The sequence below is a fragment of the Ammospiza caudacuta genome, chromosome 24, assembly GCF_027887145.1.
Source record: "Ammospiza caudacuta isolate bAmmCau1 chromosome 24, bAmmCau1.pri, whole genome shotgun sequence".
Lineage (NCBI taxonomy): Eukaryota > Metazoa > Chordata > Aves > Passeriformes > Passerellidae > Ammospiza > Ammospiza caudacuta.
In genome coordinates this window covers 5,087,138-5,157,645 of record NC_080616.1, presented here as the reverse complement: position 1 = coordinate 5,157,645, position 70,508 = coordinate 5,087,138, and the positions used below count along the sequence as shown (strand labels likewise).

At 49.0% G+C, this 70,508-nt stretch overlaps 3 protein-coding genes across 3 annotated transcripts in view; all 3 read right to left on the bottom strand.

Annotated features, from left to right (window-relative positions):
• Positions 1-3,265, bottom strand: part of SLC41A1 (solute carrier family 41 member 1) — an 11,555-nt gene extending 8,290 nt beyond the window's left edge. Inside the window, exon 1 of the mRNA XM_058819225.1 lies at positions 2,351-3,265. Coding sequence (XP_058675208.1) covers positions 2,351-2,686 — 336 coding nt within the window. The 5' untranslated portion in view covers positions 2,687-3,265. The remainder of the gene's footprint in view (positions 1-2,350) is intronic.
• Positions 3,266-11,778: 8,513 nt separating this feature from the next.
• PM20D1 (peptidase M20 domain containing 1) lies at positions 11,779-31,696 on the bottom strand. Its single transcript, XM_058819364.1, has 13 exons — positions 31,501-31,696; positions 29,568-29,654; positions 28,683-28,915; positions 27,243-27,329; positions 24,892-25,025; positions 24,343-24,462; positions 23,511-23,586; positions 23,252-23,313; positions 22,934-23,012; positions 21,863-21,934; positions 20,572-20,740; positions 17,198-17,297; positions 11,779-15,869 (listed from the first exon to the last, which is right to left on the bottom strand). The coding sequence occupies exons 1-13, from the start codon at positions 31,694-31,696 to the stop codon at positions 15,740-15,742; spliced, it is 1,545 nt and encodes a 514-aa protein (XP_058675347.1). The 3' UTR covers positions 11,779-15,739.
• A 3,085-nt stretch (positions 31,697-34,781) lies between these two features.
• SLC26A9 (solute carrier family 26 member 9) lies at positions 34,782-51,799 on the bottom strand. Its single transcript, XM_058819224.1, has 21 exons — positions 51,675-51,799; positions 50,940-51,079; positions 50,686-50,796; positions 50,347-50,522; positions 49,064-49,228; positions 47,769-47,921; positions 47,365-47,447; positions 46,581-46,728; positions 45,819-45,932; positions 45,340-45,417; positions 43,765-43,860; positions 40,755-40,861; positions 39,228-39,297; positions 39,056-39,148; positions 38,525-38,641; positions 37,573-37,724; positions 37,380-37,515; positions 36,729-36,783; positions 36,197-36,342; positions 35,325-35,402; positions 34,782-34,829 (listed from the first exon to the last, which is right to left on the bottom strand). Exons 1-21 carry the CDS (start codon positions 51,797-51,799, stop codon positions 34,782-34,784), a joined length of 2,391 nt encoding a protein of 796 aa, XP_058675207.1.
• Between the last annotated feature and the right edge of the window lie 18,709 nt (positions 51,800-70,508).

Below are 70,508 nucleotides of genomic sequence, written 5' to 3'. Positions count from 1 at the left end.
CAGGATCTGCCCAGGATCCCATGCAGCACTGGAGGGGTGAGCTGGACCTGGGAGGTTCTGGAAAAATCCTCCATCCCCCTTCCCAGCCATGGGAATTGAATTCCAAGGCTAAAGGGAGTTGGAGCTGCTGGCAGCACAGGCTGAGCTGCTGTAATTAGGAATTTGTAATTACGAATTACAAAGTTTTACTCCTAAAGGCCACAGGAACAGGGCAGGGGAACACAGGGCTGAGCTGCTGTGGGAATTCCACAGCAATTACAAAGTTTTACTCCTAAAGGCCACAGGAACCAGAGCACAGGGCTGGGCCAGAGCCTCCCAGCCCCTTCTATTGTAGCTCTCAAATTTCTGTTGTTCCTTCAAATCCTGATTTTCTAAAAGGGCATCCTGAAGGTGAACTTTGTCAAGGAATAATTAATTGTGTAATTGATTGAATTGCAAATAACTGCTGACAAAAACTGTGAAAGTGCTGAAGAGTTCAGTGCAGTTTGGAGTATGAAAGATGAGACCTGACATTATGAACACCATGTGTCAACACTGCCCACAAGGGCAGCGCCTGCTCCAGGAAAAACTTTAGCCTGGGCTCAAATCACTGTGGGGAACTTCCAGCAGAGGCAGGCAGGGACCTTATGAAGGGAAAACACGCTTGAAATATCCTTTTTTTTTTTTTTTTTTTTTTTTTTTTTTTTTTTTTTTTCCTCAGAAAACGATTCCAGTAAAGCTATTCTGGAATAATTTCCCCCGTCCAGCCTTTCCTGTTTGGAGTCACTTCCCAGCTGTCCCGGCAGGTCCCACCACGACGAGCAGAGCTCAAAGGCACGCGGGGAAACTGCTGCTGTGGGCAGGACAGCACCCACAAACCCCAAAGAAACCCTCTGCCCTCCTGGCACAGGGGCTGGCACCGGAGCCTCGCGCTGCCCACACCACCAGGCCTTGTCTGCCCAGAGCCCAGCAGCCCCAAGCTGAGCAGTTTGTGCTGCCCAAGTAGATGTGTCCCCATCCCAAAACCCAGTTTGTGCTGCCCAAATGGATGTGTCCCCACCCCAAAGCCCAGTCTGTGCTGCCCAAATGGATGTGTCCCCACCCCAAAGCCCAGTCTGTGCTGCCCAAATAGATGTGTCCCCATCCCAAATCCCAGTCTGTGCTGCCCAAATAGATGTGTCCCCATCTCAAATCCCAGTTTGTGCTGCCCAAAGGGATGTGTCCCCATCCCAAAGCCCATTTTGTGCTGCCCAAGTGGATGTGTCCCCATCTCAAAGCCCAGTTTGTGCCCCAGAGATGGGAGGCTCTGCCCAGGAGAAGCTGCTCTGCTGCCAGGCACGCCTGGGGGACGTGGTGGGAGCAGCTCAGGCTGCAGAGGCAGCGTTCCCACATGCAAACACAGCCAGGCTGGCACATTCCCACAGGGAACACCTCGGTTTCCATCCAGGGGCAGCTGCCAGCTCCCTGCTGGCCTTTCCTAGGAGTCACCAGCACAGCCTGTGCCAGGGGGAGCACCCCTGTCATGTCTGGGTGGCTCCAGGGCACAAGGAATGGCGCAGGAAGCTCTGGAATGAGCCTGGCACACACACAGGGAAGCATTAACCTGGCAGAGCCAGCACCTGAGTGGGAAAGGGACAAAGGAGCCAGTCCCAGGGCTGGGGTGGCACCTGGGGTGTCCCAGGGCTGGGGTGGCACCAGGCAGCAGCAGCAGGGAAGGGTTTTGTCTCCAGCTGTCTCAGCTCCCAGGCCGCACCTTCTCCTTTGAGTGCCCTCTCCTTCCTTCATTCCTCACTTCTCTTCCATCTCATTAATTTAACTGAGCTGAATTTACCAAGCCAGGGCTGGGACAAGGAGCTGGAGGGTTCCCCCATCTCCCCCTCCCCACCCCGCACACCAGGGATAAACTGTTCTCCCTCTCCCTGCTGCTGAAGCAGCCCTGGCATTCCTTCATTGCAGCCTTGGCATTCCTTGGCTATTCCTTCATTGTTCCTTTATCCCACCCAGCCCTGCAGAGTGCCAGGGGAGCACCAGCCCCACCTGCACCATGTCCAGGCTTAACTGCACGAGGTCCAGCACCATCCCAGCCTCACCTGCACCATGTCCAGGCTTAACTGCACGAGGTCCAGCACCTTCCCAGCCCTACCTACACCACCCCAGCCATACCTACACCATCCCAACCCTACCTGCACAACATCCAGCCCCATCCCAGCCCTACCTGCACCACCCCAGCCCCACCTGCACCACCCCAGCCCCACCTGCACCATGTCCAGCCCCATCCCAGCCTCACCTGCACCATGTCCAGCACCATCCCAGCCCTACGTGCACCACCCCAGCCCCACCTGCACCATGTCCAGCCCCACCCCAGCCCTACCTGCACAATGTCCAGCACCATCCCAGCAGCCACCGTGCCAAATCCAGCCAGCAGGAAGGGGAACAGCACCTGCAGCCCGATGGAAAACGAGGTCTCCTTGAGGGGCGAGGGGGGCTCAGGGCCCCGCTCCGTGCTGGTGTCATCGCTCTCGTTGCTCTGGCTGCCGTTCTCCAGCAGAGCATCCTCCTCCCTCACCCCTTTGGCGTTGGCTCGGGACTCCAGCACCACCAGGTCCACGGCGGTGCCCTCGGGCCGCAGGAAATGCTCGGGCCCCGCGGGCTGCCCGCAGTCCCCGTTGGCCTGGGGGGGATCCTTGGGCTCCAGCGTGGATGTCATGCTGCAGGACACGCTCTCCCGACCCTTGGCTCGCTGGGCCTACAGCCAGCAGCTGCTCCAGGAGGGATCTTCTGCCAGCAGCTTATCCACACGGCCTTGCCAGCATCCAGGAGGGAGCTGTGCCAGCGCTGCTCGCCCGCCCGGGAGTGCGGAGCCTGCTGCTGCGGCAGCGATCCCCATCAAGCAGGGACGCGGAGCACAGGGGACACGGCAGCAGCTGGGAATGGCTCAGTTCCCCCTGTTCTGCTCCTTTCCAGCGCCCTGTGCACGATCCGAGCTCTCCTCCCCAGATGTGTGATGCCTTAGTGCATCTCCTCCCAGATTTCTTCCAGCAGATGTGACGGGGCAGAGGGAAAAACAGATGAAGTAAAGGATGCTGAAACTTAAAGGAACACTGAAGGAGAGGACTGGCTTTCAGACATGATCCCACTCAGGCTCTTCTTGCTGCCAGGGCTTTGCCAGCAGCACCGTCCCTCTGCAGGATTCCCCTCCGAAGGCTCCTGCGGCTTTGTGCCAGCACAGCCAGCGCTTCCAGCAGGCTGCGAGTGTCACTGCCGCCCTCCTCCTCCTCCTCCTCCTCCTTCCTCAGCAGCACGAGGCCAGCACAGTTCCTGTTACTCGCACCAACAGCAGCTCCCAGCGAGGGTTGGTTACTCACGGAGCCGGCCGGGCTGCAGGGTGGGGGCTGGCATTGGGGCAGCCTGGCACACAACGCGCGTTTCCGACAGCTCGCCCGTCACCTGAAACACACGGGGGAAAGCCGATATTCCGGGGGGTCCCGGGGCAGCCGCTCCATCCGTTCCCTCCAACCTTCGCCGTACCCCCACCTCTCCCCCGGGCACCCTCAGCGCCTGAGCCGGGGGGTGCGGGCACCGGGAGGGACCCGCAGGGCGATCCCCGCGCCCGGGGCTCCTCCCGTCTCCCGCAGCGCCCCGCGAGCCGCCAGCTCCGCGGAGATGCGGAGCGGGGCTGCCCCCGGCCGGCCCCCACGGTACCGCCGCCCGTGTCCCCGCCGTGCCCCGCGGTGCGGGTACCGAGTCCCCGCCGTGCCGGTAGCGCCCGGTGCCGCTCGCTCCGCTCCCGCTGCGCACCCGCGGCTCCTCCGCCGCCCCGCGCTCTGCCCCGCCGGGCCCCGCCCCGCGCCGCCCTGACATCACCGCCGGCCAATGGCGGCCGCGCCCGCCCCGCCGCGCCGCGCTCCCATTGGTCCGACCCGCGTGGCGTCACGTCTGGCCCCGCCCCCGGCGCGGAGCGAGTCCCCGCTGTGCGGATAGGCCACGCCCCTTTGGCGGCGCGGGGGCGGGGCCTGTGGGTCACGTGCGGCTGAGCCCACACCGGGCGGGAGCGGTCAGTCTGTCCGTCTGTCTGTCCGTCCGTCTGTCTGTCCGCCTGTCTGTCCGCCTGTCTGTCCGTGCTGCCTGTCCGCGCTGCCGTCCTTCCATCCACCATGCCGTCCATTCTTCCATCCATCCTTCCGTCTGTCCATCTGTCCATCCCTCTATGCGTCCATCTATCCCTCTATCCAGAGATCCATGGATCCATCCATCCGTCCATCCACCCATCCGTCCGTCCGTCCATCCATCCCTCCATCCATCCCTCCATCCATCCATCCCCCCAATGTTTTCCCTGCTCTCACCTCCGTGGATCCCTCTCTGGGGAAGCCTCGTTGTGCCCCTCTGGAGACAGGTTGCTCACAGGTGGCACCCCGACAATGCCACCCCCAGGGCTGCTTCCAGGGACCCCTTCCAGGGACACACAGCTGGATCCAGCCCAAGGAGCACCGCTGGGTTCCAGGTCTCTGAACAGAAGCTCAGCAATACTGTCACGTACTCAGCCTCTGTTTATGCCAAACTGTCCCACAACAAATAAATAAAGAGCACACAAACTCCTGCTACACTGCTACAGAGGTCAGGTCCTTGTTGCTCTGTGGAGTTCTGTGTTCCTGAATGAACCAGCTCCTCTGATTCATGCTTTCCTTTTATTTCCCTTTTTTTTTTTTTTTTTTTTTTTCTTGTCATGAGTGGAAATTTTGAGCCGTTGTTTTTCCTTCCTGCCTTTCCTTTCCTCCCAGGAAACAGGCAGCAGCGAGTTATTGCTCAGGGGGATGATGTGAGCCCAGCCTGGGGCCTTGGGGACACAATCTGGGCCAATGAGGGACACTGGAAATGTGGGGGGCAAGGGGAGGGCACAATCCCACATGGACACGGGGACACGGCCTGGAGCTGCTGGCTTCACTCGTTCCTCAAGGAAACAGAGGCAGGATTTGTTGTGACCCAGAGCTGCTCCAGTTCTGTCTGCTCCCGTCACAAACTGGGCACAGCGAGGTGTTCTCCTGGAAGATCTGGTGCTTTGGGAGAAGAGGATGAGAGAAACCTGTGGAGCAGAACAGCACAGAGAGAGCAGCACTGAGAAGGGATTGTTTGTACTGACAGGACAAGGGGAATGGATTCCCACTGCCAGAGGCAGGGTTAGATGGGATTTGGGAAGGAATTCCTCCCTGGGAGGTGCCCAGAGCAGCTGGGGCTGTCCCTGCATCCCAAGTCCAGGCTGAACAGGGTTTGGAACACCCTGGGATAGTGGGAGGTGTCCCTGCCATGGCAGGGGTGGAATAGACCCCAAAAGGGATCTAGAAAACTCCTTCCCTAGAAAGGACGGAGTGTAAAGTCCCTTCCAACCCAAACCATCCAGGGATTCTGGGATTTCAGGGATGAGAAGCCTTTGGGGTCATTTCACTCATTCTCAGCAGCAAAGAAACCTCATGGAAAACTGGAGACATCCACAGCCACAACTCCAGCCACAGCCAACTTCCATGCAGCTCCAAACCCTCCCTCCATCCTCCTCTCTCCAAACCTGGCTGCAAGGCTCTGCTTCCACCTTCACCTTTCCTTCCTGACTCAGAAAATCCATCACTCCCCCAGGATGGAGCCTCCAGTTCCTCCCTCACCTCCCCAGAAACAACAAATGCACCCAAATGTGACCTCACTGCTCCCCAGCTGCGGATCAGGAAGTGGAAATTGTGGGGACAAAAGCTGCCTGAGACAAGCAAACAGAAATAGATAAAAACCTCCCCCAGCGAGGCTGAGATAAAAAAAAAAAAAAAAGCAGAGGATGAAAGGGCAGGAAATTGGGTTTCCAATTGCAGGGAGCAGGTAGCAAAAGCAACAAAAAACCTTTGGAAAGGAAGGAGTTGAGCACTGAGCTGTGCTGGATGCTGGAATGTCTCCTGGAATGTGGTGCCCACGTGGTGCTGGCGCTGCTGAAGTGCCCAGCACTCAGGAATGGCCTCAGGGATTCACAGGAAAATCCAGTTTGGCCAAAATCACTTAAAAAATCCTGACAGAGAAGTGTCAGTGCCCTGAGAGGTGCCTTTGCTCCCTGTCCTGGCTCCACCACAGCCTCAGGGGAGCCCCAGCAAGGATCCTGAGGGAATTGTCACTGTAGGACACCAAACAACACGAGCACACGCTGCTGCTCTCAGGGTGAAGAAAAGGGAAAGTTTATTTTCTGACTAACATTTATAGTTTGCTAAAACTGACAGTGGATTGGAGGGTGACAGTGCCACCTCTCCAATGACACTGGACAAACCAACAGTCCATCAAATTTTTCCTCTCCTATAAAAGAATGCAAAACAATGAGTTATTTACAGAAAGGGTGTGAGGAAGTTCGCTACAAGAATGTCAACATCAGAAGGCTTAGAAAATCTTAAAAAATCAGGGCAACAGGAACTGGGTCCTTAATTCCTTGCCAGAATCTCATCAGGAAACAAACCTGAGCAGGTCATGGAGCAGGAGAATCTCATCAAGAAACAAACCTGAGCAGGTCATGGAGCAGGAGAATCTCATCAGAAAACAAACCTGAGCAGGCCATGGAGCAGGAGAATCTCATCAGAAAACAAACCTGAGCAGGCCATGGAGCAGGAGAATCTCATCAGGAAACAAACCTGAGCAGGTCATGGAGCAGGAGAATCTCATCAGGAAACAAACCTGAGCAGGTCATGGAGCAGGATTGTCCCTTCAGATGTCACTGCAGGGCAGGAGCAGCTCACCAGGACAGGGAACCACGTCAGCAGCCGGCCCTGGGCTGGGGCACAAACGCAGCTCAGGAATTCCTGTTCTGCCAGCCTGGAAGCAAACAAACCCATGTCCATCCCTTTTTCCAAGGTCCCAGCTGTGTTCCTGTGTCCCCCACGTGCTGGGGCTGCTGTGACAAACACGGGGCAGCCCCTGGGGTGGGACCATGTGAGAGCACCTGGGCCTGGCTTTCCTGTGCTGCACAAGGTCAGCAGATCCGGTGGGGCAGCAGGGACAGGGACACCTGGGGATGTGCCTCACATGGCAGCTTTGTTCCACTTATGGGCTGAGAGAGAATTCATTTATAGTCAGAATTAGCCTGAAGAAAACACTGATAGCACAAAGCTGGCCAGGTCAGAGATTCATGATTAAAAAATACACAATAATCTCTTAATTCCCCCTATTTCCTGCTCCAAGACACTCTCACTTCCCAAAATCCCAAAGAGGATTTTGGATTAACGTGTTTAGATATAACAAGGCAGTCCTGCAGTACCAACATTTAAAAATCCAAGGGGAAGGATATCAGAATATCAGAATATCAGGATATCAGGATATCAGGATATCAGAATTTCAGGATATCAGGATATCTGAATATCAGGATATCAGGATATCTGGATATCAGGATATCAGGATATCTGGATATCAGGATATCAGAATATCAGGATATCAGAATTTCAGGATATCAGGATATCAGAATATGAGGATATCAGGATATCTGGATATCAGAATATCAGGATATCAGGATATCAGAATATCAGGATATCAGAATTTCAGGATATCAGGATATCAGATCCAGAATATCTGAGCCAGGCCTCTCCATGGGATCATCTCTGTAGTGCAAGGCCAGGCACAGTGCTCAAGTGATCTGAGCATTTACTGGGCTCAGATAAACCACACAAAGGGCTGCAATAAACCACACCATTGTGCTGGGTTAAAAACATCCACTAAAAGAGGCATGAAAAGCACCCTGGGAAAAGCTGCATGGTTTGAATGTCACTTTTAAGACCCCCCTGCCCTGTGAGCAACCCCTGAGTGGCAAAGAGCATTTTCCCTTTGTCCCCTGCCCCCTTGCTCTAACCACCCTTCCATGTGGTCATTTTCCTTCCTGCTGAGGAGTGACTGCAGCTTCCTCTGGGCCCCCCAGCCCAGCTCCGAGCTCTGCAATCAGCACAGGGATCTGCAGGGAGCAGGGCCCTCCCTTCCCCGGCAGCCCGAGCCCTTTATCTCTGTGGGAGCGGGAAGCTGAGCCCAGCCCCTGCTCCGGTGTCACACAGCCCTCCCCAGGCTGCCCAGCCAGGAAAATCAACCCCTGGGCAGCACTGCTGCACCCTCAGATGGTGGCACATGGTGCAGAGAGCTCACAGCAGCACATCTGCAAAGGGTTCATTTCAAGAGCCTGAATTCAGGACTGAAGGGACAAAAATTCTCTAAAAGTTGCAGAGCACCAGCAAGGAGTGAAGAGATGGGCAGGGATTTGTGCAGCAGCACGAAGAGCACTGAAAATGAGAGAATCCAGGGCCACAGGTTGAGCTGCAGGTGAGGAATGCTCCTCTCTGTCAGCACAGGGTGTGGCCGAGCAGGTTCTCAGGGCATGCCCAACTCCACAGCACTGAGACAGGGGAATTTTCACTGCACCTGCTGCAGAAAATGGATTTCAGCAGCTCCATGGAGCAGCAAAAGAGGAGCCAAGACTGCAAGTGTCAAATGCAAAGCTGGAGGAAACAACTCTGTAAACACCTTGTTCCTGCAGCCCTGAGCCTCAGCTCCCCACGGCCACCTGGGGCTGAAAATAACCCAGGCTGTGTCACAGAGAGCCCAGCAACAGAGCTTTCTTTGGAAATGCAGGTGTGGGATGTGACCTCCTCCCCAGGGCCCAGCTCTGCTGGCCCTCAGCAGTCTGAGAACCTCACACAGCCCACTTGGAGTCAGTGCTGGCACAAAAACATCAACTGTGCAGATTTGGGGGAAACAGGGCAAAAATGAAGTTGTTATGGATGTAATAAACATTGGAATTGGGCTAACACAGTGCTCCAATAATATCTCAGTTGATTATGACTGAGTTACCTGAACTCAGAGCAGAAATTCAGGCTCTTCCTTCCCTCTCTGAGTCAGAGTAATTGCTCTCCCTGCTCCAGGCACGGTGACTCACTGCAACACAAAAAGAACAGCTCCTGCAGTCATTAATCTGTGTTTTCATCATGTGCTTGGCTCTCTCCAGTAACTGCTTGTTGCTGGCCTTGCAAGGCTTCCTCAGGGGTGAAGAGATGGATGAGAATCTTGACTCCATGATCAGAAGGCTGGATTTATTAATTTTTATATCATAATAATATCATAAATTAAAATTAAAATTTTTATTTAATAAATTTTTAAAATTAATAAGTAAAAATTAAAAATTAATAAATAAAAATTTATTTTAAAATAATATTTATTTAAATAAAAAATTAAATAAAAATTTATTTTATAAAATAAAATTTAATAAAATTTAAAAATAATAGATAAATTAATAATAAATTAATATAGTATCATAAATTAATAAATCCAGCCTTCTGATCATGAAGTCAAGATTCTCGTCTAATAATTAGTATAGTCTTATACATTGAGACTATACCAAAAGGAATAAAGAGAAAAGCTGCTAAGCTAAGAATAGAAAAAGAATGAATCAACAAAGGAGCTCTCCCTGATTCTCCCAGAGAGAGCTCAGTCTTTGATGGGCCCTTAATTGTACACAATTAATTGTGTACAATTAATTGTGTATGGGCCTTAATTGTACATGGGCCAATCACAGATGCACCTGCTGCATTCCACAGCAGCAGATAATCAATGTTTGCATTCTTTCTCTGGGGCCTCAGCTTCCCAGAAGAGGGAAAAATCCTAAAGAAAGGATTTTTATGAAAAGATTTTTATGCTCACGCCATGCAAGCTTGGAGGTGATCTTACAGCAAATGCATCATTCATGTTATTGTTGTTATTGCTGGGAATTTCACACTCCACTTAGGAAAAGTGACATTTTAAGAAACATCTCCTGAACAGGGAAACGGGGTGGGAAGGGATCTGTGCAGACACCAAGCACTGAGTGACTCCCTGGAACAATCACACAACCACGAGCTGGCACAAATGTGATAAAATAAAGAGGCTTAAAGAGCACAAAGGCAAAGCTGCCCCGTGGAAAAAGCAGGGATAATCATCAGGAGGGATGGGGAAATGGGGAAAGATGGGAATGTGGTGTTTCCCAGTGGATCCTGCAGGGCAGGGGGTGTTTAAAGCACTTTGCTGCAACCTCAGGGGTCACTGAAATTCTGCAGAGCACCGCAAGGTGCCAGGCCTGGCTGAGGAGCTGCCCTTAATGAGCTCTGCAAGGAGCCAAATCTCGAGGCTCACACTCACACAGGAGCTGCCCCAAAGCTCACACTCACACAGGAGCTGCCCCAGCCAAATCCCAAAGCTCACACTCATACAGGAGCTGCCCTAAAGCTCACACTCACACAGGAGCTGCCCCAGCCAAATCCCAAAGCTCACACTCATACAGGAGCTGCCCCAAAGCTCACACTCACACAGGAGCTGCCCCAGCTCAATCCCAAAGCTCACACTCTCACAGGAACTGCCAAACCCAGCCAAATCCCAAAGCTCACACTCTCACAGGAACTGCCAAACCCAGCCAAATCTCAAAGCTCACACTCTCACAGGAGCTGACCCAGCTAAATCCCATGCTCACACTCACACAGGAGCTGCCCCAGCTCAATCCCAAAGCTCACACTCACTCAGGAGCTGCCCCAAAGCTCACACTCACACAGGAGCTGCCCCAGCCAAATCCCAAAGCTCACACTCACACAGGAGCTGCCCCAAAGCTCACACTCACACAGGAGCTGCCCCAGCTCAATCCCAAAGCTCACACTCACACAGGAGCTGCCAAACCCAGCCAAATCTCAAAGCTCACACTCACACAGGAGCTGACCCAGCTAAATCCCAAAGCTCACACTCACACAGGAACTGCCAAACCCAGCCAAATCCCAAAGCTCACACTCACACAGGAGCTGCCCCAGCTCAATCCCAAAGCTCACACTCATACAGGAACTGCCAAACCCAGCCCTGCCCTCCCAGCACCCTCTGCCCTTCACTGCTCCTCCAGCAGCAAAATGAATTTTCTTCCTTTAAAGAAAAAATCCTCACAAAAACAGAGCTGAGGGGGTTTTGGCTGGGGGAAAATTACAGAATATAAAGATGCTTTGTGTCTTTAGGACACAACAGGCAAGAAATTCCTCCTTCCACACCTCAACAGCATCACCCAAGTCAGGATTTTCACAACCTGTGCTCTCCCATGGGATTTTTTCCCATTTTCTCTCTGTTTTCCCTCTGCCTGGCAGCACAACCGTCAGCTGTTGTTGCCCCCCTATAGCCACAGGCAAAGCAAAGGCTTTAAACTCAGTTTTACAGAGATTTGCCAGAGAAAAAACAACAACAAACCCTTCTGTGCACCTCCCACTGCCAGGGCTGTGTTTTAGTCAGTGCTGTGCCCTGACACATCACTTCTGCTGCGCCTGCACAATAGAATACACAAAGAAATATTTGTCAAATCAACAGAAATGAAGTTACCTGTTAACTTCTATAGAAGTTTTTATCTTGAGCTAAGCTCTCTCCCTTTAGAATATTTATAGTGAGAAATTCTGAGACTCTGGATTTTTTTAAGTGATATTTTTACCTCATTGTCACGTTATATTTAGGTAAATGGAAGTTGCTTAACAACTGATTTTTATTCACAGGAGCAGTGACACCTCCACAAAAGAGCCACAGACACGTGCCTGAACAAATCACAGAGTGCAGCAAAGCAGAAAAGATGCAAACTATTTACTGCCCAACAATGCCTGCCCAGGGTGAGCTGATTTAGTGCAGAAAAGGCAGCAAAGATTAAATCTAGTTGGAAAATAGGTGGGTTTGTTTTGATGGAAACTTTATGGATTGCTCAGGTGTGGAAATGACTTCACAGCTACATAAAAAGAAGAAATAATCATCAGAAAAGAATTCCCATTCCTCATTTTATTAGATGAAACTGTCAGTTTTGTTTCAATTATTCAGTGATACAGTTGGAGCCCTCTGGCCACAGTGATAAGATCAAACACAAACAAATAAGTGAATGGAAAGAATTGGGATCACAGTTCCATCAGTGTTTTTCAGGACACATTTCAGGGGATTTCCTGTACATTCCAGCACATTTCACAGTATGAATTCAGAGCAGAACATCCACCCATTCCAGTGCATTACTGAAGCTCTGAAAAACAGACACGTGTGCAGCAGGAGGTGCTGCACTGGTCCCTGCAGCAAGGCACTGGCACACTTCCAGGCTTTTCTTTGGCTAACATCACTTTGGCAACTATTTATTAATAAAATTAATTTAATTTAATAAATTACTTGTCTGAATTACTGGTATTTGTCTAAATTAATACTGGTAACCCCAACTGTAAAGGCCAAAGGAATGCTGAACCCTTCAGTGCTGTCATAGAAGAAGTGCAAGATGAATCCATGGCCTGCCTTCCCCAGGATTCAGGCTTTTCTTTGGCTAACATCACTTTGTTAACTATTTATTGATAAAATGAATTTAATTAAATAAATTATTTGTCTAATTAATACTGGTAACCCCAACTATTAAGGCCAAAATAATGCTGAACCCTTCAGTGCTGTCATAAGCAGGCAAGAAGTGCAAGATGAATCCATGGCCTGCCTTCCCCAGGATCCAGGCTTTTCTTTGGCTAACATCACTTTATTAACTATTTATTGATAAAATTAATGTAATTAAATAAATTATTTGTCTAATTAATACTGGTAACCCAAACTGTCAAAGCCAAAGGAATGCTGAACCCTTCAGTGCTGACACAGGCAGGCAGGAAGAGAAAAATTAAACCATGGCCTGCCTTCCCCAGGATTCAGGCTTTTCCTTGGCTAACATCACTTTGCTAACTATTTATGGATAAAATTAATTTAATTTTAACTGATTAAATAAATTATTTGTCTAATTAATACTGGTAACCCCAACTGTTAAGGCCAAAGGAATGCTGAACCCTTCAGTGCCAACATAGAAGAAGTGCAAGATGAACCCAAGGACTGCCTTCCCCAGGATCCAGGCTTTTCTTTGGCTAACATCACTTTATTAACTATTTATTGATAAAATTAATGTAATTAAATAAATTATTTGTCTAATTAATACTGGTAACCCCAACTATTAAGGCCAAAATAATGCTGAACCCTTCAGTGCTGACACAGGCAGGCAAGAAGTGCAAGATGAATCCATGGCCTGCCTTCCCCAGGATCCAAGCTTTTCCTTGGCTAACATCACTTTGTTAACTATTTATTGATAAAATTAATGTAATTAAATAAATTATTTGTCTAATTAATACTGGCAACCCCAACTGCCAAGGCCAAAGGAATGCTGAACCCTTCAGTGCTGTCACAGGCAGGCAGGAAGTGCAAGATGAAGCAGAGTCAACACCCATGGCCTGCCTTCCCCAGGCTTCTTTGGCTAACATCACTTTTATTGATAAAATTAATTTAATTAAATAAATTATTTGTCTAATTAATACTGGCAACCCCAACTGTTAAGGCCAAAGGAATGCTGAACCCTTCAGTGCCGACATAGAAGAAGTGCAAGATGAACCCAAGGACTGCCTTCCCCAGGATCCAGGCTTTTCTTTGGCTAATATCACTTTTATTGATAAAACTAACTTAATTAAATAAATTATTTGTCTAAATTAATACTGGTAACCCCAACTATTAAGGCCAAAATAATGCTGAACCCTTCAGTGCTGTCATAGGCAGGCAAGAAGAGAAAAAATAACCATGGCCTGCCTTCCCCAGGATCCAGGCTTTTCTTTGGCTAACATCACTTTATTAACTATTTATTGATAAAATTAATGTAATTAAATAAATTATTTGTCTAATTAATACTGGTAACCCCAACTGTCAAAGCCAAAGGAATGCTGAACCCTTCAGTGCTGACACAGGCAGGCAGGAAGAGAAAAATTAAACCATGGCCTGCCTTCCCCAGGATCCAGGCTTTTCCTTGGTTAACATCACTTTGTTAGCTATTTATTGATAAAATTAATTTAATTTTAACTGACTAAATAAATTATTTGCCTAACTAATACTAGCAACCCCAACTGCCAAGGCCAAAGGAATGCTGAAGCCTTCAGTGCCGACATAGAAGTGCAAGATGAAGCAGAGTCAGCATCCATGGCCTGCCTTCCCCAGGATTCCCAAAAAGCTGAGCAGGAAAGTGGAAATTGCTGGCACTGGCAGTGAAGGAACAAACCTGTGAGCCCTCTGAACTGGGAGAAACTGAAGGGTTTCAAATCTTTCAAAATTAAGTTCTCAGAATAGCAAAGGAGAAGCACAAAGTGAGAAAAGAGACAAGCAGAAAACAGGGATTTAATTCCTCATTCAAAGCTGCAATCCCTTAATCTGACACACAGTAACACAACACACCCTGAGTCACAGAGGGAGCAAAAATCAGCACTAAAATGATGGACAGGAAAGTTTTCAGCACCTCCTCAGTCACAACAACACAGAAGTTCTGGAGTACCTGAAAACAGAGCCAGGAATCAGTGGCAGCAGCCATGGGAGTGAACACTAAACTGGGAAAAACTGAAGGGTTTCAAATCTTTCAAAATTAAGTTTTCAGGAGAACAAAGGAGAAACACAAAGTGAGAAAAGAGAGGGGCAGACAAGAGGTATTTAAAGCTGCAATCCCTTCTTCTGACATCCAGCTGTACAACAAACCCTGAGCCACACCCTGAGTCAGAGAGGGAGCAAAAATCAGCACTAAAATGATGGACAGGAAAGTTTTCAGCACCTCCTCAGTCACAACAACACAGAAGTTCTGGAGTACCTGAAAATAGAGTCAGGAATCAGTGCAGCCATGGGAGTGAACACTGAACTGGGAAAAACTGAAAGGTTTCAAATCTTTCAAAATTAACTTCTCAGAATATCAAAGGAGAAGCACAAAGTGAGAAAAGAGACAAGCAGAAAACAGGGATTTAATTCCTCATTCAAAGCTGCAATCCCTTATTCTGACACACAGTAACACAACACACCCTGAGTCAGAGAGGGAACAAAATCAGCACTAAAATGATGGACAGGAAAGTTTTCAGCACCTCCTCAGTCACAACAACACAGAAGTTCTGGAGTACCTGAAAACAGAGCCAGGAATCAGTGGCAGCAGCCATGGGAGTGAACACTAAACTGGGAAAAACTGAAGGGTTTCAAATCTTTCAAAATTAAGTTTTCAGGAGAACAAAGGAGAAACACAAAGTGAGAAAAGAGAGGGGCAGACAAGAGGTATTTAAAGCTGCAATCCCTTCTTCTGACATCCAGCTGTACAACAAACCCTGAGCCACACCCTGAGTCAGAGAGGGAGCAAAAATCAGCACTAAAATGATGGACAGGAAAGTTTTCAGCACCTCCTCAGTCACAACAACACAGAAGTTCTGGAGTACCTGAAAACAGAGCCAGGAATCAGTGCAGCCAGGGGAGAATGCCCTGGGAAGCAGCAGAGCCCAGCAGCAGTGCAAGAACCCCTCAGTGTGGCTGCAGCAGTGCCAGGAACCCTTTCAGCACACCACAAACCCTCCCTGTGGGCTTCTGGAAAAATCCTCACCTGAGAAAGATCCATTCACCATCAAAAAGGAGTTTGTCAGAGGCACACAGGGTGAGTCAGCTTCTAGTGTGAGTGGCTGCTGGGTATAGCTCAGATTTTTAGTGATTACCAATTTCAGAGGTTTAAAGAGCTGAAAAAAATTAGTGCCAGATTAATGCTGCACATCAGAGCACAGAGAGCAGAAATCAGGGTTAGTTGTTGTATTTGGCCACATTCCTATCACACAACCTGCACTTTTCCCATCTGTATGTAAACCACAATAAAACAAAACCCAAAATTCCAAAATTCCATCTTCAGGCCCTGTCCCAGAGTCCACCTGCAGCTGCTCCTCCCAAAAATCTCTCAGAGCTCGTGGGAGTTGGCGTGGGGCTCTGGAAGCGTCTCGATGTCACAGTTCTTGATCAGCTGAAAGAGGAACTCCACCTGCCTCTCATAATTCTCAATGGAGATTCTCTCATTCAAGCCATGGATCCTGAAAGAAAAAAAAAAGACATTTTTTAGGTCAGGTGGAATTTCTGACACAATTGCACAAAGGCAGCACCTTGCTTGGCTGTTGGCTTCATAAAGAAAACCAGAAAAATGCAGCAATAGAGCCCAAAAATTGCACTGTAACCAACAGAAAAACACAGAAATAGAGACCAAAAACTGCACTGTAACCAATAGAAAAATCACAGAAATATAACCCAAAACCTGCACTGTAACCAATAGAAAAATCACAGAAATATAACCCAAAAACTGCACTGTAACCAACAGAAAAATCACAGAAATATAACCCAAAAACTGCACTGTAACCAACAGAAAAATCACAGAAATATATTCCAAAAACTGCACTGTAACCAACAGAAAAACAGCCCAAAACTGCACTGTAACCAACAGAAAAATCACAGAAATATAACCCAAAACTGCACTGTAACCAACAGAAAAATCACAGAAATATAACCCAACAACTGCACTGTAACCAGCAGAAAAACAGCCCAAAACTGCACTGTAACCAATAGAAAAATCACAGAAATATAACCCAAAAACTGCACTGTAACCATCAGAAAAATCACAGAAATATAGACCAAAAACTGCACTGTAACCAACAAAAAGCACAGCAATATATTCCAAAAACTGCACTGTAACCAACAGAAAAACAGCCCAAAACTGCACTGTAACCAATAGAAAAACAGAAATATATCCCAAAAACTGCTCTGTAACCAACAGAAGAACACAGCAATATAGCCCAAAAACTGCACTGTAACCAACCCAAATGTTCTGATTCAAAGGCTCAGAGCTCAACAGCTAACTTTGGAAAAAATCTAAAAATCTAATCTTGAAAAAATCCATTTCTTGGCCATTCCTGCACAGCCAGAACACTCCACTCCTGCATCATCTGCACCTCAATAAAATGAGAAATCTAAATAAGCAAACAATCCTTTGCATGGTGATGTTGTTATCACATAACTTCAGGAAATTTCAAATCAATTCAGTGATAAATCTGCAGGACAAGGCCACCTACCAGAACAGCACACAAAGGATCCAAAGCACCACAGAACCAAACCCCTCAATGTGTCCTGCCTGAATTTGAAGGAATAAAGAGCCAGCAGCACACAAAGGATCCAAAGCACCACAGAACCAAACCCCTCAATGTGTCCTGCCTCAATTTGAAGGAATAAAGAGCCAGCTGACACAATCCCAAGGGAATTTCCATCCCCAAATCCGCAGGCAATGGTGGCATGGGAGGTCCACAAGGCTGGGTTTGTTCTGCTCAGGGATCTCCTCTTTGCCTGGGCCCAGGGCAGGTGCAGAGCTCAGTACCTGGGGAGATCATGCTGTGCCAGGAGCAGAGGGTTGAACCTGTAGATGGCCTTGGTGACGTTGCTGAAGTGCCTGCTGTCCGTGTTCCCAATGCACGTGCCTGCAAAGCAAAGCTCAGGGTCGGTCTGCTGCCACCAGGTTTATTTCAGACTTAAGGTCTAAAAATCCCACCTTATGAAAATAATTTTAGAAAATGAATGTAATGACTTCACTGAACCACGGCTGCTAAAGCTGAGGCAGATGGAGAATTCAGGTTAATTCACACACTGCAATGGGTAAAAAATGCTGGGCTGCCCTCGGTGGCTGCAGTGTGGAATATTTGGAATACTGGATGTACACACAAATGTCGCAGACATTTTTTCATAGAAATCCTTTCTTTGAGACTTGTTCATCTTCTGGGAAGCTGAGGCCCCAGGAAGAGAATATAAACAATGATTATCAGCTGCTGTGGCATTCAATAAGATGCACCTGTGATTGGTCCATGTTCCATGTGTACAATTAAGGGCCAATCACAGGGCAAGCTCCCTGGAACACAGTGACAGAGAACTCTCTTGTTTTTAGATTCTTTTCTATGCTATTGTTAGCTTAGCAGCCTCTGCAACTTCTCTTCTTTATTCTTTTTAGTATAGTTATCATGTATTGTTGAAAGGGAAGGGAGATGACCCATCTTTGTTGATCAGCATCAACTCCGATTTATGGATCAAATCAGCCACCTTTTATAACAGTGTTAATTAACTTCATCCATATTGCAAAATTCGAGCTCACCACAGGTCAGAGATTACACATCAACCCCTCCTTTTGTTTTCAATACCAAGATTTGTGTTCTCCAAACTTACTTTTACTTTCCCAAAACAGCCAAAGATAGAATGTTCACCTGTTATGAGAAAACTGCCTGAGAACCCTGGTAGGAAAGGTTCTCAAGGCCTTCGTGTTTGTCACTTTTGCTTTCCCATACCTTATCCAAGGACAAGATATTTACTTGTTATTAAAAACAACCTGAGAACTTCTGTTGTTTACATAAACATGCCTGAGAATCTTGTTGTTTACAGAAACAGGCTTTGAGAATTTGCTCCTCACAGCTGCCTTTTACTTCTCCATCAGCTGTATTTTTTCATGGCCTTTTTCCTTCAAGCCATGTCTGAGGGAAAATCTCCAACAATGTATTATATACCATATATCAATAAATCCAGCCTTCTGATCATCAAACAAGATTCTCGTCCTTCTCTCTCACCATGAAGACCTCATCAAGTCGCTGTAATAAACCACTGCTGCTAAATCTGAAGTAGATGGGGAATTCAGATTAATTCACACACTGCAATGGATAAAAAATGCTGGGCTGCCCTCAGTGGCTGCAGTGTGGAATATTTGGAATACTGGATGTACACACAAGCATGCACTTGTTAACTTTGCTAACTTGCTGCAAGTCTGCTTCAGTCTCCACTAAACTGCTGCAAGGTTCATAACTCTATTAAATGGGAAAATCATTTACATTCTGCATCCCTGTGGGAGAATCTGCATTTTCTTAAAAGCTTGAATCCAGATATACAGGTAGATATGCATATAAAGACAGGGGAGGAACAGGTGAGGTGCAAAAAGTGCCCCACCTTTCCCCAGGAGAGAGGAAAAGCAAATTATAACAGTCCTGCACCAAAAGCATCACTGGAAACAGTGACTGGTGCATGCTGGAGAACATTCTGTCCTCCAGGAGCCAAACACACAACTCAACACAAGAATGCTTTGGCACAACCTCCCCAAAAATGCAAACTTCAAACTTTCCTCAAAAATGAAAACTTCAGACTTTCCTCAAAAATGAAAACTTCAAACTTCCCCAAAAATGCAAACTTCCCAAAAATGCAAACTTCAAATTTCAACCTCTCCAAAAATGCAAACTTCAACCTTCCCCAAAAATGCAAACTTCAAACTTCCAAAAAATGCAAATTTCAGCCTCTCCAAAAATGCAATCTTCAAACTCCCCAAAAATGCAAACTTCCCAAAAATGCAAACTTCAAACTTCTCAAAAAAATGCAAACTTCAACCTCCCCAAAAATGCAAACTTCTAACTCCCAAAAAATGCAAACTTCAAACTTTCCTCAAAAATTCAAACTTCAAACTTTCTTCAAAAATGCAAACTTCAACTTCTCCAAAAATGCAAACTTCAGCCTCCTCAAAAATGCAATCTTCTATTTCCCCAAAAATGCAAACTTCAAACTTTCCCAAAAATGCAAACTTCAGCCTCCCCAAAAATGCAATCTTCTATCTCCCCAAAAATGCAAACTTCCCAAAAATGCAAACTTCCCAAAAATGCAAACTTCCCAAAAATGCAAACTTCAAACTTCCAAAAAATGCAAATTTCAGCCTCTCCAAAAATGCAAACTTCAGCCTCCCCAAAATTGCAAACTTCCCAAAAATGCAAACTTCCCAAAAATGCAAACTTCCCAAAAATGCAAACCTCAAACTTCTCAAAAAAATGCAAACTTCCAACTCCCCAAAAATGCGAACTTCCAACTTTCCTCAAAAATTCAAACTTCAAACTTTCCCAAAAAGGCAAACTTCAAACTTCCCCAAAAATGCAAACTTCAACCTCCCCAAAAATGCAAACTTCAGCCTCCCCAAAAATGCAAACTTCCCAAAAACGCAAACTTCAAACCTCCCCAAAAATGCAAACTTCCCAAAAATGCAAACTTCAAACTTCCAAAAAATGCAAATTTCAGCCTCTCCAAAAATGCAATCTTCAAACTCCCCAAAAATGCAAACTTCAAACCTCCCCAAAAATGCAAACTTCAAACTCCTCCAAAAATGCAAACCTCAAACTTCTCAAAAAAATGCAAACTTCAACCTCCCCAAAAATGCAAACTTCCAACTCCCCAAAAATGCAAACTTCAAACTTTCCTCAAAAATGCAAACTTCAAACTTTCCCAAAAAGGCAAACTTCAAACCTCCCCAAAAATGCAAACTTCAAATTTCAACCCAACAACTGCAGAGCTGGGAAGGAGCTGCAGAAAGGGAAGGGGCTGGGATTATAAGGAACAATGCAGAAAAGCAGGAATGGCTTTGGCAGCTATGAAAATAAAAGAAGAACTGAAGCAAGACCTCCTCCTCTCCCTCACAATTCCTTTCTTCCCTGAAGAGATCCCTTTGTATGTGTAGAAAACCCAATTCAAGGTTCATTGTTTCTGGCAGCTTCCTGTTTGCTTTTTTACTTCCACTACTAAAAAACAACATTACAACTTTTCAAGCATGGAGAGGGAAGGGAATAAAAAGAGGAAAAAGCAGCTGTTTCCAGCAGTTAACAGCTGGGGTGGAGGAGGACACAGCAAATGGAAAGAAGGGAAAAGCAGAAGAGGAAACAATAATCATCATGTGCCTGCTGTCACCTGGGACCACACTGTCAACATCTGGGAAAATGTCCAGGATGGTTTTTTGAAAAATGTGGATTGCAAATGTCTGCTCGTCCCAAGGGCTGATGGGCAGGGGGTCAAAGGCCTCCACCACATCAATCTTCACTCTGTCATCAGCAATGGTGCTCCTGACTGCCTCCAGCACCTGGGGGCGAAACACACACACCAAAGGAGCACAAGGAATGAGAAATCAGCCCTCAGAGACATCTGCAGATGTTCAGCTCTCCAGAAAACCTCTGTCTGTGCACTGTCAGTTTGTGGCTGCAAACACAGCCTGGAAGTGTGTGTCAGTTCCTCTTCTGACACTTCAGCTGGGTTTTTAAATCTCTCAAGGTGCTCAAGGTGCTCCTGAACTGCTTCAGCCCTGGCAGGCAGGAGCTCAGCCTGCTGCTCTGGGGGATTATGGCACCCAAATAATCCAGAAAAGCTCCCAGAGAGAGAAACTTCCAGCAAAGGCTTGGGGAGGGAAGAGGTTTTGTACTGACAACACTTCCAGCTGCTCTGGGCTGGACAGGCCTGTCAGACATCCTGAGGTGTGCAAGGTCCCCAAACTGTCCCAGGTCACAAACCCATTCCACATCCCAGAGGATCCACGTTCCCTGGGGCACAAAAATATCCCAGAGGATCCACAATCCCTGGGGTACAAAGATATCCCAGAGGATCCACATGCTCTGAGCATAAAAATATCCCAGAGGATCCACATTCCCTGGGGTACAAAGATATCCCAGAGGATCCCCTGAGGTGTGCAAGATCCCCAAACTGTCCCAGGTCACAAACCCATTCCACATCCCAGAGGATCCATGTGCTCTGGGCACAAAATATCCCAGAGGATCCACATTCCCTGGGGCACAAAAATATCCCAGAGGATCCACAATCCCTGGGGCACAAAATATCCCAGAGGATCCACATTCCCTGGGGCACAAAAATATCCCAGAGGATCCACATTCCCTGGGGCACAAAAATATCCCAGAGGATCCCCTGAGGTGTGCAAGATCCCCAAACTGTCCCAGGTCACAAACCCATTCCACATCCCAGAGGATCCACGTGCTCTGGGCATAAAAATATCCCAGAGGATCCACAATCCCTGGGGTACAAAAATATCCCAGAGGATCCACATGCTCTGGGGCATAAAATATCCCAGAGGATCCACGTGCTCTGGGGCACAAAATATCCCAGAGGATCCACATTCCCTGGGGCACAAAATATCCCAGAGGATCCACAATCCCTGGGGCACAAAGGCTGAGATCTGAGCTCTGCCCAGGGCTACCTCAGCAGCTGTCTCAGCTGAGTGGATCCTGAAGTTCACTGTGGCTCTGGCAGAGGAAGGGATGACATTCACCTGGAAAAAAAGGAAAGGTCAAAGTTTAAAAGGAAGTGAAAATCAGAATAAAATGCCAGCTGAAAACTCAGAACTGCTCAAACAACTTCAGGCCTCGGGTGCTCCAGTGTTTCCACCAAGTGTGATGTCTCTTACACTGTAAATTCTATCCAAAATGCAGATAAATACACAAAGAAATATTCATGAAATCAACAGAAATTAAGTTGTTACTTCTCTAGAAGTTTTTATCTTGAGCTAAGCTGCCTCCCTTCAGAAAATTTATACTGAGAAATTCCGAAATTGGATTTTTTTAAGTGATATTTTCATCTCATTGTCACACTACATGCTTCATATTTAGGTACATATAAGTTGCTAACAACTGATTTTTATTGAACACATAATTCTTCTTATCTACAGACTGAATATTTAAAACTTCGCTAAACAAAACCATATGAAATCTTTAGAAAAAACGCCAAGGAGCCAGGGTGTCACTTCCCTCCTGGCCACTCCGTGTCACTGTTCAGCCACTGCATCCTTTCCTGCCCTTTTCACTCAGATTTTTCAGGGACACACCAAACACATCCTGGCCGTGTTTCAGGGCTCCAGGATTTCTGGACAGCTCCACCTCCTTATCAGGGCAGGATCTGGCTGTTATCTCTCAGTCCAAGGTGCACATTTAACACACTTCAGGCAAACCCCAGAGCTGTGCTGCAGATGTCTGGGTCAGGGAAGTGTTTGTGAGTGTGAGTTTCAAATCTTGCCTCTGATACTTTGTAGGATAATGCACAAACCACATTTTATTGTCTATGCTGAAATATTAACAATTTTAACAGAGGTGGACAGAGATCAGATAATTCTGAAAGATTTTCAACTGATTTTCAAATCCAAGCTAGATCTGAAGTAAGAATTAGACACCACACAGGGCCAACACTGATCTTAGAACTGGATTTAAAGGGGTGGAAATTAAATGTCCTAATTGTCTCATCATAATTACATGGAGAAAAACCCAAATGGAAGCACCTTGATTCCTGCATTAAACAGGGTGACTGCAGTGGTTGTTCGGATCAAGGCGTTGGTGGAAGGTTTCCAGGCAAGGACTCTACAAAAACAGAAACAAACAAACACAGTTTTTCAAATAACTTAAAAATCGCTAAAAATTAAACACCGTAATTTATTTCACAGCTGAATGATGGCTTATTCAATTAACAAAGTGGTTATTAACAAGAAACCACTGAATTATCTAAACTATAAAATAACTGATTTCCTGCAAGATTAGAAATGGCTTCATCTTTTAAGGGTGAGAGGCTGGGGATGTTTATCAAGGATCTCTTTTCTTACCTGCTGACAATAGGTGAGAACAGCCACAAATTGCTCATGATGATGTTGAGAGGAAAGTTGAACTAAAGGGAAGAAACAAAACCAAAAATCAGAAAGTTTTTATTTGCCAAGAGCACAGTGGAGTCACTTGAATATACACAAAACAATTCCAGCAGGAACAATAATCTGGAAGGAAAACCAGCTTTTGTATCCTTTTTACACAACTAAATTCTTCAATTTCTTATGGAAATTTGGGAATGAAACCTGGCTGGCTCCTCACCTCTGCTGCAAGGTGCTCCATGGTCATGAGCTCTGGGCCGTGGCCAAACAGGTTGGGCAAGGGATTCTGCTCCAGCCTACAAAACAAATTGTTAAAGTTTGCACCACTGAAAAGGTTAAAAAACAACTCTCTGGCTGCTGTTGCTCCAGAAGGATGTCAGGAATTTGATTTGTGAAATGTGTCTGTTATTGGAGATGCAATCACACTCTGCTCTCCTGGTAATGACTGCAAGCACAGCTCCACAGATTTCTGGGCATTCCAGTCACATGCAAAGATTTCCTTCGAGAAACAGCAGCAAAAATCCCAAAACCTGGCTGCTATAAATACATGGAAATCCAGAAAAATAGCACACAAATCCCACCAGGTCTGGACAAACTCAGTTTTCCTAAAATATGTATTTCTTAGCCAATTTGGTATCCACACAGAGATGTAGAGAGGTGATTTCTGCAGTCACGTTATGACTCTGTTCTGTGTTCATTGGCTTGGAGAATTCCCAGCTGAGGTAGGAACAAATTCCAGAGAAATCCTGCCACCCAAACAAAGGAATCTCTGTTGCTACAGAGGAAATCAGGGCAGACAGCATTTGTCTTGCTTTTAAAGAACTGGCTGACACTTGGAACAGCTGAAGTGCAAAGACTCTGCAGACACCTGGCAATTGTCCCTTGGCTGGGAGTTTCATTCCTGCCCTTCAAAGTGAGCTCCAAACTGCAATTGCAAATATAGAACAGCAGTTTGAAAAAGACTCTGGACACAATTATTTAAGAAGTCACATATCAGTGATTCAGGAGGTTTTTTGACTGTTTTTGGCAGTGGGTGACAGGGAAATTCTCACCTGGACATGGCTGCTGCCAGAATGCCAATACTTGTCTCCTTAGGGGGAAAGGATGAATGCCCTGGCTCCTTTTCCACTGTGAAGTTCAGTGTCATTGAACCTTTTTCTGTGACAGCAATCCTGGACAATGATAAATTAATCAATTAATTAACAAATAAATGACTAATGTCATTCCAAACACACACACACACAGACTGTAGATAAAAACAACTACTTGCATAGTTTTAGTATGATAAAAACCACTCAAGCAGCAACAAGAAATCATTAACACAGTGTTTAGATCTCTGCAGGACTGATGGCTGGGCTGATTCTGCAGTGAATTCAAATGCTCAGAGGAACTTTGTGCCTCTGTCAGCACGAGTGTGATGGACAGCAGGAGAGGCTGAAGGTCCCTGCCTTGCACTTTGTGCCTCTGCTGCAGCTCCAGCAGCAACAACATCCTGAAAACATTCTGTAGTGATATCAACAATGTCATTTAGCACTAATTAATGACTGAAAATGAATCACATTCTGGTGTGAATTAAGGAATAAAATAATCACAACTCTTACATGGCCACTGGCTTCTTCACCCCTGCAATGATGCCGTCCAGCACTGCACTCCCCTCGTCCAGCAGGAAGGAGAGTTTCACTCCTCTGGCTTCCAGCAGAGCTGCAATTCTCTTTGCTCCCTTCAGCCCAGACACCTGTGCAGTCCAGGCAGAGAACTGATCACATCCACCCAAAACACTGGCAGGAAAACTGGAAAGCACCTTGCTGTTGGCTACAGCACAAGGAATGCATGAAATCCCCCAGGGAACAGCTCCAGAGCAGCATAAAAGAATCTTCCAGGAAAATTAATTGGAGATTGTTAATGGTCTGATAGCAGATGAATTTATAGCCATGATGAGAAGTGCATTTATTGATGAGTCACTGGCTGCTGCTTTCATTTTGATATCTGAGCTGTAAACTCACAGATTAGCAACTGCAGAGCTATTTATTTCAACTATTAATAATTCTTTGTCTTTATATTTGCCTAACCAAATCCACCTCCCCTGTCTCTCTGTACCACTGGAATGTATTTGCCAGTTCTTCCTGGCACAACCATGTGAAACTCAACCCAGCTTTTCCTGTCTCCAAAATGGGATTCCTGCTGCACCTTCCTTGCAGAAAAGAATTTGAAGTGACACCTCCAATGTTCTCTTCCCTTTGCCCATCACACCAAACCCTTTGTGAACCAGTGACTGCTGCTTTCATTTTGATATCTGAGCTGTAAACTCCGCTGATTAGCAACTGCAGATCTATTTATTTCAACTGTTAATAATTATTTGTCTTTATATTTTGACAGTGCCTAACCAAACCCACCTCTCCTGTCTCTCTGTACCACTGGAATGTATTTGCCAGTTCTTCCTGAACATTTCCTACAACCATGTGAAACTCAACCCAGCTTTTCCTGTCTCCAAAATGGGATTCCTGCTGCACCTTCCTTGCAGAAAAGAATTTGAAGTGACACCTCCAATGTTCTCTTCCCTTTGCCCATCACACCAAACCCTTTGTGAATGTCACTCCAAGCCAAACAATCAATCCAGAACCGTGACCTGGGGCCTGACACATTATCTCCCCACAGAACCAAGAAAAACAGGAAAGACCTTCCAGCTAAACAGTGTTTCAAAATGAAGCCCTGTTACCTAGAGGAACAATGCAAACAGCTTGTTGTTGCAAGGAGAAGAAAGACAATGCCTCCTCATCGTGGCCAAGGCCTACATAGAAGGAGCAGAGGGGTCTGGAATTCCAGAGAGGGCAGAGAATCAGGCCCCTAAACAGCCAAATTATTTGTGTGGAGCACAGATGGATTTGCACTTTGCAAACCAAATTCAGCCTGCACTGAACAGAGAGAGCAGAGAATCATGGCCCTAAACAGCCAAATTATTTGTTTAGAGCAGAAATGCAATGGAAGGTGTCACTTCAAATTCTTAGGGCTAAGGAAAACCCCCAGGAGTGTGTGGTGGCAAGGAGAGGAAAGACAATACCTCCTCATTATGGCCAATGCCAACACAAAAGGAAAGGCAGGGCAGGGAATTCTAGAGAGGGCAGAGAATCATGCCTCCAAATACCCAAATTATTTGTGTAGAGCACAAATAGTTTGCAATTTAGGCCTGCACTGAAATGTTGTCAGTTTTGGCTGCAAGCTTTGGCAGTAGAATGAAAATGGAGAATGAAAATGGAGATCCATTGGAGAAAGCAGAGCCACCCCTCCCAAAGCAGGCTCAAAGTGCAACAGCCCAAAATAAAATGCAATGAGGAGATGCTGGGTCCTGCCCCCACAATGAGGGGCTGCAAGGAGGGAAAACTGCACTGACCCAACCAAATCCCATCACAGGGAGAGGGGAAAATGTTCCAGTCAAGGATCTTCCACAGGGAAGGAAGACACAGCAAAGGGAGTGGGAATCAGCCTCAGCTCAAAATTCCTTAGGGCTTTCTACGGAAAAACCCTCAGGAGTGTGTTGTGGCAGGGAAAGGAAAGACAATACCTCCTCATGGTGGCCAATGCCAATAGAGAAGGGGTGGTGGGGTCTGGAATTCCAGAGGGCAGAGAATCATGGCCCTAAACAGCCAAATTATTTGTTTAGAGCAGAAATGCAATGGAAGGTGTCACTTCAAATTCTTAGGGCTAAGGAAAACCCCCAAGAGTGTGTTGTGGCAAGGAGAGGAAAGACAATGACAATACCTCCTCATCGTGGCCAATGCCAATAGAGAAGGGGTGGTGGGGTCTGGAATTCCAGAGGGCAGAGAGTCATGGCCCTCAACAGCCAGATTATTTGTTTAGAGCAGAAATGCAATGGAAGGTGTCACTTCAAGTTCTTAGGGCTTTCTAAGGAAAAAACCCCAGGAGTGTGTGGTGGCAAGGAGAGGAAAGACAATACCTCCTCGTCGTGGCCAATGCCGATGTAGAAGGAGCGTTGGGGTCGGTAATTCCTCCTGAGCAGGAACTCCAGAGCTTGCAGAATGCCCTGCAGGAAAAGCACAACTGCTGAACCATCCCTGGGGGTGATCAGGAGAATAAATGCAACAGAATGCAGAGTGATGGAAGAGAATTTCATACCCTTATGCTGTTCACTGCTAAGCTTTGATCCCCACAGTTCCCACTGGGATATTCCCATTCCCATTCCTTGGAAAAGTCCCTGCTGGGGTTTTGCTCAGTAATGCTGTGACAGGAGCCAGGGTAGGGACATGAAATCCAGAGCAGCTGGGTCAGGGACAAAGTGCACAGGAGCCCCCAGAGCCACAGTGAATTCCAAGTGCCCTGGACACTCCCAGGGATGGGGCAGCCACAGATTTTCTGCCATAAAAATTTAAACTGGCATTTAACCCAATACATCTGTATGTGTGATTCTCCTGATTCTTTGGGAGTTTTAACCATCTTTTCTCCAGTTAACAGTGAACAATGAGGGCAAACACCCCATCTTTAGGAAAAACTTGGAATTTATCCAAAACAGGAATTTATCCCTGGCAGAAAGAGGAGTGAGAGAGAGACCCCACAGTGAATTCCCTGTGCCTTGGACACTCCCAGGGATGAAGCAGCCATGGATTCTCTGGCCTAAAACTTTACCCTGGCATTTAACCAAATACATCTGTATGTGTCAATATGATTCTCCTGATTCTTTGGGAGTTTTAACTCTCTTTTCTCCAGTAACAGTGAACAATGAGTGAAAGCACCCCATCTTTAGGAAAATGATGAATAAATTCCAAACTAGGAACTTATCCCTGGCAGAAAGAGGAGTGAGGGACAGACACCACAGTGAATTCCCTGTGCCTTGGACACTCCCAGGGATGAAGCAGCCATGGATTCTCTGCCATAAAACTTTAACCTGGCATTTAACCCAATACATCTGTATGTGTGATTCTCCTGATTCTTTGGGAGTTTTAACCATCTTTTCTCCAGTTAACAGTGAACAATGAGGGCAAACACCCCATCTTTAGGAAAAACTTGGAATTTATCCAAAACAGGAATTTATCCCTGGCAGAAAGAGGAGTGAGAGAGAGACCCCACAGTGAATTCCAAGTGCCTTGGACACTCCCAGGGATGGGACAACCACTGATTCTCTGGCCTAAAACTTTACCCTGGCATTTAACCAAATACATCTGTATGTGTCAGTATGATTCTCCTTTTCTCCAGTAACAGTGAACAATGAGTGAAAACACCCCATCTTTAGGAAAAACTTGGAATTTATCCAAACTAGGAATTTACCCCCGACAGAGAGAGGAGTGAGAGACAGACAGCACAGAGAATTCCAGAGGATGGGCAGCTCCCTCTGCCTTGCCAGGCTGGGTCTGTGTGGAAGGACATCACCAGGCCCACGTACCATGGCAGAGTTTTTGTTGTCCAGCGTTCCTCGGCCGTAGATGAATCCCTGGTGCTCTGCAGCTGAGAAAGGAGGGAAATCCCAGCCCTCAGGGGGAGCAGGCACCACATCCATGTGTGCCAGCAGCATGTAGGGCAGCAGGCCAGGGGCAGAGCCCTGCACTGTAAACAGGTGGCTGTATTGGCCAACAATTTCATGTTGGATGAACTTTGAAGAAAATACAGCTGGGAAGACTGTTAAAAAGAAAATTAAAGATACATGTGAAAGAAAAACTAACAATAATGGCAAATTTTAGCATTATTGCATAGTTGTCAGGTAGGGAGCAGCAGGGGGGGTGTAAATAAGGAACTGTAAATCATCAGGAACTGTAAGTAAGACTGGGCACAGAAGTTCTCACACTTCTACCAATCCATCTCACTTGGGATTTAAAAGTCACCTAAACAAACCAGAATTCTTGCTCAGCAGTAGAATTTCTCACACTTTTACCAATCCATCTCACTTGGGATTTAAAAGTCTCCTAAACAAAACCACAATTCTTGCTCAGCAGTGCTGCAGCTCTTTTGCAGGGCACAATGAAGGAACTGCCAAAAACTAGGTTGAAGCAGCAGCAGTCATCCTCTTTTAATTTTTTAAGGCATTTAAGCGTCTCAAGGATCAAAAACCATCATTACAAAAAGTCTTTTGAACCTTTTGAGGCCATTGATATCACTGCTACAGAGGTGACACGTGTGACATTTCTGACAGGAAATTTCTTCATTCATGTCTGACGGGACATTTCTTCAGGAAAAATATAAAAATCTCTTATATTCAGGAATGATACATGCTCTCTTCAATTTGTTTATGAAAACAGAGCAGCAGAAATTGCCAAGACTGAAAGCTCAGTACCTTTCTGAATGTAACTCCCAAATTCTGCCATGGCAGTTGTGTTCAAATCCTCTGGAGACCAGGACACAGTTGGGATTTTAACGGCCCCTTCAAAGAAACACAGAACAGAAATCACTCAGCACCAAAACCAAACAAAGCACTTCAAAACTGGAAGCACATTTATGTTCCTGAGAGGTTTTCCAGGCTTTAAACATTATTTCACAGCACAGCACGAGCTGCCATGATCAAAAAGAGACTGATGTGCTTCAGCTGCAGCCACCAGCATTTCCTAAGAGCTCAGCCAAGGCATCTCCCCAGACAATTTGACTCCACTTTTCATGCTGAAGTGTTGAATGATATCCTTAGAAATGCTCCTGCCCAGGAGCAGCTGCAATTTGCTTGGGTGAGCTGATTGCCCAGAGCCACAGGCAGCTGGGTTGGCACTCCAAGGCTCTTTCTCAAGAGTTAAGCAGGTTGTGATGGTTATTACACCCCCATAGTGCTTTATAAATTAACCTATAAAAATGAACCTTTATAAATTAACCTTTATAAACACACAGGGCTTTTGTTGGCCCTTTTGGTCTGCACTATCATTTGAACAGGCTCTCCAACATCCAGGCCCTGTCCTGCAGAACATGGAGTAACTCAGCCTTTCCAAACAGCAGCTCCCAGCAGAGGTTATGGATTCTTTTGAGGTGGTGTGATTCATGAATTAGCACAAAAATCTATTGTGAGCCTTCATTTTCCCATTAAAGAAGAATGCAAACACAATTTGCTAGGCAATAAATCCTACAAACCAGCGAGGTATGAGGTTTACACACAGGGTTTTATCACTTGGTGCCAGATTGTGGTTTCCTGCACAGTGCCAGCCCTGCTGAGAGCTAAAGCCCTCAAATGTTCTCTGTCAGACAGCACAACGAGCCCAGCACTGGGCACAGCAGTGGTGAGCAAGAACAAGAAAGGGAGAAAATCCCGACGGTGACTTATGCAGGGGACAAAGGGATGTCTGGAAACGCCTTCACGGGTGTCTGGCAAAATTCTGTGTGTACAAGCAGGAAACGGTGGAGAAAATCAACACAGGGCAAGAGCTGGCTCAGGAGAAGCTCAGGAACGCTGAGGCTGGAAAATCCCTGTGGGATCACTGAGTCCAAGCTGTGCCCGATCCCCACCCTGAGCACTCAGTGCCACCTCCAGGGATGGGCGCTCCAAACCCCCCTGGGCAGCCCCTTCCAGCCCTTTCCATGAGGAAATTCCTGCTCATGTCCAACCTGAGCCTCCCCAGCCCAGCCTGAGGCCATTCCCTCTCCTCCTGTCCTGTTCCCTGGGATAAGATCCCAAATCCCCTCCAGCTGTCCCCTCCTGGCAGGAGTTGTGCAGAGCCAGAAATTCCCCCTGAGCCTCCTTTGCTCCAGGCTGAGCCCCTGCCCAGCTCCCTCAGGACTCTCCAAACCCTTCCCAGCTCCCTCAGGACTCTCCAAACCCTTCCCAGCTCCCTCAGGACTCTCCAAACCCTTCCCCAGCTCCCTCAGGACTCTCCAAATCCTTCTCAGCTCCCTCAGCTCCTCCATTCCCTTCCCAGCTCCCTCAGGATTCTCCAAACCCTTCAGGACTCTCCAGACCCTTCCCAGCTCCCTCAGGACTCTCCAAACCCTTCTCAGCTCCCTCAGCTCCTCCATTCCCTTCCCAGCTCCCTCAGGTTTCTCCACTCCCTTCCCTGGACTCGCTCCAGCCCTTCCTGAACTGCAGCGCCCAGAGTTGAACAGGGCGCTCGAGGCGTGGCCTCAGCAGTGCCCAGCACAGATTTTCAATCACTTCCTTAGTCCTGCTGGCAGCCAACACCCGGTTCCTTCCAGGGAAAGCACCTGAGGAGAGGCCGCCTCCACACCCGCCCGCCGTGCCCTGGGTCCCCCCTCAGGAGGGGCGAGGGGGGCTCGCAGCGCTCGGGCCCCCTCACCTCGCAGCGCCTCCTTAAGCTCCCGCCGCTCGCTGGCGCTGAGGGCGGCGGTGCCGGCGCTCCGTGCCCACAGCCGCGGCACCCCGGCCGGGGCCCGCAGGACGAAGGCGCGGAGCAGGACGGCGGCCGCCAGGGCCAGCACCACCGAGCCCAGCGCCAGCAGCGCCACCGTCACCGCCCGCCGCCCGCCCGCCATCACTGACACCGCCGCGCCCCCGCGGCTGATTGGCGTGACCGAGAGCCAATCGCCACCCGACCCGTCAGCGTAGCGACCAATGGGATTGGGGCAGGGGCGGGATTAACCGGTTGCTCTCGCGGGGGCTGCTGGGAGATGTAGTTTGCAGCGCATGTGGTGGCGGCTGAGCGGAGCTCTGATTAGGGAATGGTTTGCATTGGAAAGGATCGTAAATCCCATCTCCTTCCATCCCTGCCTTGTTAGGGACACCTTCCACTGTCCCTGGGTGCTTCAAGCCCTTTCCAACCTGGCCTTGGACAATTCCAGTGGTGGGGCAGCCACAGCTGCTCTGGGCACCCTGTGCCAGGGCCTGCCCACCCTCACAGGGAAGAATTTCTTCCCAATATTTTGGCGAGCTGCTCCCAAAATATGGGGATAAAAGGAATTCCTGTGGGGAATAACCACCCCAGGCTCACTGGGGCCACAAGTGAGGCAGAAGGATGCCAGGACTGGCCCAGGGAATCTCTGTGTTGTGCAGTCCCACTCCTGACAAACTTTAAATCCTGCTTTTCAAAATATCTCATTCTTTCCTTGATTCCACCAGCTAGCAAGATGGAACTCTTCTTATTCCCTTCTTTACCGCTGTTCTGAACAGAATGTGAAGATTTATCCCATGGCATAAACTGTCCCAGGATGCCAAATACCAGATGGGACCAGCTCCTGCTGCCCCATGGTAGTCCTGCCCCTGAGTCAGCAGAAGATGACAATGATTGTTCACACATTCTTTATTATCAAAAAAAAAAAAAAAAAAAAAAAAAAAAGAAAAAAAAAAAAGGAAAAAAAAAAAGAAAAAAGAACGAAACCAACATTAAATTAAATAAATTACAAACATTTCTGAGCTGGTTATACATCATGCACTTACCAAGTAAGGCTTCAGAGCCAAAACACATAAGCCTCACTGTTACTTAAGAGCAATAAAAGGAATATTTTACTGGAAGTGAAAATATTTCACGAGTGTGACTTTGAGCTCCCCTAATTCTCTGCCCAGGCACTTGGGAATTATGACTTTGGCCACATATTGCCTCCAGCAGTGCCATTTACCTGCTGGTGTGACATTTATTGCCAGAACTGACCCAGAATTTGGCCACAGAAATTATATTTCCTTCTGCCTGGGTCATGATTTGCAGGAGAGCCACCTCTGCTCTTTCCAAACCATTTCTCATGACATCCCATCCCATTTTTGTAGGAAGTTCAGGAAATACAATCTGTTTCATGCCTCTGCTCTGAGGATTCCTGCATTTTCCTGTCAGACCCCAGGCTGGGAAATCAACCTCCGGTAATGAATCCTGAATGTAGAGCTGGGAACTGGAATTTCCCTCTTTTAATTTGATGCCACCTCAGAGACCCAAAAACATTGATCAGGGCAGTTTCTTGTTGCTCTGCACCAATTTCTTTCCAAATCAGCACTTTTTAAAAGGAGCACTCAGGCAATACAAAAGGCCATGAGGAATCACCCTCAAAGATAATTTAAGAGACTTCATCTCTTGCTTTTACCTTGTAAAACAAGCTACACATGGAGATTTCTGGAGAAACCAGTGTTGTCTAAGATTAAAATAAGTAATCACCATCAGCTAGTGGGGTTTTCTGCCCTCCTTTGGTTTTATTACTCTCCTGCACCACATAGTCAGAAATTGAGGTAGAGAAATGGTGGCTTGGTTATTGAGATGTTACATAAAACCAAACTGGCAGGCTGCTGCTGTTGTTTCCTCCAGTGGCTGTCTAGCAAGGATGGTTCAGGAAATTCTATTTTCCTTAAAAATGAGACATCTGGGAGCTGCAGGAAAGGCCCAGGAAGCCTTCAGCAATCAGCTCAATAACGTCTGTGTATTTCAAAACCATACACTAAAGCTCGCTTATATTTGTAATATTTTAGAGTTTTAAAACAGAAATAGCATTTTAAAATAAAATCCGTTTTCATGTATTCAACCCACTGGGCAGGCAGGACAACGTGCACATAATTCTTATTTCTGAGTACAAACCTGTGCTATTAGTAAGAAAAAAATATATATATATTTCAGAATTTAGCCCTGTTGAGAGAGTCCTGAGGTCTTTGGGGTGCCACTGGTCCGAGGCAGTGTTTTTTGGGATGCTGGGACACAGAGGAGGAGAGGCAGAGGCTGCAGAGACACGCAGGGGAATTCGGGGGTCAGTGCACATCAGAGAGCAGCAGCAGCTGGCACAGCTGCCCTGCCACACCTCCTGAAAGGCTCTCAGGGTTTGCTTGTGTTTTACTCGGTGGGGGAAACAGGGAGGAGGGAAAGGTGAGGAGCAGGACGGCCAGGGGATGCAATTCCAGGTGGGCAGGAGAATGGTGAGGGACAAAGGCGTGGCTGAATGTCCCCTCCAGCTGAGAATCCATCAGATGGCATCTGCTGAGCTCCTGCTGCCCCAGCCGGCTCTGCCTGCTCAGAGTCCTCTGCTCTGAGTGCCACGAGCAGAGCAGGGAGGATTTGGTAGTTCTAGAGGGTGATGGCCTCATGTCAAACCTGTTGTAACCCTAGGCAGAAGCACAGCTCTCCATGGAGAGATGGGAGAGAGGATTCTTCTCTGGAAGGTCTGGAGAAGTCTCCTCTGGTGGGTCTGCCATGAGCAGAACATGGAGGAGAGAAGATTTGGCAGTTCTGGAGGGTGATGGTCTCATTGCAAACCTGTTGTAACCCCAAGTAGAAGCACAGTTCTCCATGGAGGGGTGGGAGAGAGGATTCTCCTCTGGAGGGTTTGCCACGAGCAGAGCAGCAAGGATTTGGCAGTTCTGGAGGGTGATGGCCTCATTGCAAACCTGTTGTAAGCCCAGGCAGAAGCACAGCTCTCCACAGAGAGGTGGGAGAGAGGATTCTCCTCTGGAAAAGTCTCCTCTGGAGAGTTTGCCTTGAGTAGAGCGGGGAGAGGAGAGGTTCTGGCAGTTCTGGAGGGTGATGGCCTCATTGCAAACCTGTTGCATCCCCAGGCAGAAGCACAGCTCTCCATGGAGAGGTGAGAGAGAGGAATCTCCTCTGGAGGGTCTGGAGGAATCTCCTCTGGAGGGTCTGCCCAGTGCTGGCTGAGCTCACAGAGCTGTCTGGGTCTCTGAGTGGAACATGCTCCCAAACATCTCCTAAAAGGCACAGAGGATGAGCAGGGTCAGGGCTGGTGCCACAGCTCGGTGTCATTGTCACACAAACACCCCCAGGAGCTCCGGCCCTTCTCCAGCTTCCAGCTGGGCATGGACAGCATGGGGAAGGGAGGGGAGCTCCTCCCAAGGCCCACATGTGGGTGAAAATGCTGCAGCATTTACAAAGCCTGTGCTGAAAATCTTCACTGATGACTCTTCTTTTGAGCATGAACCAAATTTGGTTCCCTGAGTTCCCCTCAGGTCTGGCTGAACCTGAGCTGTGTGGCCCAGAATGATTGAAGGGCTCCCCTGTGGGGTGACCTACCTGCCCCTCATCCTGCTGCCTTCCAGAGTTCCTCAAGACAGGGATTTAAAATTCTGTTTGCAATTAACTTTCCAAAGCACTGCAGTACTTCCAGATGATTTCCTGTCTAATCAATCCCAATTAATTTCTGCCCCATTCCCATGGCTGCAGGGACCCCTGGCACTACAACTCACCTCCTCCAGGTTCTTGTACTCTGCACTGCCCTCATCCACAGACTCATCGTAGATGGAGAGCTCTGTCTGCGTCGGCCTCTGTGCAGGGAAGAGTTGATTCCACAAATTAGCAGAGTGCAGGGTCAGAAGGAGTGAAAACAATGATTAAGCCGGGCCTAGAAGGTGACCCATGGTCTGAGGGAAATGCCAGGAGAAGGGACACAGGAGGAGTCCTGATGTCCTGATCTCCAGGTGTTTATCTGCATTTCCTATTGCTCTGCTTTGATAGGAGATACCTGAACTCCTCCTGGGGAGATAACTGGTGCCACTGGTGCCAGCTCCAGCTGGTACACAATAAACCAACCCCTGTTTGGGGACAGAGCCTGTCTGACACTGTGCCACCAGCATGGGCCACATTCCTGCCTCAGAATTCCTGCTGTTCTCCTCCCACCAGTGGAGCACTCATGGATGCCAGGACTATTCCAGCTGCATGAGCTTTGCCTTCATTTCTTCATCACTGGGGGCCAAATTCTGCCTTTGCCTGTTCCAACCAGCACCAAACTGAGGGCACAGTGCTGGAACAGCTCCTCTGGCTCTTCCAGGCTGGCACAGCACTCATCTCTCAGCCAAAGGTTTGTGTACAACAAATTGACACTAAAATATTAACACTTCTGAATTCCCATGGAAATCCATTCCATCCCAAGGTGCTTGGCCCATACACAACTGGAATATTAAATAATGTCCTGGATTTAGGCCTTTACCACTTGAGATAAACATGAAGCTTCTTTAGGTAATAAAATGTTATTTTAGGCAATAAAATGTTATTTTTTCATTGTGCTGACACAGCCTGGAAGCCAAACAGGAGAATCCTGTGGGCTGGGGAGCAAATTTACCTCTTCCAAGATGGGTGGGTGGACAAATTCTCTGATACTGGCCAGTGCAAACAAAACAGCATCGTGGATGGTCAGGAAGATGTGACTTGGGTCCAGACCTCCTTCCTCAAAGACTCCCCCTGTGCTGATGTCGTCGTACACCTGGGCTGGAGAAAGGAGACAGCTGAATGAAGAAAGCACAGAAGGAATTCTGGAGGTGTGCGTGGCTGGTCTGGGGTCCTCTAAGCCAAGGCAAGGCTCAGAAGGAGCAGCTTTGCAGCAGAAATGAGTGTGGGGAGCTGTTTTCCTGCATGCTGAGTGTGGAGATGTTCCAGCTTTGTCACCTCCCAAATGAAAGCATTGATTTCACACACAGAGAGAACAATGATTCTCTTTCCTTTCTTCTGTTTTCTCTTTTTATCTGTTCTGGGCTGGTCCAGCAAAGGACTGACATCTCACAGTTTGAATAAAGAACAGAAAAGGATTTGCTGTTTGTCAGCAGCTCAGAAATGGGGGGAGATCCCATGGAAATGTGTTTTTTGGGGATTCTTACCATGCACGTTTGCCAAGAACACTTTGATCCCAATCTTCTGGTAACTGGAACACAACTGGTAGGGATGAGATGGGAGAGAGAGAGGATTAAAACCACTGCTGCTCCAGCTTTGTGTTTATGAATAAAGACTTTTATCAGTGCTGGGGCTGAAGGAGAAAATCATAGGTGCAGAAGAGGAAAAGCCACACAATGGGAACACAAACCCTGCGAGGAGCCCTGAGGGAGCTGGGGGTGCTCAGCCTGGAGAAAAGGAGACTCAGGGGTGCCCCCATCACTGTGCAGCTCCTGAAAGGTGCCCGTGCTCAGCTGGGGCTGGGCTCTGTCTGCAGGAACTGACACAGCCAGAGCACACAGCCTCCAGCTGCACCAAGGGAAATTTGGGTTGGATATCAGGAAAAAGTTTTTCACAGAAAGGGTGATAAAGTTCTGGAATGTTCTGCCCAGGGAGGTGCTGGAGTCACCATCCCTGGGTGTGTTTAAAACAAGGCTGGATGTGGCACTGGGTGCCAGGGTTCAGTTGAGGTTCAGTTGGGGCTGGGTTGGACTCGATCTTTAAGGACTCTTCCAACCCAGTGATTCTGTGAATTCTGTGAATTGAGTCACATAAATACCTTTATGTGAGACAGCAGAAGGTCCCTGCACAGAACTCACCTTGCTCAGAGCCTTTGTGCCCATCAGGTCCACAAAGCACACCCCACTCATGTCCAGGATGATGGTGTGGAAGCTGACGTAGGGCGGTGCTGCCAGCACAGGGTCGGTGTCTGCTGCGGGCAGGACGCTGAGGGTGCTGCCACCCTGCAGGGTGGTGCTGGTGCCCTGCAGGGCGCTGCTGCTGCTGCCCAGCTCCCCAGGGCTCTGCCCTGGCCCAGCCCCGGGGCCAGGAGGGCGGAATGTGATGTAGGAGATGCTGGCGCCGTTGGCAGTGGTCTGGTTGTTGTTGGTGTCTGTTGGAGAGGCGCTCTCAAAGTCCTTCTGGAGCTCTTGCAAAGACAAGGTCTGAGGCAGAGCAGAGGGGCAGAGTCAGGGCAGGGCACAGGTGGGGTCCTGGCAGGTGACTGCCCCTCTGCCCACTGATATGAAGGGTTTTAATCTGGACTAACTCCAGCCTGGCTGTCGCAGACATCCTTTGTGAAAAATCCTTTCTTTAGGATTTTTCCTCCTGAGAAGATGAGAGGCCTCAGGGACAAAATGTAAACAATGGTTATCTGCTGCTGTGGGATGCAACAGTGGATCTGTGATTGACCCTTGTTAGATGTTTGTAATTAATGGCCAATTACATTCTTTTAGTTTAGTTTTAATGTAATATATATAATAAAATAATAAATCAGCCTTCTGAAACATGGAGTCAGATCCTCATCTCTTCCCTCATCCAAGAACCCCTGTGAGCAGTCACACTTGGCTGTCCCTTGGGGCTGGATTTAGGATAATTTACATTATTTGTTTATTGCAAAACTGCTCAGAATTGCAAAGCAAATGGGATGACTGAGAAATGGGCTTTGAAAGGGCTGAACTGCTGACAGAGCCCCAGAGAAAGAAGCCAAAGCTGCCTGGTTTCTGCAGATTGTTCCCCATGTTCCCATTGCAGACTCCTCTCCAGCCTCCCAGTCATTCCCAGTTCTGCACCTTCAGGTTTGGGGAGGAATGGAGATGTAGGTGGGGAGGAAAGGGGATGAGAGATGGGAAATGTGGCCAGGAAAACAGTGCAGGAAATCTCATGTCAAGAGGAGCTGTCTGATGGGATTTGGGGCTGTACTCATGGACACAGGGACGCTTTTGGGAGCTCAGAGCTGAGTTACCTTGTTCTCCTTCAGCAGGAATTTTGGGAGCTTTGCTGGTGCTTGTGCTGTGCCCTTCCCCTGCTGTTTCACAAATTTCCTCCTGGCCAAGTACACCTTGCCAGGATCCACCCCTGTCTGTGGGAAAGAGAAATTTTTCCCTTAAAAAGTCTGTTCCAAGAGCCAGGAGCTGCTGTTCCTTCCCTGGCATTTCCCAGCCTGGGGCACCAGCTGGGCACTGGAGTGGGGTGATCCTGATGGCATCCAAACATCTCCTGGAACTCAGGGAACCTGCACATGCAGGGAGAGACTTGGAATAGCAGGATGTCCCCGTTTTGGCAGAGCTTGGAGGAGGAACCTGCCAGGATTTGGGCACAACCTCTAAAATGAGCTCTGCAAACAGCCCTGGGGATCAGGGAGAGGATTGAGGAGAGTGGATGTGACCATTGTCCATGATCATCCACAGCTTAATTAACCCTGTGTAGCAACACAGGAGAGAGCAGGGGTGGTGTGGGACTGGCTTCAGGCAGGGATTTGTTGAGGATTGCTCACCTTGGCTATGATTTTCTCCCGGAATATCTCTGAGTTGGCGAAATACAGCGGCGAGCAGTAGGTGATGATTTTAATCCCATTAACTTCATGGACCTGCACCAGAGACAGGAGCTCAGAGCAAACAGTGGCAAAGAGCAGCATTTTCTCTGAGGGTGTTTTATCTGCAGCTCACCTTGTTGTAGGTTTTGGGGTTCTTGTAGATGTCAGTGGAAGTCACCTGGCCCAGGGCAGAGCCGTTGCGGCTGCAGAAAAGAAGGGATTAGGATTAAGGGAAAGAAAACTGCTTCTGCTCCACATTCCACCCCAGGATTCCAACATTTGCTCTGTGAAAACTCTTACATTTCACCCCTGCAGAGTCTACAGGGCAAAAAAAGTGTCAGCATTTTGAGATGCCAGACTGGGAAATATTGAGAAAGGGCTTTAATGGATTAAAAGTTGTGAGAGCACCTCACACCAGGGCCCTGCACACAGACAGGACTTGTTGGGATCTTTAGCTTGTCAGAGTGACTCTGAGAAAATTTAGAAAGTCTCTTTTCCCAGTCCAGCGCTTGAAGAAGGAGTCAGGGCTCTTCATTTCTCTGTCTCAAGGTTGTTTATTGTATATTATCTATAAAAATTTTCTCCTGCCCTGCCGAGGCTGTCCAGCAAGACAGTCCAGGCATTCTGCCCGCCCTCAGGGCAGTGTTATCTTTTTATACTAAAAACTACCTGTACAATATTTACAATTACTTCCCAATACCTATCACCTATGTTAGACAGTAAGCTTCTACTCTAAACCAATGCAAAAGTGCCAACATCACAGCAGAAGATGGAGGACAAGAAGAAGGAGAAGAAGAACGGGACATGCCCAGATTCCTCCGTCTTGCCTCGTGAACTCCCATTCTAAATCCCCAAAATGCTACATTTTCACTCTGTGATTAATTCACTATCATTCTACTCAAACTCTTGTGGCTTGTAACTTCTCACACAAAGCTGGCAATTGTTTCCAGCCCTTGGGGTGGTTTTATGTCTTTATACTAAAAACTACATATACAATATTTACAATTACTTCCCAATACCTATCACCCATGTTAGACAGTGAGCTTCTACTCTAAACCAATCTAAAAGTGCCACCATCACAGCAGAAGATGGAGGCCAAGAAGAAGAAGGAAAAAGGCTGGACACACTCAGTTCCTTCCATCTTGCCCCCTGAACTCCCATACCAAAAACCCCAAAATCTACTTTTCCACCCCGTGATACCTTCACTGTTATTCTACCTAAACTGTTGTGGCTTGCTGATCTTCATGTAAAGTTGGTAATTTGCTCCATGGGTCATAACCAAACCCACAGGTGCTTTGGGCTCTGTGCCAGGGTCTCTGAGCCCCCTGTCAGGGGTCTTGGCCATCCTGGACAGCCAAAGGAATGCGCTGGGTTCCCACAAGGACTAATTCCTTTTGTGAGCTGGGAACTGTGTGGGGTGAAGCAAATCCCTCGAGGCTCCCCCTTGCCCTGGGATGCGCACGGGAGCGGGAATGCAGGCAGTAAATTGGCGCCTGCCATTCCTGTTTGCACATTCCGGCCAGGACACCTGCACTCCCCGGGGCTCCTGCCGCGCGTTCCGCGGGCCAGAGGTCGCTCCTAAAAAAATCACCCGTCCCTCCTCCTGCCCCTGGCACACCTGCCGCGGTTCTGGGGGCCACGAGGTGCTCGAGATACTCACAACTGGGTGTGGAAAACCACGACGAGCACGGAGAATCCCACGCCCACCGCCACGCCGTAGGGCAGGCTCAGGAAGAACGCGGAGAGGAAACTCACGAGCCAGACCAGCTGCAGGGAGAGAGGAGATGAAGCGTGGGGATGTGGAAGGAGATGGATGGGAAATGGATGGGAAATGGATGGGGAAAGGGTGGGAAAATTGATGGGAAAATGGATGGGGAAATGGATGGGGAAATGGATGGGGAAATGGATGGGGAAATGGATGGGGAAATGGATGGGGAAATGGATGGGGAAATGGATGGGGAAATGGATGGGGAAATGGATGGGGAAATATGGGGGGGAAAATGGGGGGAAAAAATGGGGGGAAAAAATGGAGGGGAAAAAATGGAGGGGAAAAAATGGAGGGGAAAAAATGGAGGGAGAAAATGGAGGGGGAAAAATGGAGGGGAAAAAATGGAGGGGAAAAAATGGAGGGAGAAAATGGAGGGGGAAAACGGAAGGGAAAAAACGGAAGGGAAAAAACGGAGGGGGAAAAATGGAGGGGAAAAAATGGAGGGGAAAAAATGGAGGGGAAAAAATGGAGGGGGAAAAATGGAGGGGGAAAAATGGAGGGGGAAAAATGGAGGGGGAAAAAGTGGAGGGGGAAAAAGTGGAGGGGGAAAAAATGGAGGGGGAAAAAGTGGGGGGGGAAAAAATGGAGGGGGAAAAAATGGAGGGGGAAAAAATGGAGGGGGAAAAAATGGAGGGGGAAAAATGGAGGGAAAGAAATTAATGGGGAAAAGGAATGGGGAAAAGGAGGGAAAATGGATGGAAAATATGGACGGGGAAAATATGGACGGGGAAAACCTGGGTGAAAAAAAATGCATGGGAAAATGAATGGGAAAAATGGATGGGAAAAAGGAGGGAAAATGGATGGGAAAAGCTGATGGAAGAATGGATGGGGAAAAGTGGATGTGAAGGTAGGGGAAAAAGTGGAGGGGAAAAAATGAATGGGGAAAATGGATGGGGAAAAGTGGATGGGGAAATGGAATGCGAAAAAGGAGGGAAAGTGGATAGGAAAAGTGGATGGAAAAAATGGACGGGGAAAATATGGACGGGGAAAACGGATGGAAAACCTGGGTGTGAAAATGGATGGGAAAAAAATGCATGGGAAAATGAATAAGAAAAAATGGATGGGAAAAAGGAAGGAAAATGGATGGGAAAAGCTGATGGAAAAATGGATGGGAAAAAGTGGATGTGAAGATGGATGGAAAAATGGAGGGGGGAAATGGAGGGGGAAAGTAAAGGGGAAAAATATGAATGGGAAAAGTAGAGGGGAAAAATGTGGATGGGAAAAATGGATGGGGAATGGTTCTGTGCTGCAATCCTGGGCTCTCAGACCCTCCCAGCTCAACATGAATAGGCCAAACCCTGAATTCTGCAGCTGTTCTAACGCTACCGTCGCTGCATGTTTTAGAGTGAACCGTCCTTGCTGGGCAGTTTGCCAGGAGCCCCAGCTCCTTTTCAGCCACAAAAGCAGCCAGGGTGTTTCTCCATGGCTGCTTGAGCGCCCACCCCACTCATTCTACCCAAAAAGGATCATTCTGGCTCTTCAGGAAGGGGCTCCTGCAGATCCCACCATCTGCTGCTCCCTGCTCCAGCCCTGAGCAGCTCCTGCTATCAGCCAGAGCAGTTCAGAAAAAATCAGAAATCTCTCTGAAAACTGCCTGAGCACCTGCTGGAAATGGCCTGAACACAGAGAGGGTTTGGAGTGACAGAGGAGACCAAAACCTGCCCCACTCCAGCTCAGAGCTCTGCCATTTGTCATTTTTATCTGTTAGCACTCAAGCATCTCACTCCATATGAGATCAGTCCTGCCCTGCATTGAAACATCCCCTCTGAAAATCATTACCCGCTTGTTTTAATCCCATCCTCAACGTGAATAAAAGCTAGCTTTGACCTTGGATGAATTAGGGTGACTTTGATGACTTAAATATCTTAATTTATGTTAATTTTGTGCGTAAATGAATGAGGAAAATGGATGGGAATATGAGTCCATCCATCCATGCATCCATCCATCATTAGAATTGGTTGAAATTAGCTGTCCTGAAACGCAACCAGCACTGAGATGATGAACACCAATGCTCTGACATCACCCAGGAATGGTGCTCCCCATTTTGGGCCAGGACACTGAATCTAGTTCAAATTCCAAGGAGATTAAGGTCAGGGGAATCCCGTTCACTCCATTGGCATCTGCCAGGATGTTCCTCAGGCAGCACCATCCATCTCCATCAGTCCATGTTGAGGGCTCTGCCCAGGTTTTGGGGTCTCTGAAGCCTGTGGGGTCCATCTGTGCTTGGTAAAGGGGCAGCAGCTGAGCTGCCCGAGCCCACAGAGCTCCCCTCTCACCCCACAGCAGCAAAACCCATTCAGAGATGTGCCCAAATTGATAACCCAGCTCTTCCCCAGCACTTGTTTGAGCAGGATTTTGGGAAAGCTCTTCATGGACTCCTCCTGATTGCCCTGATAAGGGGTTTTGTTGGGCCCTGACAGGATATTGGCTCCGTGTCCACACACGGCACTCAGCCGTGGGAGTCCTGTTCAAACACTCTCTTTTTATGTCAGACATTTCCAAATTCCGTTCCCACTCCCCCGCCACCCCCTGCCTGGGTTTATACATCAACCAGTGCCTGGAGTCCTTATCACTCTGAAGGGCTCTCCTCGCCCTGGAGGGCCATTGTGTGAGTTTTTAAGTCGTGACTCGCAGACATTGAGCAGGGCCGGTTTGGCGAGTTCTGGGCAAACAGGCTCCGCTCTTGATTGGCATTTAAACACAGCAGGTAAGAGTTCAGGCCTCTCTGATATGTGCTCTGAGCAGCAGCGTGCTCAGCTGGGCAGCACCATCTCACCCAGAGAGCCAAACTCTCCTCCTGCAAGGGGCTCACAGCCCCAAAACCCCGCTGAAGGCCGTCTTGGGTTTGTCCCGCTCATCCAGCCCTGGCCAGGCGATGCCTCCCGCCAGCCCAGGCACTCACACAGTCCAGCTTGCTCTTCTTCCACAGGTAGAAGGGGTCAGCCAGCTGCTTGAGGGAGTTCTTCAGGTTCACAGCGATGAGGGCTCCCAGCACGGACTGTGGAGGACAGGGAAAGGTGTCAGCCACACCTGGATGTGCCACGTTTGGCAGTGGATGCTTTCCTGCAGCACCTGCCTGCCTTGGGCCAGCCCCATCACAGGGGTGATGCTGACAAAGCTCCCACTTGCATCTGAGCAGGGTCATTTGGCTGATATTTTCACTATAATTTACAATTTTCTCACTTATATTTGCCCCATCACGAGGGTGATGCTCACAAAGACCTCACCTGGATCTCAGCAGGGTCATTTAGATGATTCTTTCACCACAATTTACACTTATATTTGCTCACTTGTATTTGCCCCATCACAAGAGTGATGCTCACAAAGATCCCACTTGCATCTGAGCAGGGTCAGTTGGATGATTAGTTCACTATAATTTACACTTATATATTATATATAATATATATTATATATTATATATTATATATTATATATTATATATTATATATTATATATTATATATTATATTATATATTATATATTATATTATATATATTATATGTTATATATAAAATATATAATATATTATATATTATATACATTATATATATTATATATTACACTTATTTGCTCACTTATATTTGCCCCATTACAAGGGTGATGCTCACAAAGCTTTCACCTGGGTCTGAGCAGGGTCATTTGGATGATTCTTCCACTATAATTTACAATTATTATATATTTTATATATATATATATATATATATATATATATATATATATATTATATATTACACTTATTGCTCACTTATATTTGCCCCATCACAAGGGTGATGCTGACAAAGATCTCACTTGCATCTCAGCAGGGTCATTTGGATGATTCTTTCACCATAATTTACACTTATTATATATATTATATATATATTACACTTATTTGCTCACTTATATTTGCCCCATCACAAGGGTGCAAGGATGCTCATAAAGATCTCACCTGCATCTGAGCAGGGTCATTTGGATGATTATTTCACCATAATTTACATTTATATTTGCTCCATCACAAGAGTATAAGGATGCTAACAAAGATCTCACCTGCATCTGAGCAGGGTCATTTGGACGATTATTTCACTATAATTTAATTTGCCCCATCACAAGGGTGATGCTGACAAAGCTCTCGCCTGGATCTGAACAGGGCCATTTGGATGATTCCTTCACCATAATTTACATTTATATTTGCTCAGGGAAGCTGTGGCTGCCCCATCCCTGCCCCAGGCCAGCTTGGACAGGGTTTGGAGCAGCCTGGGACAGTGAAAGGTGTCACTGCCCGTGGCAGGGATGAGGTTTAAGGTCCCTTCCAAGCCAAACCAGCCTGGAACTGTGTGACTGATTGTGTGATTCCAGCCAGCAGACAGCTCCCCAGGCCAGGAACAAACTGTCCCGTGCTTCTGTTTGCATCAGGGTTTTTTTGGAGCCAGGCTGTGCCCGTGTTTGGGTGTGGAGATGGGTGTTGCAATGGCTCAGCCTGCGCAGATGTTTGTGTTACCTTTGGAAGAGGCTCCAGGTAGATTCCCAGGGACAGCATTGTCACCATGACCACCAGAGCCACAAAGAAACTTGCCACCTGCAAAGAGGGAAGAAAATCACTTCTGCAAACAGCAGGGCTTCTCAGAGCTCCCCTGGGTGAGGTCAGGGGCACAACTGGGCACTGCAGCATTTTATGGGAGAGGATGTTTGCCTCTGAAAACAGGCAGGGGGTTTTCAGATCTCACAGATAACCCCAAACTTCCCAGTCCAGAGTGGGGCTGCAGGTTGAGAGCTCTGCTTCTGTGCCCAAATCAGGGCTCAAAATGGGCTTGGGGAGGGAGGAAATTCTGCTTTAACAGCAGCAGCCCGAAGCACTTGTGTGTGAAACTTCTCCAGAGCTGCACGTGTGGCAGCTACAGCACATTGTGATCCAGAGGGAATGCAGAGAGGAGAGGAGGAGGAGGAGGAGGAGGAGGAGGAGGAGGAAGAGGAACTAACTTGGGATTTGGCTCCTGCCCCATCCACGGCGAGGGTGACAGAGAGGGCACAGCAGATCACGTGGATTTTGAAGAAGGATCCAAAGAAGTTGCTGCAGCCCAGGGCCAGCATTTCCTGTGGAGATGTGGAGAATGAATCAGAAAGGACAGCTGCCCTTCCTGCTGACACACATGGCAAGAGGGCCTGAGGCTGGTTTATGTGGCCAGGGCAGGCTCTGGGTTCCTGCAGTGCATCCCAGACTTTTTCCTTCCAGTAAGATCTGGGCCAGGCCCTGGTGCAGCAGGGAAACCTGGAAGCACAATTCCACATAAACACGTTGTCATCTGTTGACACACTCAGGGCAGGGCTCCATGTGGTATGTGTGGCTGTTGTTGAAAGCTGCCACCGTGCCAGGGATGACAAAAGAGGATTATTTAATGGCCTGCCTCTGTCTCAGAGTATCTGGGTGACACACCAGGAATCCAGGTCTTTCTCTGCTCCCCGAGCAGCGCACGCACCTCAAGCTGCCAAAACACTCAGTCTGGAGGGGGAGCAAGGCACAGAGCCCAGCCTGAAGCTCCTTTCCCTCTTCCAGCCTCTCTCCAGCACACAGGCCGGGGCTCTGCCGTGTCCTTTCGCCCCCTGCATGGCACAAAGCCACGGAGCCTCCTTGGGAGCAGCACGTCTGCTCCGAGCCTGGCACGTCTGAACGTCTTTGCGAGCTCTTCCCTTCACGCCTGACAGCAAAGGCAGCAGCCCCTGGCTGCCCCAGCCCCGCCATACCTGGTTGGGGTCCACGTTGTAGCCATGCTTGGCTGCCAGGGTCCTCCCCATGGCCAGGTTGATCACGTAGCCCACGATGGCCAGAGAGAAAGCTGTGCCCACCATGTCCTTCCACTTGCTCACCAGGGGCAGGGTGGGCTCTGGGAACCTGCACTCAGAGCACAGGGGAGAGGTTGTGGCAGTGTCGCAGACATCTTTAAGTGAAAATCGTTTTCTTTAGGATTTTGTCCCTTCTGAGAAGCTGAAGCCTCAGAAACAAAATGTCAACAATGGTTGTCTGCTGCTGTGGAATGCAACAGGTGGATCTGTGATTAATCTCCTGTAGATGTTCAGATTTAGTGACCACTCACGGCAGAGCTGGCTCTCGCTCTCTGTCCGAGCCACAGATCTTTGTTATTCATTCTTTTCTATTCTATTCTTAGCTAGCCTTCTGAAGAAACCTTTTATTCTTTTTAGTACAGTTATAATGTAATATATATATACCATAAAATAATAAATCAAGCCTTCTGAACATAGAGTCAACATTCTCATCTCTTCCCTCATCCAAGAACCCCTGCGAACACCGTCACAAGACGGTGCTGGTTGAAGGGCTGGAGGGTTCAGGGGTGACACAATCCCTGCCCACACTGCAGAGGATGGGGGTGGTTGTGTCACAGGGCATGCTGACACTCCAGGAAGGGGATTCTGGGGTTGCAGGGAAGAGTGAGGTGTTTTCCAGGCTGGAGGAGGAGGAGGAGGAAGGAAAACTCTCTGGAAGGTGAGTCAGAGCTGCACAAGCTCTTACCCCATGCTGATTTTCCCCACTATCGGCATCCCGTACTTGTCGGGCATGTTGAAGCTGCCGGAGATTGCGGTGGCCACGATCACCTGCAGGGACAGGGAATGAAGGGCTGTGAGCAGGGAGAGCTGGGCTGGCTCCGGGCATTCACCCTGCCACGCTCCCAGAGCTGACAGAACAAAACCAGCACCACGTTTGGGCTGGGGAAGGTGAGGACAGTCCAAGTAGGGGTTATTTCCTTCACCATCAGCATCACCAGGATGCAGGGCAGGGATGAGCATGGGGCTGGCCCAGTTTGTGACCCCAAACCATGTCACAGTCACTGTGTAGGTGCTCTACATGGTGGCCCTGCTGAGAGCAGGGGCTGTGAGGCCAGGGGAGGCTCCAGGGACAGCCCAGGTGTCACTTACAATGATGATCTCCATCGGGATGGGCATCCGGATCTTCTTCATGTACTTCAGGTTGAGCTCCTTGACAAGGATCAGGAGCACAGAGCTGACCAGGGCATAGACCAGGGAGGCCAGGTTGGTCTGGGGCAGACCTTTACAAATGTCAATGAATGTCTGAAGGGGAGAGAACAGGAGGAGGGGTCACCGCGAGCCAGACACCCTGGACGACATGGACAGAACAACGGACAGCACTCGTTACCACAATCAACACCCTGAGATGTGAGCAGTGCTAAAAAGGCTCTGCTGAGGGGTCAGCCCCCAGCCCTGGGCCTGGCCTGGTGGTTTAATGCAGTTCTGGCTGCATCAGCACAGGATGCACCCATGCAAGACACAGGAAATCCCAGAAATGGCCAAACCTGCTCAGAAGAAACGTTCCTGCTGCTGACAACTCTGCAAGACTGCTGCTGCAAATCAACACAGCTCACAGCCCCCAGATCCCAGTCCCATTCCATCAATCCTCACTAAAACCACAGGCAGGGCTCAGATAATGCTGCTGGGGAACACAGAATTCACAGAATCACAGAATGAACAGGTTGGAAGAAACCTTCAAGATCATCCAGTCCAAACCAGCCTCAACACCTCAACTAAACCCTGGTGCCACATCCAGGCTTGTTTTAAACACACCCAAGCTCAGATAATCCTGGCTAGGGAACACAGAATCACAGATTTACCAGGTTGAAAGAGACCTTCAAGATCATCCAGTCCAACCCAACCCCAACACCTCAACTCACCCCTGGCACCCAGCGCCACATCCAGGCTTTGTTAAACTCATCCAGGGATGGTGACTCCACCACCTCCTCAGTCCCTGTGAATTCCCTGAATTCCCTGAATTCACAGACTCACTGGGTTGGAAGAGACCTTAAAGATCATCAAATCCATCTCAGCCCCAACACCTCAGCTCACCCCTGGCACCCAGTGCCACATCCAGGCTGTTTTAAACACATCCAAGCTCAGATAACGCTAGGGAACGCAGAATCACAGAACCACCAGGTTGGAAGAGACCTTCATGATCATCCCAGCCCCAACACCTCAACTCAACCCTGGCGCCCAGTCTTGTTTTAAACACCCCCAGGCATGGCAACTCCAGAACCATTCCAGAACTTTACCACCCTTTCTGTAAGAAACCATTCCCCGACCATCCAACCTACGCTGCTGGGGCAGGGATCCCCCTTTCCCCCCACCCTTCCCTGCTCTCCTGGGCCCCGTTTCCCGGGCAGGGGTGGGGGGGAAGGTGGCTGTGCAGAGCCCCCACTTACGTAGACGATAGCTAAGGGCCCGGTGTAAGACGGCACCGTCAAGCCGAAGACGTACTTGAGCACGGAGATGAGGATCTGCAGCCCCGCCGCCGTCATGAAGCCCCTGATGAAGGACTCTGACAGGTAGATGGCCACGAAGCCAAACTGCAGGAAGCCCAGGCACAGCTGGAGAGGCAGAGGAGATGTGGTCAGGGCCCGTGTGGGGCAGGGGGATCATCTGGGAGAGCACACACAGGTCTACAACACACAGGGGTGTCCCAGCAGGGCTAAGAGTGCCATTCTTGGGTTGTCCACATGGAGAATTCCACCCCAAGATCAAAAATCTCTACTTTGAGGCATAATCCACCCCGCCTCAGGGCTAAGAGTGCCGTTCTTGGGTCGTCCACATGGAGAATTCCACCCCAAGATCAAAAATCCCAAAAAATCTCTACTTTGAGGCGTCATCCAACCACATTCAGGGCAAAGAGTGCCATTCTTGGATTGTCCACATGGAGAATTCCACCCCAAGATCAAAAATCTCTATTTTGAGCCATCACCCACCTGTATTCAAGGTTGAGTGCCATTCTTGGATGGTCTACATAAAGAATGCCACCCCAAGACCAAAAATCCCAAAAAAATCTCTATTTTGAGCCATAATCCACCCCCACTCAGGGGTAATGCATTGTCCACATGGAGAATTCCACCCCAAGACCAAAAATCTCTACTTGGAGGCATCATCCAACCACATTCAGGGCTAAGTACCATTCTTGGATTGTCCATATGGAGAATTCGACCCCAAGACCAAAAAATCCCCAAAAATCTCTATTTTTAAGCATCATCCACCTCCAATCAGGGTTGAGCACCATTCCTGGATTGTCCACATGGGGAATTCCACCCCAAGACCAAAAATCCCCAAAAATCCCTATTTTGATCCCCCATTCAGGGCGAAGAGTACCATTCATGGATTGTCCACATGCAGAATTCCACCCCAAGACCAAAAATCTCTACTTGGAGGCATCATCCAACCACATTGAGGGTTGAGTGCCATTCTTGGATTGTCTACATAAAGAATTCCACCCCAAGACCAAAAATGCCCAAAAATCTCTACTTTGAGCCATAATCCACCCCCACTCAGGGGTAATGGATTGTCCACATGGAGAATTCCACCCCAAGACCAAAAACCCCCCAAAATCTCTATTCTGAGCCGTCATCCACCCAGAAGTTTGTCCTCTCTGAGCACCTCTGCCACCACCATCCCTGCTCCATGGAGAGCCTGGCTCCCAGGCACACAGCAGGGCCCTCACCTGTATGACGGCTGTCAGGCAGGCCAGGGTGGCAGAGATCTCCAGCCTGGCCGCCTCCAGGGCCGTGGTGTTCACTCTGCTCTCGTTGCTGGTCTGGTTGAAGTACTGGAAGTCCGACTCCGGGGCCAGCTCGTTGCAGACGTTGCCAACAATGATGCTGATGACAGCGAAGGTCCCTGCGGGCAGCACGGGGAGGTCAGGAGCTCCCTCCGGGCATTCCTGGAAAGCTCCTGGGCTCCACTCGGCCCTTGGCAGGGTCAGGGTCATTGGGGTGACAGAATCGGCGACCCCACAAACCCCCAGGCAGCATTTCCCTGTCCCGAGCAGGCAATTCCTCACCTGGCACCATCTGGTGGATGCCCCCGAGGAAGAAGTAGGGGAGCAGGGGGAAGAAGGAGGAGTAGAGGCCGTTGACAGGAGGCAGATTGGCCAGGAGGGCAAAAGCCATCCCTGCAAAACATGAGGAGAATACAGAGAGCTCCAGGCTGGAGGGAGAGCTTGGGGTCACCGGTAAAACACAAATCCCAACTGGGCACCAGCATCGCCTGCAGAGCTTTGCTGGAGCTGTCATTCCCTCCTGGACCCCCACTCACCTTGTGGCACCTGGATTGTCCCCGCACTGAGCCCCCCGAGGACGTCAGGCAGGATGTAATCCTTGATTCTGTACCTGGGGAGCCACCCCAGGATGGGGAACAGGCGGAAGAGGGTGAGCCTGAACCTGGAGGCTGAACATCTGGAAGGGAGATGCAAAAATGAAAGCAGAATTGAAGGGGGGAGAATTTGAAAATGAAAGGAGAACTGGAAATAAGGAAGGATCTGCCCAGGAATGTGTCAGCCTTTCTCCCTCACCAGATTCTGAGCCCTCTCTTTCCTCTATTATTTCCTTCCTTCTTCTGAGGAATGGAGATAGAATTCCAAGGAACTCATCAGCAGGGTTATTAACCTTTGCTTACAGAATTATTAGCCTTTGTTTAAGGTGGTATTGGTTTCAATCAGACAGCTGAGAAAAGGAAATCTCAGCTGGAAAACATAATAAAATAATCCACACGTGCCTACATCGCCAATTGTGCTTTTCCCATTATTAAAAATACAGGGAAACGGGATCCCAAATTCCAAATGCACCCAGTTGTGCTGAAAAAAGAGACACTAATTTAATTTTCTTCAGCCCAATTTGCATTTCTCCCATACCTTTCATCCACCAAACCCCTGAAGAGCACTGTTCCCCAGGATAAAAATGGGATCTGGATTCCCAGTCTAAATTATACCCCTCCAATTCCTGACTAAGTCTGGAATTGGAGAGGTATGATAATATAAGCACTCCCTGTTACCTGAAAAGGTTTCTCAGTTTCTCCCCGACGGGGTAAGCTCTGGTTTTCTTCTCAAACTCCTCATCAAAGAGGCTGACAGAGTAGGCAGCACGTTCGATGGCATAGCGAGGCCTGGCCTGGCTCATCTCTGCATCATTTGGATTTTTAAAAAAAAGAAAAAAAAAAAAAAAGGAAAAAAATTTAAAAAAAATAGAAATAGCAAAGGCAAGAATGCGGCTGGAGTTGGCCCAGAGCGGACACCTCCAGCGTCTGGAGCCCTCCCCTGCTCCTCCACCCTAAATAGTTTCCCCGTGGCAGAGAGGCAGGTCCTGGGAGTGGCTTCTCCCAGCTCCAGGGGCTGCTGCTCTCCCGGCTCCTCCGAGGTGATGCTGATGAGCGGGCCTGATGAGCGGTGTTAATGAGCGGGGCTAATGAGCGGTGTTAATGAGCGGTGCCGTGCCAAGGGACCCTGGATTGCCCGGCGGTAGGGCAGGGTTAGGGTTAATCCCGAGTTAGGGTTAATCCCAGGTTAGGGTTAGGGTTAACGCCGGAGCAGGGTTAGGGGTGTTAATCCCAGGTTAGGGTTAGGGGCATTAATTCCAGGTTAGGGTAAAGGGTGTTAATCCCAGGTTAGGGTTAACCCCAGGTTAGGGTTAGGGGGTTAATCCCAGGTTAGGGTTAACCCCAGGTTAGGGTTAGGGGGGTTAATCCCGGGTTAGGGATGTTAACCCCAGATCAGGGTTAGGGGTGTTAGTCCCAGGTTAGGGTTAGGGCTGTTAATCCCGGGTTAGGGCTGTTAATCCCGGGTTAGGGTTAGGGGCATTAATCCCCGGTTAGGGTTAGGGTGGGTTAATCCCCGGTTAGGGTTAGGGCTGTTAATCCCCGGTTAGGGTTAGGGGTGTTAGTCCCAGGTTAGAGTTAGGGGTGTTAATCCCCGGTTAGGGTTAGGGTGGGTTAATCCCGGGTTAGGGTTAGGGGTGTTAATCCCCGGTTAGGGTTAGGGCTGTTAATCCCGGGTTAGGGTTAGGGGTGTTAATCCCCGGTTAGGGTTAGGGTTAACCCCACATTAGGGGTAGAGCTGTTAATTCCCCGCTCTGGCAGTGCCTTTTTGCCTCGGGCGGGGCTCTTGACCTTTCCCACGGCTCGGTTTCACCACCGAGGCTTTGCCAGGCTGGTTGATACTGGCACAGGGGGTGATTGAGGGCTGCATCCCTGCCGAGGTGTTCCTGCCACGCTGCCCAGCATTCCAGAACCTTCCCGACGCTCCCGGCCGTGGGTGAGAGCCCGGGCTCCTCTAGGAAGTGATGCTCGGGGTGATAACTGCTGCTAACTCATGGGCAGTGATGGAGATGCCCAAACATCCCGGCAGACCTGTCCTGCCCGGTATCTGGGTCTCAGCAAAGGGATGATGAACCCCAGACATCCCTGATTTTCCCGTGCCCAGGAGAGGGGGAATCACCCCGGGCTGGGAGGGGAGGATGTGGTCAGATATAAAGCCAGCACCTCGGTAATTATTTGTGTTTTGGTGTGAATCTAAATGGGTCATTGCCCAACACAGGAGGAGAAGAGGGGGTGGGAAAAGCTGGTGATTCAGGCAGGAGAATGCATCGAGAAGCACCATCCAGGTTGTTGAGAGGTTACAGAGCGATCTGGATGCGCCAGAGCCTCCCCTCCCCTGTCTGGGATGAGCAAAATGTCCTTGCACAGGACTGGAGAGAGCCCTGGCTGTGCCTCGGAGTGGGGAACGGGAGGGGATTGCAGAGAGCCGGGCAGGAAGGAAAGGATGGAGCAGGAGCCGAAACTTTGGGGAGAATTTAGGTCAACAGGATCATTATGCAAATAGCAGCTAATTGCTCTGGAAAGGGAGGTCATCAACCCTTTTAGGGATCACAGGGGCCATCAGGAGCGCTCTGCTGTGACACTGCCCCGGCCGTGCGGTGTTTGAGATTCCAGCTCTGAGCTGCGCCCACGGGGCTCGGGACCAAAGGGGAAACCCGAACCGGTGCCTGATCCAGTGCCCTCTGCAGGGCATCCCTGCCGCTCCTTTTCCCCTGGAGATTCCCCTCCAGCAGCCAGGACAAGCTTTGCCTTTGGATAACAGCTCTGACCAGTCTCCTGGGCTTTTCCCAGTTCCTCATGCCCTCTCTGATAAATAATCATGGTTTTCCCACATTTCCCAGGATCCTGTGGCTATTCCCAGCTTTCCTCACAGCCCCACAGCTCTGCTCAGAATTTCCAGCTCTCCTTGGTGAATATTTTATAAATCCAGACTCAGCTTCTGAGGGCTGACAATCCCACCCCAGTGGGAGATTCCCCTCCAAGAGCCAGGACAAGCTTTGCCTTTGGATAACAGCTCTGACCAGTCTCCTGGGCTTTTCCCAGTTCCTCATGCCCTCTCTGATAAATAATCATGGTTTCCCCACATTTCCCAGGATCCTGTGGCTGTTCCCAGCCTTCCTCCCAGCCCCACAGCCTGCTCAGAATTTCCAGTTCTCCTTGGTGAATATTTTGTAAATCCAGACTCAGCAATAGTTTCTGAGGGCTGATAATCCCTGGTGGTCTCTCTGGTCTCCATCCCTTCTGCCACCGGACAGACCCAAGCAGCCAATTAAATCCCAGCTCTTTAATGAAATTCCCCCGCTGAGTGAAAGTGTTGGCAATCAGGGGAAAAAAATAATCAACAGAGCGGGTATAGAGGGGAAAAAATATCCCCATGATTAAATTCCATCTTAAACAAACAGGCTCGTGATGTCAGCGTCCCGGACAGAGTCAAGTTCTTGACTTGGCTTATCACAGCCTTGCCCAGATCAAACAGCAGCTGAAACCTCGGAGATTTGGGCAGTGAAGAGCACGAGGAGCTGCTCCTTGAACAAAAGGCAAATCCAGCTGGGCCTGGAGCTGCTGGGATGAGCCCAAGGCAAGCTGCAGAGCTGGTTTAGAGCAATTCCATGAGTGTGGAGGGGAGAGCGGAGTGCCAGACAGCTGCTGCATTGCAGGGACCAGGTTTTTCCAGATCGCCCATCCAGTTTGAGCGTGGAAATAAAGGACAAAGTGTGGGAGAGGAGCTCCAGGAGCTCACAAGTGTTCAGGCTGCCCATCCCTGCAGTGAGTGATGCTCAGAAATGTAAGATTTGACCTCATTGGGTACACAAATGGGATGTGATATCAGAGCAAACAACGCCTGAGAGCAGAGCTGCTCTGCTCCAGCAACGTGATGTGGGTGACCAACACTGTCCCAACATGACATGGGTGTCCCCTGGGTCCAGGCCTGGCGGCTCCCAGCCCTGCCAGGCCCAGGCCAGGCTGTGCATGCCAGGCCCAGACCTTTTCTGCCAGAGTTCATTCTGCAAACACACTCAGGGAGCCCTTATCTGCTGCCCCGTGCTGGTGATAGCTGTGCTTGGGAAGAGGAAAGTCACATTGAGGTTCCTGCCTGGTGTTGATAGGAGCCCCTGGCACGAAGCCACTTTCCTGCACTGACGTAGGCACAGAACAGCAGCTCCAGTCCAAGGAATGAGTCAAAATTTGGTGGCAGAGCCACCTGACCCCTGCCTTAGGCGTGACACAAGGGCCCAAACTGATCCCAGTGCTGGACATGGACAAATATCCCATTCAGCCAGCTGCTTCTTAATTTTAGGGATTAAAAATCAGTGCTGTAGAAATAACACTTCCTCCTTGGCCTGCCCCCTCTCCATCCCCCTCTCCTTGCACACCCAGCCCTCGGTGCTGTTTGCTTCAGGACTGGGTTCAGAGGTCCAAGCTCTTCCCAAGCCCGTGTGAATCTCCATCCAAAACACCCCCTCCCGGCCCCATTGCCCAAGAAAGGGCCATAAAAGCAGCTCCCCCCTGTCCCCCAGAGCAGCAGAGCACAGGCACAGGTGCAAGGGTTTGCTTGCAACACCAGGACAAGGTCTTGGTCCCATGGCCCTGGACTGGAGCCTTCAGGTGCCACAGGAGCCCTGGGGCTGCGGGGAGAAAGGGCCCCCAGGCCCTGAAGGGTCAGCAGGGGAAGCCTCAGCTCCTCCCTGAGACCTGCCTGGCACAGAGCTGTGCTTTGGGTGCCAGCTGTGCCAGTGCCAACTGTGCCAGTGCCAGCTGTGCCAGTGCCAGGCTCTGCAGCCCCAGGTGCTCCCCCTGACTGAACTCTCCCCCACAGCAGCTCCCCTGTGCCTGAGGAGCAGGAGGTTCCTGCTGTCACTCGCTCAGCTCAGGTGTTTCAGGAGATGTTGTACAATTCACCTCTGCCATGGGCACTGGCAGATCCACCCCCGCACTCCCTGGTCACTCCCTGCAGCCTCCTGGCACGGGGAATGTGCCAGAACCCAGTCCAGCTCATGGACCTCGCCAGGAACTGACCCCAGAGCCTTCAGCTGGGCCACTTGGGCACAAATTCTTTTTCACATTTAGAATTGGCTTGATTTAGTTCTGTTTTACCTTTGGTTCTGGATGGTAACATGCTTCGCCTACAACAGAACTGATTCAGGAAGAAAATCTGGCTGTGATAAAGGCACATCTACAGTCTCACATTTCTGGCATGGGGGAAAAAATTGTTCTCAGTAATCTGGGGAAGGGGAAGAAGCAGGGGTTGTATTCAGGGGGTTGATGCCATGCACTGAGCACACACTGGGGTTTAACCTTTTCTTAACCTTTATCCATTAGAAATAGAAGAGTAAGACACCAGAATATAAATCAGTTATGAAAAATATCCATGCCTCAGAAAAGGCAGAATGCCAGAATCCATAAAGTTCAGTCAAAAACTTTGCTGTTCCAGTCCGTTTTCCAGGAGGAACCACAGTGGAATAAGAGCCAGAGGGGGAAGGGGGTGCAGGGAGGTGCTGAGGGGCTCTGGTGGATCTTGGGCAGGCAGGGAATGGGTCCTGAGGAGGAGACATCTCTGCTTCCCTCCAGCTCCCACCTCCCATCCCCGTGCCCCCCAGCATCCCCCAGCCCCTTCCCCACTCCTGCACCTCCACCAGGGAACAGCAGCCTTTCCACCAACGCTTTCTTTCCGTTCAGATGCAATATTTGGAGCATTCCAAGGTGGTTTCCGTGAGCAGATGGTCCTTTTCTGCTTGGGAGTGACCTGGCCGAGCTCAGGCAGAGGGCAGAGCTCTCGTGCTGTGCTGCTGGGCCGGTGCCAATGTTTGATGTCCCACTCCACACGAGTTTCTAACCAAACTAGCTCTGTGCCTGGTTACCAGAACAATCAAATCCGCAGGCATCTGCCAGCTCCTGAGGGTGAAGCCAAGGTGTTTGGCTCACAGGGTGTTTGTTAAGTGAAATGTTTATACACAGCAGCTCAGCTCCTGGGCTTTGCTGTCAGGGAGCAAACTGTGGGCATGGGGATTGTGCCCTGCACTGACAGCAGGGCACAAAGCCCAGCTTGGACCCACTTTCCTGGGATTTGTTTGATTTGCCCGCTTGTTCCAACCCCACCCCAGCTCCGTGGCTCTGTGAGGAAGGGCTGGGCTGGGGTGAGGCATCGGGCACATGGCCTGGGGTGCTGCTGGGGGATGTCCATCCCAAGGTCTGTGTGTCTGTATGGACATCCCAAAAGCTTCCCTGCCCTGCTGTCCCCACCTTGGTGAGTGTGCAGAGCAGTGCCTGACCCCAACAGCCTCTCAGCAAAGTCCCTGGAAGTGCTGTGTCCATCCCCTTCCCATGGAAGAGGCAGCTGGGATGGGCAGGAGTGAACTGGAAAGGGCATTTAGAGGAAGGAGAAGTGAGGCTTTGCTGTCCCTCAGTGCCACAGTCTCTGTTCTTCACCTGTCTCTGACACAGACCCTCGAAGAGCAGGTGGGGAATGCAAATCTGAAGGAATTACAAAGTTTGCAGCGTTCCTGCCAGCACAGATCTGGGATTCCTGCTGAGAGCTCACTCCTCCTCATGCTCCCTCCCCTGTGGATCCACTCTGGGAGAAGGAAAAACACCCCTGGGGTCAGCCTGTCCGTCCTGTCCTGGAGGAGGAGGATGGGACAGAATCTCTGTGCTGGGAATCTCTGAGCCGGGGCAGAAACACGGCGTGACCAGGACAAATGTCACAAGTGACTGCAATGTCACTTATCTCTGAGGGAAAGGAGGACAGTCCCCAGCTCCAGGTTCCAGCCTGCTTACAAACAAGGTGTGGACAAATTTAATCAGGGCAGAGCAAAAAGCATCCCAGCTGTGGGAGCTGCACTTTTCCACCACGGGGCAAGATTAAGGGGATATTTCCTCTCGTTTATATACAAAGGATCCTGCCCAGACTGGAGCTAAACATCCCTTGAAAGGGCACTGGAGGAGATGGAGACCCTGCAGGGCTCACAGCTGTCAGTGTGACAGCTCTCAGTCTGGAAGCACTCCTCATTCCCAGCTTGATGATTCCCTCCTAACCTGACTGTGAGCACAGGATGCCCTGTGCAGCCAAATCCCTTTCCTGGGCTGGATTCCTGTGCTTCCCAACCACAGGCTCTGGGTTCCACATCCCTCCCCTCCATCCCGGGATGTGCAACACCCAATTTGGGTTGCAGCATCCTCACTTTCCACAGCCCCATGCACAGAAAGTTATGGCCACAACAAAGGTCCAAAACCTGAGTGTTTCTCATCAGTGTTGCCTGTCCTATATCAGGCAAATCCCTCCACACATCTCAGCAGCGTAAGATGGCAGGATTTATTCTGGCAATAATTAATTCACATGTTTGGCTCTTCCAGCCTCTCTCTTCATAGTAAATCAAGCTGCTGGATGGTTGGTGTTGCTAATTCCTGAGTAAATCTGCCGCTGTAAATCCCCTGGGCGAAAGAAGGGAGGGAAAGGGAAGGGAGGGAAAGAGAAGGGAGGGAAAGAGAAGGGGGGAAAAAAAGGAAGGGGAAAAAAAGAAAAAGAGAAAAAATAGAAGTACCAGTTCTCCAAATAGTGCGTTTCACACCCAGTGGCTGTGCAAGCGGAGTGTAAATCCCCCACGCCCACCCAGACAAAGAGGCCGATTGTTGGCGTTACCTGCGCCTCGGGAGGGTGCAGATGTGGCAGGAGAGGTGCTGCAGGAGCCGAGCAGAGGTCTGCGCTCAGAGCAGCCCGTGAGTCATTTATAAATCACCTCAGTCAAGGGGACCGAGGGCTGTGCTCGGCGCCTGATTGGCCTGAGGAGGTAATTGCGAGCAGGTACACCCAGGCTAAGCTCAGGAGATAGCCAGGGGAGATAAGGGGAGATCTGAAGAGGGAGAAGAGCTTTTTTGGATGTCCCCCCTCACCCCACCCCTTCCCTCTCCGGCCTGGCTTGTTTGATCCCCTGAGCGGGTACCCTCGGTGCTCGGGGTGACAATAACCCATATTCACCTCCCCCGGCTAACACGGGCCGGGGGCAGCAGGACAGGCTTTGGTGGGGGCTGTGGGCAGCGTCTGCCCGGCCTTTGAGCTCCGGGATGGACAATGGGGCGCTTTGTGCCAGCGCCCGGCCCCGGCGGGGAGCGCTGGGCAGCGGCGAGCGGAGCCCAGGTTCAAAGGGATGGGAACAGAGGGGAACAGAGGGGAAACTCGGGATTGTGGGAGCTCTCGGGGTTGTGCGGGAGCGGAGATATCTGCCTGGAGGGCACCTGGCCATGCACTGGGTGTGACAGGTTCGTGTGACGCCCCCGGTGGGGACAGCGATGGGCAGCGGGGAGCGGAGCCTCTGTCACTGCCAGGTTCAAAGGGATGGGAGCAGAGGGGAAACTCGGGATTGGGGTTCCCGGGAGCTCTCAGGATGTGCAGGAGATATCCGCCATCAGCCTAGAGGGCACCTAGGCCACTCTCGGGGTGTGAGAGGTTCGTGTGACACCCCGGGTGGGGACAGCGATGGGCAGCGGCGAGCGGATCCTCCGTCATTGTCAGGTTCAAAGGGATGAGAGGAGCGGGGGAAAGAGGGGACTGAGGCTCCTGGGAGCTCTCGGAGATATCTGCCATCAGCCTGGAGGGCACCTGGCCACTCTCGTGTGTGCCAGGTTCGAGTGATGCCCCTGGCGGGGACAGCGCTGGGCAGGGAGGTGAGCACCCCTGAGGTGCTGCTGGATCTCCTGGCGTGGGAGCCGCCAGGGTTTTGGGAGAGGCAGCATTTGGAACTGGAAAAGCTCCTGGGACAGGTCAGGGAGCCGGCAGCTTAGAGCAGGGGACACGGCTCATCCCACGCTGCGATCATGTCCAACCCGTGGCAGCAGCACCGTGCTGAGCTGGGGCCAGGGCCCTGATGCTCTTCTCCAGCATCCTGATCTGTCTTCTCCAGGATCCTGGACTCCTCTTTTCTCTAGGATACTGGACTACTCTCGTGTCCAGGATCCTTGGAATCCTCTCTTCTCCAGGTTCCTGGATTCGTCTCCTCTCCAGGATCCCAGACTCTTCTCCAGGATCCTGGACTCTTCTCCAGGATCCTGATCTCCTTTCCAGGATCCTGATCTCTCTTCTCCAGGATTCTGGAAGCCTCTCTTCTCCAGGCTCCCAGACTGATTCCGATCTCTCTTCTCCAGGATCCTGATCTCCTCTCCAGGATCCTGATCTCCTCTCCTCTCCACAATCTTGATGTCCTCTCCAGATTCCTGGACTCCTCTCGTGTCCAGAATCCTGATCTCTCTTCTCCAGGATCCTGATCTCCTCTTCTTTCCAGGAACCTGAAATCACTTCTTCAGGCTCCTGGACTCCTCTCTTCTCCAGGATCCTGATCTCCTCTCCAGGCTCCCAGACTCATCTTTTCTCCAGGATCCTGATCTCCTCTCTTCTCTAGGATCCTGATCTCCTCTCCAGGATCCTGGAATCCTGATCTCCTCTCCAGGATCCTGGAATCCTCTCTTCTCCAGTCTCCCAGACTCCTCTCATGTCCAGAAGCCTGATCTCTCTTCTCCAGGATCCTGATCTCCTCTCCAGGTTCCTGGACTCCTCTCGTGTCCAGAACCCTGATCTCTCTTCTCCAGGATCCTGACCTCCTCTTCTTTCCAGGATCCTGAAATCACTTCTTCAGGCTCCTGGACTCCTCTTTTCTCTAGGATTCAAATCTCTCTTCTCCAGGATCCTGATCTCTCCAGGATCCTGATCTCCTCTCTTCTCTAAGATCCTGATCTTCTTTCCAGGATACTGATCTCTCTTCTCCAGGGTCCTGGAATCCTCTCTTCTCCAGGCTCCCAGACTCCTCTTTTCTCCAGGATCCTGATCTCCTCTCCAGGATCCTGATCTCCTCTCTTCTCTAGGATCCTGATCTCCTCTCCAGGATCCTGATCTCCTCTCTTTCCTCTCCAGGCTCCTGGACTCCTCTCCTCCCAGAGGGATTTGAGAGAGCAGGAGCCAGGTGCCAGCCAGGCTGCTGCAGGTGATGAGATGGACAGGGACACCAGCAGGGACATGTCCCCACGGGAATTGGCCACGGAAGGGAGCTGCAGGGGGTAATTTGCTGTGGAGGAATTGATCCCTCGTGTTCCCGTTGTCCCCAAGGGCGGCGTGGCACGGGGTGTTCACGGGGATGATGTCACTGTTCTATCAGACACGACACGCACACGTGATCAGGGCTAGGAAGAAAAAAAGATTTTTATTCTGCGTGTTCTCCAGCCTATAAACTCTTAAAGCCTGATCTTAAGTCATTAACCACACCACAATAACTTATTATATTCATTGGTGCAAAGCAATTAACAGCAATATAATTGGCAAAAGTTTTACAGAAATTGAATGAGGTATGCATACACATCGACTTATGCACTTAGTTTAGTTTACAAGAATTTTCATTTTTAATCTTACAATATATATATAAAATTTTATATAAATAGTCTTTTTAAATCGGTTTCCATGCTGACAGGCTTGTCTTTTTCTTTGCTATGGATACACTCGAAAATAATCAATTATCTATCAATCAACTAGCTATTAATTCAGCTTTGCTTGCAGGCCAGCTGTCAGGCCCCTCCATAGGGTGGCTCTGGTGTCACCGGGATGTGCTGCCACCTCCAAGCACTGCAGAACAACAGAAGACGGGAAAAGGGAGTGGACAGATGGACAGACGGGCGGGGAATGTGAGGGGAGGGGGGAAGGCAGCGGTGCGGGCTGGGCTCGCTCCCAGGGTAAAAACTCTCCTTTAAATTCCTAAATGCTCCTTTAAATTCTCCTAAAAATTCTCCTTTAGTTTGATATGAAACAAAATTCAAGATAAAGTTTGATGCTCAGGCTTTTCAGAAAACAGGGAGTGCAAATAACTCTTGTCCCTGTAATTTTATTTTTTTAATAGAACCATAAAAAGTTAAATTACTTTTAACTTTTCGAAGTTTTCTAAGGACTGATGGAAATCAATTGACGGAGGTGGTGAGACCAAAGTATAATTAAGAGACTGAAGTATAATTAGTAAGTATATTATATATTAATAAGTATTATATATAAAATATAATATATATTAATATATTATATAGAATATATTTATATGATATATATTAATATAATATACTATATACTATATACTATATACTCTAGACGATATACTATATACTATATACTATATATACTATAGTATATAGTATATAGTATATAGTATATAGTATAATATAGTATAATATAATATAATATAATATAATATAATATAATATAATATAATATAATATGTATATAAAATATTTTATATATTTATTTATATATATATATTAATAAGTACAATTAATCTGAAAAGAGAGTATCATTTACCTCAGCTGTGTACAAGTTTTTTACCAGGAATTCTAGACTTTTAAACAGACTTAGGACACAACAGTTATCTCTGGGAATATTTTAGTATGTATAGCTCTGTTTTATAGTTATGACCTACATTTTAAATTTGATTTGAAAAGAAATATTTGTGCACGCTCGAGGCCTCGGCAGCTCCTGCCAGGAAAGCTCATGGCATGGAAATCAATCATCAGCAGTGCAGAGGAACACCCTGCCCAGGGTGCCCGGGGGAAGGGGCTGATTCATTGCCATCTGACCCGCACAGGTAATCATTGCCCAGCAGTTATCCTGTAAATATCATTAGTAACTCATATCCAAAGGGGTTTTTTTACAGGACAGGCTGATATGAGCAGAGCCCTGTGGGACAGGAATGGTGGCACGGCAGCAGGAGCAGCCCATGAGTGTTCCAGAGGCTTCTGTCACAGTGTGGAAAACGCAAATCATTTGTTTTTAAAGCGTAATAGTAATAAAATGGTTATAAAACAGTAATATAATTAGAGTAATAATAATTTGGACAATTTGAATTAGGACAATATGAGACAATAAAAACAAAGAGGGACAGTCCAGGTACCTCTTTCTGGGCAAAATAAGCCCAAAAAAGGACCCACGTTAACAGAGGATTAACCCTTAAAAGCAACAGCCTGTGGCATATTCATACACCTCATACACGATGCATAAATTCCATTCAAACACAGGATTCTGTCTGGGCAGTGTCAGCTTCTTCCTCTGAATCCTGACGGCGTCATCTGATCTGAGTGAGGCAGGAAGAAGTTCGTTCCTTCTGATAAAGGAGCAATAAATTCTCTCTCTGAAAGACTTAGGTGACCTGTGGCTGCTATCTCACTGTGAATCCTTTCTTTAGAAAAAAAACATCATACATAGCACAGTTTCTATTTTAACATTTTGTTATAACCTAAAACTATATTTAACACACTACTTAAGAGAATTAATACAGCATCGCTTTCTAACACAACACATACAATATTCATTTGAATATTTGCAAAAAACCAATCATAAAATGCACATTTTCCACATATATAGTATAGCTTTAATATATAGTATTAGTGTAATAGACATTGGTAAATATTCCAATATATTTAACACACTATTTAAGAGAATTAACACAGCATCACTTTCTAACACAGCACATATAATATTCATTTGAATATTTGTGAAAAACCAATCATAAAATACAATTTTTTCACAACAGCAAATCCCAGGAACACAGAGCTCCAGCACCCACAGGGATCCTGCACCATGGAAAGAGGGGGAGCAGCATCCTAGTTGGTGCTAATTAACTTCCAGGGTTAATTAGCTGGAGCCTTCATGCCCAAAGGGAATTTTGCCAGCAGCAAAGGGCATTTTTCCTAGAGAGGCTCCACTGGAGAAAGACAAAAGGTGAAATTCCAAAGCTGGTGCTGCTCATCCTCGGAGCTGCTCAGAGCACCAGGCACAGGGAGGGCACAGCAAGGTCCATGCCAGGTCCATGGAATTCCACCAACCCCTGGCACAGGCAGGAAAGGCTCTCCGGGCACACTGGGACACAAAACCACCCCAAAGGGGCTCAGTGATCAGATCTTTTGGATCTGCTTATGTCATTTATATCAACCTCCTGTCATATTTACATTTATAAAGCTCTGCTTCTTCACAGCTGTATGAGTTCCAAAAATTGAGCTTTGTTTTTTTGATTGCTGCACTGGCTGGGGTTTGCACTGGGATGCTGGCAGGGCTGGTTGGATTTTTGTCCCTCCAGCACTCCCAAAACCCAGTGAAGTTCTCAATTCTGTGTGAGGTTATTTTTCCACAGGGAATGATTTCCACCAGACCTTCAGGCTCTCCCTGTCCCTTCCCAGCCCTGCTGTCCCTCCTGCACAGAGGGATCCCCGTTTGTTTCCTCCTGTGACAGGAGCTGCTATTCCAAAGTCCTGCTGGGTGTGATCGGGATAAAACGAGGTCTTGCCCTGCAGAGAACCCAGCCCTGTGCAGCCACCAATGGTCCTGGGCCATTTCTGGTGTGGGAGGCGCAGTCCTGGTCAAATTCCATTTTCAGGAATTATAAATACAACTCCTTCTACCGCTTTCTGCTCTCCCCACGTGTGGCCTGAGGATGTGACCACCACCAGAGCATCCAGGCTGGTGTGCAAGGCAGGGATGAGTGTCTGGGGAGCACAGGGAAGCTGGGGAGCACTGGGACATGGAAGCCAGGGACTCCCCAGGTCAGCCTGGGCTGCACAGAGTGCTGAGCTGGTTATCTCCCGGCCTGATAGCAGCATTCCACTGGCTGGAATGTGTGGATTTGTTTGCAGATGATTAATTTTAGCAGATATGTTGCACTTAACGGGGCAATAATTCAGTGGTAATAATTTAGTGGTAATAATTCAGTGGTAATAATTCAGTGGTGCTAATTCAGTGGTGATAATTCTGTGGGAGGCCGAGGCTGGGGGCAGCAGGGACAGACAGCCATGCCCTGGGCAGAGGGGTTGGTGCTCAGGTTATGGTGGGACCTGAAGGGAGCCTTCCTCCCTACATCCTTCCCTCCCATCCCATTGATCCCATTGATCCCACCCCATCCCATCCCATTGATCCCATTGATCTCATCCCATCCCATGGATCCCATCCAATTGATCCCATTGATCTCATCCCATCCCATGGATCCCATCCCATTGATCCCATCCCATCCCATGGATCCCATCCCATTGATCCCATCCCATCCCATGGATCCCATCCCATTGATCCCATCCCATCCCATGGATCCCATCCCATCCCATCCCATTGATCCCATCCCGTCCCATCCCATCCCATCCCATCCCATCCCATCCCATCCCATCCCATCCCATCCCATCCCATCCCATCCCATCCCATCCCATTGATCCCATCCCATCCCATCCCCATCCCATTGATCCCATCCCATTGATCCCATCCCATCCCATCCCATCCCATCCCATCCCATCCCATCCCATCCCATCCCCACAGGTGGGGTGTCCTGCTTCCCTGTCTGTCTGTCTGTCTGTCCCTTCAGGAGCATTTCAAATCCCTCAGCCAGGTGGGAAAGCAGAGATCTGTGCTGCCAAATTCCCACAGGAATGAGGTGGCCATTCGAGGGTGGGCAGGGCTGGCACCACGGGCACCACACAGAGCTCTGGTGTGAAAAACTTGTTTTTAAAATTGCCCTTGGCCAATCACTTGTTTTTAAAATTTTTAAAGTTTAATAGTAATAAAATGGTTATAAAAATAGTAATATACTTAGAGTAATAATAATTTGGCCAAATTGAATTAGGACAATATGAGACAATAGAAACAAAGAGTTATGGACAGTCCAGGTATCTTTTCTGGGCAGCATAAGCCCCAAAAAGGACCCACGTTAACAAAGGATTAACCCTTAAAAGCAACAGCCTGTTGCATATTCATACACCTCATCCCTGATGCACAAATTCCACTCAAACACAGGATTCTGTCTGGGCAGTGTCAGCTTCTTCCTCTGAATCCTGACAGCGCCTTTGAGGTGGGAAAAGTCCATTTCTCTTGATAACGGTGCAATAAATTCTTTTTCTCTGAAAGATTCAGGTGTCCTGTGGCTGCTGTCTCACTGCAAGTTCTTTCTTTTAAAAATGTATCCTCCATAGCACAGTTTCTATTTTAACATTTTGTTATAACCTAAAACTATATTTAACATACTACTTAAGAGAATTAATACAGCATCACTTTCTAACACAACGCATATAATATTCATTTAAATATTTGCAAAAAGCCAATCATAAAATACAAATTTTTCACATCTAAAACTATATTTAACACAGTACTTAAGAGAATTAACACAGCATCACTTTCTAACAGAACACATCTAATATTAATTTGAATATTTGCAAAAAGCCAATCATAAAATACAAATTTTCCACATCTGACATTCCCAGGGCTGGTTCTCACCATTTCCTGCTCTGCCAGCAATGCAGGGCCCGGGCTGGGTGCCACCATCCCTCTGGCAGGGCTGCCCTGGTGGCCCCGTGGTGCCAGGGCTGGAGCCAGAGCTGCCACCTGAAAGGCACCACGGGCACTGCCACCCTGCCCGGTGCCACCTGCTGGCACTGCCACCCTGCCCGGTGCCACCCGCGGGCACGGGGGCTGATCCGGGCAGGAATGAGGAACAGCCCGTGCCAGGGGAGACCGCAGCGTTATTTACAGCCCCAAAATGAAGGCTGGAATGCAGGAAGGTTCCAGCTGCCCCCGTGGTGGCCTTTGGGACCCTGCAGCTCTCGGGGCTGGGGTTTTGGGGTTGGTTTTGGGGTTTATCTCTTGGGGGATTGTTGGGGCACAATTCCCCAGCACAATTCCTGCTCAGGGCCTTTCCAGCCTGCCCCAGCCCTGTGGGGACATCATCCTCTTTCTGGGACCGTGTCACCCGCATGTGGCTGTGGGGTCAGCCCTGTCACTGCCCCCCTTCTTCACTGGGAGCTTGGGCACATCCCCACATTGAAGGATTTGTGGGGTGAGACCCTAAACCTAACCCTAACCCTAATCCTAACCCTGGTTTGGGGAGCAGGGCACGTTCTGGTGGTCAGAGCCAAGCCCACCACCCCAAATTCCTGCCTGGAGCACCACAAGGACCTGCAGAGGAATTGTCACCACCCCAAAAAATCCTGAGCACCTGGCAGGGGCTGTGTGTCCTCACCTGGGACTGGCCCGTGCTCTCTGGACAGCCCTCAGGTCACCTTGAGCAAGGGCTCTTATCTTATTTGTAAAATAGGTGTAAGATATCTGCCTCCAAATGCGGTCAGCAAGGTCTGCCCGAGGCCTGGGGACACCAGCAGCTCCTGGGGCTGGGTGGGAGCGCCCAAAATTCCTGCCCTGAGGGTCTGGGGGAGCCCCCAGGCCAAGGGGGGCCGTGTGGAGCATCCCATCCCATCAAATTCTCCTGAAATTCGGGCTGGGGGCTGCTCCAGGCACTGCCTCCCCCACCCCTCAAGGCTTTCTGCCCACCCTGACCCAGCAGAGCCAACCCCAAGGAGGCTTTTTCACTTAAAGCATTGAATTCCTGTGAAGGGAGGTTCCTCAATCTGGAAAAAAAAAAAATAAATAAAGAGAGAAAGAGGAATTTTGCCTAAAAAAAAAAAAAAAGAAGTGGGAAGGTGTGTGGAGGAGAACGTGTGGCTTTCCTCAGGGGGAAAGTGACTGTGGTCCCATCACTGCTGCCCTGTGCCCTTGGGCAACTCATTAAGGCCCAAAGGCTTCGATGGGAGGGAGATAAGGCCTGAAATGAAGCTGAAATTGTTCAGGGCTCTGAGGTCAATGCCTGCAGAGGAGCTCAGGTGTTGGACGTGAGCAGCTGGAGCAGGAGGAGGCCCTGTCGCCCCTGGTCAGAGATCAGCAGGCAGATTTCAGATGAAAGCTCTGCCTGCTTTGCCTTTTTGAGGAGTTTTGGGAGTGCCATGAGGCCAGGGAGCAGCTGAGCCCTGAAAGAGTGAGTGGTTAAAGAGCATTAAAGTTAAATAAAGCATTTGGAACCTGGTGGGAGAGGGATTCACTGCCCTGAGCCTCACCCAGGGCCTGAGGGAGGCTCTGCTGCTGCCCTGGTGACACCAAAATGGGCCAGAATAATCATTCCATCACAGTTTGAAGTATTTAATCTTTGAACTCCATTCAGCAACTTCGGGAAAACTGCAATTTTCTGTTCTCTGTGTTGTTTATCACGGATGGCCTCTTCACAGGGCTCAGCACCTCTGGGGGCTCTGCCAGGGAGGGCTGGGACAGGGGGGCAGCGCCGTGCCAGGCTGGCTGGGCCTCCCTGCCCACCGCACGTCCTGACCCTGACCCTGATCCTGACCCTGATCGTGATCCTGATCCTGATCCTGATCCCAATCCTGACCCTGGTCCTGATCCTGGTCCTGACCCTGATCCTGATCCTGGTGTCAATCCTGACCCTGATCCTGACTCTGATCCCAGTCCTGATCCTGATCTTGACCCTGATCCTGATCCCAATCCTAATCCTGATCCCAATCCCAATCCTGACCCTGATCCTGCTGCTGGCTCTGACCCTGACCTTGATCCTGACCTGATCCTAATCCCAATCTTGATCCCAATCCTGATCCCAATCCTGATCCTAATCCTGATCTCAATCCCAATCCCAATCCTGCCCCAGACCCTGATCCTGCTGCTGGCTCTGACCCTGACCTTGATCCTGATCCTGATCCTGATCCTGATCCTGATCCCAATCCTAATCCTGATCCCAATCCTAATCCTGATCCCAATCCTGACCCTGATCCTGCTGCTAGCTCTGACGCTGACCTTGATCCTGACCTGATCCTGATCCCAATCCTGATCCTAATCCTGATCCTAATCCTGATCTCAATCCCAATCCCAATCCTGCCCCAGACCCTGATCCTGCTGCTGGCTCTGACCCTGACCTTGATCCTGATCTTGGTCCTGGTCCTGATCCTGATCTTGATCCCAATCCTGGTCCTGACCCTGACCCCACACATGGTGTCCTCTGGGGTGGGACATGGGGACAGCACCTCCTGTGGGCTGGGCTGGAGGAGAAGCACCAACATCTGCTGTGGTGGTGGGCACAGGGTGAGGGGATGGCTGTGCTTCAACCCTGGGCTGCTGGTGTGTCCCTTTTGGGGACAGCTGTGACCGTGTTCACAAGGGGTTTCAGACTGGGGAAGAGATGAGGATCTGACTCCATGTTTCAGAAGGCCTGATTTATAAATATATATATTTTATTATATATATTACATTAAAACTGTGCTAAAAGAATAAAAGAAAAGGTTTCATCAGAAGGCTGGCTAAGAATAGAATAGCAAAGAATGATAACAAAGACTTGTGGCTCGGACAGAGAGTCTGAGCCAGCTGACTGTAATTGGCCACTAATTAGAAACAACCACACGAGACCAATCCCAGATGCACCTGTTGCATGCCACAGCAGCAGATAACCATTGTTTGCATTTTGTTCCTGAGGCCTCTCAGCTTCTCAGGAGGAAAACTCCTAAAGAAAAGATTTTTCCTAAAAGATGTCTGTGACAGACAGCCACCCCTTGGGGGGACACTCACACTCACACCAACCCCATCAGTGCCACCCCCTCACTGAGGGCATATTGAGGAAAAGAACACCAATAATTCAGGTGACTCCCAGCCCCAGGAGCGCTCTTGGGAAGGAATCCCGGTGTGCCACAGGCCAGGCCACCACCCCAGGCAGTCCCAGCCGGGTGACAGCCGCCAGGAGTGGCCGCGGTGCCCCGGGCTGTGCTGACACCTCCGCAGGTGTTTGCTGCCCTGCGGCCCGCTGGCACCACGGGGCACAGATAAAGCTTTGCGTGATGCCCTGGCTTTGTTTGTCACGTCTGACGCCTTTGGAAGGTCACCTGGAACTTTGAACCTCGTGTTTATCAGGTCGGCTTTGAAGTGGCTGAAGCCACTGCGTAACCTCAGTCCCAACTCCGGGTTAATGAGATTGCTGTTTCCAAACAGGAAAACTTGGCAGTTTTTGATTATTTTTGCAGCTTTTAAAGACATTTTCCAGTGCCTTTATTTAAATTCTCACATTTCAGTGAAATAATTTAATGCCACCCAGCTGCAGGTGCCACAGGCTGGGGTAGGTGGACATTCAGGGACATAATTTCATGGTGGGCTTGATGACCTCAGAGGGCTTTTCCAACCTTAATTATCAATTCTGTGATTTTGGGCACTGCTGCCTGTGCCTGGGATGTGTCTGAAGCCACTGCATTACTCTCAGTCCCAGCTCCAGGTTAACGAGATTTCTCCTTCCAAACAGGAAAACTTGGTGGATTCTGATTCTTTTCGCAGCTTTTTAAGGTATTTTCCAGTGCCTTTATTTTAATTCTTGCATTAAATCCAACCCAGCTGCAGGTGCCACAGGCTGGGGTAGGTGGATGTTCAGGGACATCATTTCATGGTGGGTTTGATGATCTCAGAGGGCTTTTCCAACCTTAATTATCAATTCTGTGATTTTGGGCACTGCTGCCTGTGCCTGGGATGTGTCTGGGGAAGGAGCAGTGGAGGAGCTGCTCTCTCTCAGCCCTGAAGGGGGATTTATGATTCAAATCCACCTTGTCCAACCCTGCTGCCACCCCTGGAAGCAGCTGGGGCCCAGCAGGGCAGGGTCCCCAGGCAACACAAAGCACAGGCTGGGCTTTCAGGGCAGGTGGGATGAGGGGTGGGGAAAATCT

Excerpts from the sequence above, each read along its gene's own strand:
- PM20D1 (XM_058819364.1), bottom strand. The coding sequence starts at position 31,696 with ATGGCGGGCGGGCGGCGGGCGGTGACGGTGGCGCTGCTGGCGCTGGGC. Across the intron at positions 24,463-24,891 it reads GTGAAGAAGCCAGTGGCCAT|GATTGCTGTCACAGAAAAAG; the intron begins GTAAGAGTTGTG and ends ATCATTGTCCAG. Across the intron at positions 20,741-21,862 it reads CAGCTGAGACAGCTGCTGAG|GTGCTGGAGGCAGTCAGGAG; the intron begins GTAGCCCTGGGC and ends TTTCGCCCCCAG.
- SLC26A9 (XM_058819224.1), bottom strand. The coding sequence starts at position 51,799 with ATGAGCCAGGCCAGGCCTCGCTATGCCATCGAACGTGCTGCCTACTCT. Across the intron at positions 47,922-49,063 it reads GGCCCTTAGCTATCGTCTAC|ACATTCATTGACATTTGTAA; the intron begins GTAAGTGGGGGC and ends TCTCCCCTTCAG. Across the intron at positions 46,729-47,364 it reads GTGGGGAAAATCAGCATGGG|GTTCCCAGAGCCCACCCTGC; the intron begins GTAAGAGCTTGT and ends CTCTGAGTGCAG.